The 72089-nt window shown below is 38.3% G+C and overlaps 11 non-coding genes across 11 annotated transcripts; all 11 read left to right on the forward strand.

Moving 5' to 3' along the window:
• The first annotated feature begins 4114 nt into the window (after nt 1-4114).
• Nucleotides 4115-4188, forward strand: TRNAT-AGU (transfer RNA threonine (anticodon AGU)). The gene has a single exon. It is a non-coding gene; the product is annotated as a tRNA-Thr (tRNA).
• A 12011-nt stretch (nt 4189-16199) lies between these two features.
• Nucleotides 16200-16273, forward strand: TRNAI-AAU (transfer RNA isoleucine (anticodon AAU)). Its single transcript has one exon. It is a non-coding gene; the product is annotated as a tRNA-Ile (tRNA).
• A 3826-nt stretch (nt 16274-20099) lies between these two features.
• Nucleotides 20100-20173, forward strand: TRNAI-AAU (transfer RNA isoleucine (anticodon AAU)). Its single transcript has one exon. It is a non-coding gene; the product is annotated as a tRNA-Ile (tRNA).
• A 3824-nt stretch (nt 20174-23997) lies between these two features.
• Nucleotides 23998-24071, forward strand: TRNAI-AAU (transfer RNA isoleucine (anticodon AAU)). The gene has a single exon. It is a non-coding gene; the product is annotated as a tRNA-Ile (tRNA).
• Nucleotides 24072-27028: 2957 nt separating this feature from the next.
• TRNAI-AAU (transfer RNA isoleucine (anticodon AAU)) lies at nt 27029-27102 on the forward strand. The gene has a single exon. It is a non-coding gene; the product is annotated as a tRNA-Ile (tRNA).
• A 787-nt stretch (nt 27103-27889) lies between these two features.
• TRNAI-AAU (transfer RNA isoleucine (anticodon AAU)) lies at nt 27890-27963 on the forward strand. The gene has a single exon. It is a non-coding gene; the product is annotated as a tRNA-Ile (tRNA).
• Nucleotides 27964-32443: 4480 nt separating this feature from the next.
• On the forward strand, nt 32444-32517 carry TRNAI-AAU (transfer RNA isoleucine (anticodon AAU)). Its single transcript has one exon. It is a non-coding gene; the product is annotated as a tRNA-Ile (tRNA).
• A 788-nt stretch (nt 32518-33305) lies between these two features.
• On the forward strand, nt 33306-33379 carry TRNAI-AAU (transfer RNA isoleucine (anticodon AAU)). Its single transcript has one exon. It is a non-coding gene; the product is annotated as a tRNA-Ile (tRNA).
• Nucleotides 33380-35476: 2097 nt separating this feature from the next.
• TRNAI-AAU (transfer RNA isoleucine (anticodon AAU)) lies at nt 35477-35550 on the forward strand. The gene has a single exon. It is a non-coding gene; the product is annotated as a tRNA-Ile (tRNA).
• A 581-nt stretch (nt 35551-36131) lies between these two features.
• TRNAI-AAU (transfer RNA isoleucine (anticodon AAU)) lies at nt 36132-36205 on the forward strand. The gene has a single exon. It is a non-coding gene; the product is annotated as a tRNA-Ile (tRNA).
• Nucleotides 36206-43594: 7389 nt separating this feature from the next.
• TRNAI-AAU (transfer RNA isoleucine (anticodon AAU)) lies at nt 43595-43668 on the forward strand. The gene has a single exon. It is a non-coding gene; the product is annotated as a tRNA-Ile (tRNA).
• The last annotated feature ends 28421 nt before the right edge of the window (nt 43669-72089 follow it).

Below are 72089 nucleotides of genomic sequence, written 5' to 3' on the forward strand. Positions count from 1 at the left end.
CTATCTGAGCGAGGGGGTCCATGTAAAGAAGCCGCACCCAACCAATGAATTCTGAGCCGAAGCCGAATTTAGCTAACACCGCCCATAAATACGGCCATTCCACAGTATCAAACGCCATATTGGCGTCCAGGGACGCCAAAATGGCCGGCTCACGCAGCTTCGTCGCCCTAGCAATAACACCATGCAGCCGCCGAAGATTCAATGCCGTATTCTGGTGCGGGATAAAACCGGACTGATCCGGATGATCTAGATCGCCGATTACCTTGACTAGTCTATTAGCTAACAACTTAGCCAGAATTTTCGGCTCGGCATTCAACATTGAAATGGGCCGGTATGAAGCACATTTATTCCGAGGCTTTCCCTCTTTATGTATAACAACTATAGTGGCCAAACGCTGATCCAGGGGAAGAAATACACCATCGCGAGATTCCATGAACATATCCCTCAAATATGGGGCAATCCTATCAGGCCGAAGCTTATATAGCTTGATTGGCAAACCGTTAGGGCCCGTTGCTTTGCCCGAACGCAAGGAACGCATGGCTAACGCTATTTCATCCGCCGTGATCGTCGAGTCCATTAGATCCCTATCTTCCTCAGAAAGACTTGGAAGGGTGATATCTCGAAGCAGCAAACGAGAGTCCTCCTCCGGCCTTTCGGACACAGAGGAGTACACAGTATGAAAATGATTGGCGAAGCACGCCACTATCTCCTGCGGGTCGGTAACCAGGGCCCCATCCTCAGTCTCAATCTCCGGCACCACACGACTTGCTCTATCTTTCCTATCCAACCAAGCTATTAATTTGCTGGCCTTATCTCCAACATCATAGATACGCCCCTGTTGCTCCCGGCTAAGAGCCTTCGCCGCATCCGACACCAACGACTTATATTCAAACTGCTTCAGCTGTAAAACATGCAGTTTCGAGTGGGTCACCTCCTGTTCCAAAGCCGATTCAAAAGCCATTATTTCTGTCTCTATCTTTACCACTTCCTCCTCCTTCTGTTTTTTGACTCCAGTAATCAATGACAGGGCCTGACCCCTCAGGACCGTCTTAAAAGCCTCCCATAAGGAGACTGCTGATGTAACCGAGCCTTCATTCTCTCGGAAATATTGATCCAGCTCCTTCACAAGTTCACTACGAATTTTAGGGTTACGAAGATACCAAGGGTTAATCGGGGCAACCTGACCCTCGGCACCCGGGACTAAGTTCAATCGGAGCCATAGTGGGGAGTGATCAGAAATTCCCCGAGCCATATGGCGGGCCTCTACAACCCCAAACGCCTGTGCAGCCGGCACTAACACATAATCAATCCTGGAGAGACTACCATGGGCGCCCGAGTGAAAGGTATATTGCCGCTGAGTGGAATGGAGCAAACGCCAACAATCCACCAGACCCAATACATCAATAAAATCGGGCAGCCAACCATGCGTCCCTTTGATGTCTCTGGGTGGATGTCTATCGAGCCTTCCTGAAACCACTGCGTTAAAGTCCCCACCTAAGATCAAGAACCCAACCGGGAGATCAAGTAACACCCGCCCCAGATCAGAAAAAGTAGTCGACTGTAAGCCTGGAGGAACATAAATAGAGACCACGGTAAGAGTACGACCCTCCCACCGCCCCAATATCGCCACATAGCGGCCCCTATCATCGATGATAGTGGATTCCACCTGAAGCGGAAGAGCAGTTTTAACAAGGATCCCAACTCCATAAGAGCCAGAGGAGAACCCAGCATGGGCTACCAGACGATAGCCCCTTCTATTCAGGGCGTGACATGTATGCCCGACCAAGTGAGTCTCCTGAGGAAGAACAATATCTGGGGAATGGCGTTTCAGGAACTGTAGTAAAACACCACGCTTAATCTTGTCCCCCAACCCATTGACATTCCAGCTTATCAACCTCAATCCCCTACCCCCCATCATAAGAGTAAAAGAAGTTCCATCCACGCGCTAAGTCCAATGCTTCGATGAAGACGTCCAGCAGTATAGCACCTTGCAAAAACAACAAACAAAACATCCCCACCCCCCAATCACCCACCCCCAAACTACCCATCACAACACCCCCCACCCTGCACCCCTGCGCACGACTAAAAAGCCACCCCAACTTGCAGTGTGCCTGTCGCCCTCACACCCAACTAAACTACGAAAAGTAAAGGCTGAGGAGGAATAAACCCCGACGATATCCCCACAACCCCCTGTGCAAAAGAATAATTGACAGTAATAAATCAGATCCGGAATCACCACATTAAAAGTCCTTTCGTAGTCCCCGGTGGCACCTACTCCTACTCCTGCTCCTCAAGTCCTCCCTCCACACCACCAGACCGACTCTCAGAATCCTGTCGGGCAGGCAGAGTGTCCAACCAATCCGCCACCACTTCAGGCTTATCAAAAAAGTACACCCTTTCATTATATTCAATCCTCAATTTGGCAGGAAAGAGCATGGCATACTTGAGGTCCATTTCCCGAAGACGTCTTTTCACTCCCATGAAACTGAGCCGCTGTTTCTGGACCATCTGTGTGAAGTCCGGGTAGAAACTGATGGAGGAGTTTTCAAACATGAGAAGACCCCCCGCACGAGAGGCCTGAAGGATTACGTCTGTCCCGAAAGTTAAAAATCCTTGCTATCAGAGGCCGTGGTGGGGCTCCCACTTTCGGTTTTCCACCCGGGATCCTATGGGCCCGTTCCACCATTAAGAACTTGCTCAATCCCTTAGGTGCTAAATGATTGATGATAAGGTCCTCAACAAAAAGGTCTGCAGCTTGCTCCTCAGCCTTTTCCGGAACGCCAATTATACGAACGTTGTTCCGCCGGGCCCGTCCCTCAAAATCCTCCAGGCGACGAACCACATTGTCATTAGAAGCCCCAAGAGTACGGACGGTGGTTTGTAACTCAACGGCGTCATCTGTGAGAATCGATGTTTTAATACCCAGTGAGTTAACCCTTTCATTGTTTTTTGTGTGGTCCGCACGGATCAAATTCACGTCGATCGCCACCATATCAAATTTGTGAGCAAGAGTCTCCATTTGCTTCCGGAGGTAAGACTGGATACCATCAATGACGTCCATCACATCCTGTAGCGTCGGCTCCACCTTCGGGGTCGACAAAATCTTTGCACCCTCCAGCGACTCACCGGTCCCGCTGGGCGACCCACGAACCTGAGCATACCGGTCCATAACGGTGGTTTGGGTATAGCTGCCCCGTCTGGTAGTCTTCACCCTTTGCTTGTCTCCCTCAGGTTTGCCTGCCATGCCATGACAGTGTCTTAAAATTGTCCGAGGCAGAAGCGAGAGGAAGGGAGACACAGTAGACCAAGCAGGGAGGAAAGAACAAATTCAACCCAGAGGGACCGCCAACCAGTACGTTAGAGCGGAAGGGGGCGAGAGGACGAATGTCAATGAGGCGTCACAAGCCCAAGACCCCAGTGCCAACCAAAAACGAAAGTGAAACTGTACTGGACCGGGGCTCTACGCTGCACCAAGCCGTTGTTGTTCGATTATGCCCCAGGCACCATGTCAACTCGGGCGCCGGGCATCCAGGAGACGAAGGCCGCGAACTTCTGAGCACCACAGCTCCGGCCACCGGGGTCCGATCAGGACGGCGGAAACGGTTTCAGGATCACCGGTGGTTCCTCCGCACCAATATGTCAACTGCCAACAGGATAAGAGACAGGATATATTCGGGAGGTTACAAGGGTCTCGGGAGTCCCTTGCTCACGCGGCCATCTTGGTTGCGCGCGAAGCTCCTCCTCCTTCAAGCCAATACTTGACGGTCCTTTAATGTTGAAAATAGATGTATTTTCTACTGTATCATATTTATCTCTATATTTGGTTTGAGGAGAAGCCGATAAAATGATTAGATGAATCAATTCAATATAGGTGATGAATATTTATGTATTGCTTAACCACATGGAAAAAACGTTAATGGTTCTAAGTTCTAACACTAAGTATGAAAATCACTTTTGTATTGTAATTTTTTTTAAGTCATATTAGTTTCTTCATGTTGATTATATATAACTATAACTTCATGGTAAACTGCTGAAATTAATCTTTCCAAATCTCCTGGGTTAACTATCATTTGCCCTTCTTCATATGCTGGACCTCCAGGTAGCTGTGCAAAATGGCCTGTTAGCTCAGATTGTTAGAGCGTGGTGCTAGTAACGCCAAGGTCACAGGTTCGATCCCTGTACATGCCAAGGTTAAATCGTTTGAAAAAAGATGACATTTTCTTGTGTCTCATTTTGGACTGTTTATCTCCTTGAATCAAACGCTGCTTGAAGGATTGGATGGAATCAGTAGCATTTCATCATCTGCTAATTCTACAATAGTATGCTATATATTTAGTGAGCCTATTAGTTTAGTCTGTTAGAGCATGAAGTTAAAAACGCAAAGGACATACTTTCAATTGGTCTCCAAGCCATTACTTGATGCTCCTTTAATGTTGAAAATAGATGTATTTTCTTCTGTATCAAGTTTACCTCTATTTTTCCCTTGCGCAGAAGCTGATAGAATGATTGGATGAATCAAATGAATATAGGTGATGAATATTTATTTATTGCTAAACCACGTGGAAAAAACGTTACAGGTTCAAAATTCTAACACTAAGTATGGAAATCTCTTTTGTATTGCAATTTTTTTGAAGTCATATTAGTTTCTTCATGTTGATAATTTGAAACTTAATACATATTAAACAGCTGAAATTAAGCTTTCCAAATCTCCCGGTTGAACTATCATTAGCACTGCTTCCTGTGCTAGTCCTCCAAAAAATGTGCAAATTGGCCTGTTAGCTCATTTGTTTAGAGCGTGGTGCTCACAGGTTCGATCCCTGTACAGGCCAAGTTTAATTGTTTGAAAAAAAAATTAATTTTTCTTGTGTCTCATTTTGGACTGTTTATCTCCTTGGATCCAACGCTGCTTGAAGGATTGGATGAATACATTTGATATAATTGTAGAATGAATTACTATTCTTAAAGCGCCTGGAATATCTATTAATGGTTCTAAGTTCTAGCGCCAAGTAACTAAATCTCTTATTTATTGCAATTCATTGAGATCATTTTTGTTTAGTCTTGTTGATAATATATAAAGATACTATGAATGTAAACAGCTGAATATAAGCTTTCCAACTATCCTGGATTAACAATCAGTAGGACTTCATCATCTGCTTCATCTTCAATAGTATGCTATATATTTAGTGAGACTATTAGTTCAGTCTGTTAGAGCATGAAGTTAAAAACGCCAAGGACATACTTTCAATCAGTCTCCAAGCCAATACTTGATGCTCCTTTAATGTTGAAAATAGATGTATTTTCTACTGTATCATGTTTATCTCTATATTTCCTTTGAGGAGAAGCTAATAAAATGATTAGATGAATCAATTCAATATAGGTTATGAATATTTATTTATTGCTTAACCACATGGAAAAAATGTTAATGGTTCTAATTTCTGACACTTAGTATGAAAATCTCTTTTGTATTGTAAGTTTTTTTTAAGTCATATTAGTTTCTTCATGTTGATAATATATAACTGAAACTTCATGGTAAACTGCTGAAATTAAGATTTCCAAATCTCCTGGGTTAACTATCATTTGCCCTTCTTCATATGCTGGACCTCCAGGCCTGTTAGCTCAGATGGTTAGAGTGTGGTGCTAATAACGCCAAGGTCACAGGTTCGATCCCTGTACAGGCTAAGTTTTATTGTTTGAAAAAAGATGAATTTTTCTAGTGTCTCATTTTGGACAGTTTATCTCCTTGGATCACACGCTGCTTGAAGGATTGGATGGAATCAGTAGCATTTCATCATCTGCTAATTCTTCAATAGTATCCTATATAGTTAGTGAGCCTATTAGTTTAGTCTGTTAGAGCATGTAGTTAAAAACGCAAAGGACATACTTTCAGTCAGTCTCCAAGCCAATATTTGATGCTCCTTTAATGTTAAAAATAGATGTATTTTCTTCTGTATAATGTTTACCTCTATATGTCCTTTGCGCAGAAGCTGATAGAATGATTAGATTAATCAATTGAATATAGGTGATGAATATTTATTTATTGCTAAACCACGTGGAAAATACGTTACTGGTTCAAAATTCTAACACTAAGTATGGATATCTCTTTTGTATTGCAATTTTTTTGAAGTCATATTCGTTTCTTCATGTTGATAATATGAAACTTAATTCATATTAAACAGCTGAAATTAAGCTTTCCAAATCTCCCGGTTGAACTATCATTAGCACTGCTTCCTGTGCTGGTCGTTCAGTAGATGTCCAAATTGGCCTGTTAGCTCAGTTATTTAGAGCGTGGTGCTAATACCGCCAAGGTCACAGGTTCGATCCCTGTACAGGCCAAGTGTAATTGTTTGAAAAAAGATGAATTTTTCTTGTGTCTCATTTTGGACTGTTTATCTCCTTGGATCAAACGCTGCTTGAAGGATTGGATGAATACATTTGATATAATTATAGAATTAATTACTATTCTTAAAGCGCCTGGAATATCTATTAATGGTTCTAAGTTCTAATGCCAAGTAACTGAATCTCTTACTTATTGTAATTTATTGAGATCATTTTTGTTTAGTCTTGTTGATAATATATAAAGATACTATGAATATAAACAGCTGAATATAAGCTTTCCAACTATACCGGATTAACAATCAGTAGGACTTCATCATCTGCTTCATCTTCAATAGTATGCTATTTATTTAGTGATACTATTAGTTTAGTCTGTTAGAGCATGAAGTTAAAAACACCAAGGACATACTTTCAATCAGTCTCCAAGCCAATACTTCATGCTCCTTTAATGTTGAAAATAGATGTATTTTCTACTGTATCATGTTCATCTCTATATTTCCTTTGAGGTGAAGCTGATAAAATGATTAGATGAATCAATTCAATATAGGTGATGAATATTTATTTATTGCTTAACCACATAAAAAAACGTTAATGGTTCTAAGTTCTAACACTAAGTATGAAAATCTCTTTTGTATTGTATTTTTTTTAAGTCATATTAGTTTCTTCATGTTGATAATATATAACAATAACTTCATGGTAAACTGCTGAAATTAAGTTTTCCAAATCTCCTGGGTTAACTATCATTTGCCCTTCTTCATTTGCTGGACCTCCAGGTAGTTGTGCAAAATGGCCTGTTAGCTCAGATGGTTAGAGCGTGGTGCTAATAACGCCAAGGTCACAGGTTTGATCCCTGTACAGGCCAAGTTTAATTGTTTGAACAAAGATTAATTTTTCTTGTGTCTCATTTTGGACTGTTTATCTCCTTGAATCACACGCTGCTTGAAGGATTGGATGGAATCAGTAGCATTTCATCATCTGCAAATTCTTCAAAAGTATTCTATATATTTAGTGAGCCTATTAGTTTAGTCTGTTAGAGCATGAAGTTAAAAACGCAAAGGACATAATTTCAATCAGTCTCCAAGCCAATACTTGATGCTCCTTTAATGTTGAAAATAGATGTATTTTCTTCTGTATCATGTTTACCTCCATATTTCCTTTGCACAGAAGCTGATAGAATGATTAGATGAATCAATTGAATATAGGTGATGAATATTTATTTATTGCTAAACCACGTGGAAAAAACGTTACTGGTTCAAAATTCTAACACTAAGTATGGAAATCTCTTTTGTATTGTAATTTTTTTTAAGTCATATCAGTTTCTTCATGTTGATAATATATAACTATAACTTCATGGTAAACTGCTGAAATTAAGCTTTCCAAATCTCCTGGGTTAACTATCATTTGCCCTTCTTCATATGCTGGACCCTCAGGTATTTGTGCAAAATGGCCTGTTAGCTCAGATGGTGAGAGCGTGGTGCTAATAATGCCAAAGTCACAGGTTCGATCCCTATACAGGCCAAGTTTAATTGTTTGAAAAAAGATGAATTTTACTTGTGTCTCATTTTGGACTGTTTATCTCCTTGGATCAACCGCTGCTTGAAGGATTGGATGGAATCAGTAACATTTCATCATCTGCTAATTCTTCAATAGTATGCTATATATTTAGTGAGCCTATTAGTTTAGTCTGTTAGAGCATGTACTTAAAAACGCAAAGGACATACTTTCAATCAGTCTCCAAGCCTATACTTGATGCTCCTTTAATGTTGAAAATAGATGTATTTTCTTCTGTATCATGTTTACCTCTATATTTCCTTTGCGCAGAAGCTGATAGAATGATTAGATGAATGAATTGAAAATAGCTGATGAATATTTATTCATTGCTTAACCATGTGGAAAAAACGTTACTGATTCAAAATTCTAACACTAAGTATGGAAAAGTCATATTACTTTCTTCATGTTGATAATATGAAACTATAATTCATATTAAACAGCTGAAATTAAGCTTTCCAAATCTCACGGTTTAACTATCATTAGCACTGCTTCCTGTGCTGATCCTCCAGAAGATGTGCAAAATGGCCTGTTAGCTCAGTTGGTTAGAGCGTGGTGCTAATAACTCTAAGGTCACAGGTTCGATCCCTGTACAGGCTAAGTTTTATTGTTTGAAAAAATATAAATTTTTCTTGTGTCTCATTTTGGACTGTTAATCTCCTTGGATCAAACGCTGCTTGAAGGATTGGATGAATACATTTGATATAATTGTAGAATGAATTACTATTCTTAAAGCGCCTGGAATATCTATTAATGGTTCTAAGTTCTAACGCCAAGTAACTAAATCTCTTATTTATTGCAATTCATTGAGATCATTTTTTTTTAGTCTTGTTGATAATGTATAAAGATACTATGAATGTAAACAGCTAAATATAAGCTTTCCAACTATCCCTTATTAACAATCAGTAGGACTTCATCATCTGCTTCATCTTCAATAGTATGCTATATATTTAGTGAGCATATTAGTTTAGTCTGTTAGAGCATGAAGTTAAAAACGCAAAGGACATACTTTCAATCAGTCTCAAAGCCAATACTTGATGCTCCTTTAATGTTGAAAATAGATGTATTTTCTTCTGTATCATGTTTCCCTCTATATTTCCTTTGCGCAGAAGCTGATAGAATGATTAGATGAATCAATTGAATATAGGTGATGAATATTTATTTATTGCTAAACCACGTGGAAAAAAAGTTACTGGTTCAAAATTCTAACACTAAGTATGAAAATCAATTTTTTATTGCAATTTTTTTGAAGTCATATTAGTTTCTTCATGTTGATAATATGAAACTTAATTCATATTAAACAGCTGAAATTAAGCTTTCCAAATCTCCCGGTTGAACTATCATTATCACTGCTTCCTGTGCTGGTCCTCCAGAAAATGTGCAAATTGGCCTGTTAGCTCAGTTGGTTAGAGTGTGGTGCTAATAACGCAAAGGTCACTGGTTCGATCCCTGTACAGGCCAAGTTTAATTGTTTGAAAATAGATGCATTTTTCTTGTGTCTCATTTTGGACTGTTTATCTCCTTGGATCAACCGCTGCTTGAAGGATTGGATGAATACATTTGATATAATTATAGAATTAATGACTATTCTTAAAGCGCGTGGAATATCTATTAATGCTTCTAAGTTCTAACGCCAAGTAACTAAATCTCTTATTTATTGCAATTTATTGAGATCATTTTTGTTTAGTCATGTTGATAATATATAAAGATACTGTGAATGTAAACAGCTGAATATAAGCTTTCCAACTATCCCGGATTAACAATCAGTAGGACTTCATCATCTGCTTCATCTTCAATAGTATGCTATATATTTAGTGAGACTATTAGTTTAGTCTATTAGAGCATGAAGTTAAAAACGCCAAGAACATACTTTCAATCAGTCTCCAAGCCAATACTTGATGCTCCTTTAATGTTGAAAATAGATGTATTTTCTACTGTATCATGTTTATCTCTATATTTCCTTTGAGGAGAAGCTGATAATATGATTAGATGAATCAATTCAATATAGGTGATGAATATTTATTTATTGCTTAACCACATGGAAAAAACGTTAATGGTTCTAAGTTCTAACACTAAGTATGAAAATCTCTTTTGTATAGTAAGTTTTTTTAAGTCATATTAGTTTCTTCATGTCGATAATATATAACTATAACTTCATGGTACATTGATGAAATTAAGCTTTCCAAATCTCCTGGGTTAACTATCATTTGCCCTTCTTCATATGCTGGACCTCCAGGTAGTTGTGCAAAATGGCCTGTTAGCTCAGATGGTTAGAGCGTGGTGCCAATAACGCCAAGGTCACAGGTTCGATCCCTGTACAGGCCAAGTTTAATTGATTGAAAAATGATGAATTTTTCTTGTGTCTCATTTTGGACTGCTTATCTCCTTGGATCAAACGCTGCTTGAAGGATTGGATGGAATCAGTAGCATTTCATCATATGCTAATTCTTCAATAGTATGCTATATATTTAGTGAGCCTATTAGTTTAGTCTGTTAGAGCATGTACTTAAAAACGCAAAGGACATACTTTCAATCAGTCTCCAAGCCAATACTTGATGCTCCTTAAATGTTGAAATATATGTATTTTCTTCTGTATCATGTTTACCTCTATATTTCCTTTGCGCAGAAGCTGATAGAATGATTAGATGAATCAATTGAATATAGGTGGTAAATATTTATTTATTGCTAAACCGCGTGGAAAAAACGTTACTGGTTCAAAATTCTAACACTAAGTATGGATATCTCTTTTGTATTGCAATTTTTTTGAAGTCATATTCGTTTCTTCATGTTGATAATATGAAACTTTATTCATATTAAACAGCTGAAATTAAGCTTTCCAAATCTCCAGGTTGAACTATCATTAGCACTGCTTCCTGTGCTGGTCCTTCAGGACATGTGCAAATTGGCCTGTTAGCTCAGTTGGTTAGAGAGTGGTGCTAATACCGCCAAGGTCTCAGGTTCGATCCCTGAACAGGCCAAGTTTAATTGTTTTAAAAAAGATGATTTTTTCTTGTGACTCATTTTGGACTGTTTATCTCCTTGGATCAAACGCTGCTTGAAGGATTGGATAAATACATTTGATATAATTGTAGAATTAATTACTATTCTTAAAGCGCCTGGAATATCTATTAACGCTTCTAAGTTCTAACGCCAAGTAACTAAATCTCTTACTTATTGCAATTTATTGAGATCATTTTTGTTTAGTCTTGTTGATAATATATAAAGATACTATGAATGTAAACGGCTGAATATAAGCTTTCCAACTATCCCGGATTAACAATCAGTAGGACTTCATCATCTGCTTCATCTTAAGTAGTATGCTATTTATTTAGTGAGACTATTAGTTTAGTCTGTTAGAGCATGAAGTTAAAAACACCAAGGACATACTTTCAATCAGTCTCCAAGCCAATACTTGATGCTCCTTTAATGTTAAAAATAGATGTATTTTCTACTGTATCATGTTTATCTCTATATTTCCTTTGAGGAGAAGCTGATAAAATGATTAGATGAATCAATTCAATATAGGTGATGAATATTTATTTATTGCTTAACCACATGGAAAAAACGTTAATGGTTCTAAGTTCTAACACTAAGTATGAAAATCTCTTTTGTATTGTAATTTTTTTTAAGTCATATTAGTTTCTTCATGTTGATAATATATAACTAAAACTTCATGGTAAACTGCTGAAATTAACCTGTCCAAATCTTCTGGGTTAACTATCATTTGCCCTTCTTCATATGCTGGACCTCCAGGTAGTTGTGCAAAATGGTCTGTTAGCTCAGATGGTTATGGCGTGGTGCTAATAACGCCAAGGTCACAGGTTCGATCCCTGTACAGGCCAAGTTCAATTGTTTGAAAAAAGATTAATTATTCTGGTGGCTCATTTTGGACTGTTTATCTCCTTGGATCACACGCTGCTTGAAGGATTGGATGGAATCAGTAGCATTTCATCATCTGCTAATTCTTCAAAAGTATGCTATATATTTGGTGAGCCTATTAGTTTAGACTGTTAGAGCATGAAGTTAAAAACGCAAAGGACATACTTTCAATCAGTCTCCAAGCCAATACTTGATGCTCCTTTAATGTTGATAATAGATGTATTTTCTTCTGTATCATGTTTACCTCTATATTTCCTTCGCGCAGAAGCTGATAGAATGATTAGATGAATCAATTGAATATAGGTGATGAATATTTATTTATTGCTAAACCACATGGAAAAAACGTTACTGGTTCAAAATTCTAACACTAAGTATGGAAATCTCTTTTGTATTGCAATTTTTTTTAAGTCATATTAGTTTCTTCATGTTGATAATATGAAACTTAATTCATATTAAACAGCTGAAATTAAGCTTTCCAAATCTCCCGGTTGAACTATCATTAGCACTGCTTCCTGTGCTGGTCCTTCAGTAGATGTCCAAATTGGCCTGTTAGCTCAGTTATTTAGAGCGTGGTGCTAATACCGCCAAGGTCACAGGTTCGATCCCTGTACAGGCCAAGTGTAATTGTTTGAAAAAAGATGAATTTTTCTTGTGTCTCATTTTGGACTGTTTATCTCCTTGGATCAAACGCTGCTTGAAGGATTGGATGAATACATTTGATATAATTATAGAATTAATTACTATTCTTAAAGCGCCTGGAATATCTATTAATGGTTCTAAGTTCTAATGCCAAGTAACTGAATCTCTTACTTATTGTAATTTATTGAGATCATTTTTGTTTAGTCTTGTTGATAATATATAAAGATACTATGAATATAAACAGCTGAATATAAGCTTTCCAACTATACCGGATTAACAATCAGTAGGACTTCATCATCTGCTTCATCTTCAATAGTATGCTATTTATTTAGTGAGACTATTAGTTTAGTCTGTTAGAGCATGAAGTTAAAAACACCAAGGACATACTTTCAATCAGTCTCCAAGCCAATACTTCATGCTCCTTTAATGTTGAAAATAGATGTATTTTCTACTGTATCATGTTCATCTCTATATTTCCTTTGAGGTGAAGCTGATAAAATGATTAGATGAATCAATTCAATATAGGTGATGAATATTTATTTATTGCTTAACCACATAAAAAAACGTTAATGGTTCTAAGTTCTAACACTAAGTATGAAAATCTCTTTTGTATTGTAATTTTTTTTAAGTCATATCAGTTTCTTCATGTTGATAATATATAACTATAACTTCATGGTAAACTGCTGAAATTAAGCTTTCCAAATCTCCTGGGTTAACTATCATTTGCCCTTCTTCATATGCTGGACCCTCAGGTATTTGTGCAAAATGGCCTGTTAGCTCAGATGGTGAGAGCGTGGTGCTAATAATGCCAAAGTCACAGGTTCGATCCCTATACAGGCCAAGTTTAATTGTTTGAAAAAAGATGAATTTTACTTGTGTCTCATTTTGGACTGTTTATCTCCTTGGATCAACCGCTGCTTGAAGGATTGGATGGAATCAGTAACATTTCATCATCTGCTAATTCTTCAATAGTAGGCTATATATTTAGTGAGCCTATTAGTTTAGTCTGTTAGAGCATGTACTTAAAAACGCAAAGGACATACTTTCAATCAGTCTCCAAGCCTATACTTGATGCTCCTTTAATGTTGAAAATAGATGTATTTTCTTCTGTATCATGTTTACCTCTATATTTCCTTTGCGCAGAAGCTGATAGAATGATTAGATGAATGAATTGAAAATAGCTGATGAATATTTATTCATTGCTTAACCATGTGGAAAAAACGTTACTGATTCAAAATTCTAACACTAAGTATGGAAATCTCTTTTGTATTGCAATTTTTTTGAAGTCATATTACTTTCTTCATGTTGATAATATGAAACTATAATTCATATTAAACAGCTGAAATTAAGCTTTCCAAATCTCACGGTTTAACTATCATTAGCACTGCTTCCTGTGCTGATCCTCCAGAAGATGTGCAAAATGGCCTGTTAGCTCAGTTGGTTAGAGCGTGGTGCTAATAACTCCAAGGTCACAGGTTCGATCCCTGTACAGGCTAAGTTTTATTGTTTGAAAAAATATGAATTTTTCTTGTGTCTCATTTTGGACTGTTAATCTCCTTGGATCAAACGCTGCTTGAAGGATTGGATGAATACATTTGATATAATTGTAGAATGAATTACTATTCTTAAAGCGCCTGGAATATCTATTAATGGTTCTAAGTTCTAACGCCAAGTAACTAAATCTCTTATTTATTGCAATTTATTGAGATCATTTTTTTTTAGTCTTGTTGATAATGTATAAAGATACTATGAATGTAAACAGCTAAATATGAGCTTTCCAACTATCCCTTATTAACAATCAGTAGGACTTCATCATCTGCTTCATCTTCAATAGTATGCTATATATTTAGTGAGAATATTAGTTTAGTCTGTTAGAGCATGAAGTTAAAAACGCAAAGGACATACTTTCAATCAGTCTCAAAGCCAATACTTGATGCTCCTTTAATGTTGAAAATAGATGTATTTTCTTCTGTATCATGTTTCCCTCTATATTTCCTTTGCGCAGAAGCTGATAGAATGATTAGATGAATCAATTGAATATAGGTGATGAATATTTATTTATTGCTAAACCACGTGGAAAAAAAGTTACTGGTTCAAAATTCTAACACTAAGTATGAAAATCAATTTTTTATTGCAATTTTTTTGAAGTCATATTAGTTTCTTCATGTTGATAATATGAAACTTAATTCATATTAAACAGCTGAAATTAAGCTTTCCAAATCTCCCGGTTGAACTATCATTATCACTGCTTCCTGTGCTGGTCCTCCAGAAAATGTGCAAATTGGCCTGTTAGCTCAGTTGGTTAGAGTGTGGTGCTAATAACGCAAAGGTCACTGGTTCGATCCCTGTACAGGCCAAGTTTAATTGTTTGAAAATAGATGCATTTTTCTTGTGTCTCATTTTGGACTGTTTATCTCCTTGGATCAACCGCTGCTTGAAGGATTGGATGAATACATTTGATATAATTATAGAATTAATGACTATTCTTAAAGCGCGTGGAATATCTATTAATGCTTCTAAGTTCTAACGCCAAGTAACTAAATCTCTTATTTATTGCAATTTATTGAGATCATTTTTGTTTAGTCGTGTTGATAATATATAAAGATACTGTGAATGTAAACAGCTGAATATAAGCTTTCCAACTATCCCGGATTAACAATCAGTAGGACTTCATCATCTGCTTCATCTTCAATAGTATGCTATATATTTAGTGAGACTATTAGTTTAGTCTATTAGAGCATGAAGTTAAAAACGCCAAGAACATACTTTCAATCAGTCTCCAAGCCAATACTTGATGCTCCTTTAATGTTGAAAATAGATGTATTTTCTACTGTATCATGTTTATCTCTATATTTCCTTTGAGGAGAAGCTGATAATATGATTAGATGAATCAATTCAATATAGGTGATGAATATTTATTTATTGCTTAACCACATGGAAAAAACGTTAATGGTTCTAAGTTCTAACACTAAGTATGAAAATCTCTTTTGTATAGTAAGTTTTTTTAAGTCATATTAGTTTCTTCATGTCGATAATATATAACTATAACTTCATGGTACATTGATGAAATTAAGCTTTCCAAATCTCCTGGGTTAACTATCATTTGCCCTTCTTCATATGCTGGACCTCCAGGTAGTTGTGCAAAATGGCCTGTTAGCTCAGATGGTTAGAGCGTGGTGCCAATAACGCCAAGGTCACAGGTTCGATCCCTGTACAGGCCAAGTTTAATTGATTGAAAAATGATGAATTTTTCTTGTGTCTCATTTTGGACTGCTTATCTCCTTGGATCAAACGCTGCTTGAAGGATTGGATGGAATCAGTAGCATTTCATCATATGCTAATTCTTCAATAGTATGCTATATATTTAGTGAGCCTATTAGTTTAGTCTGTTAGAGCATGTACTTAAAAACGCAAAGGACATACTTTCAATCAGTCTCCAAGCCAATACTTGATGCTCCTTAAATGTTGAAATATATGTATTTTCTTCTGTATCATGTTTACCTCTATATTTCCTTTGCGCAGAAGCGGATAGAATGATTAGATGAATCAATTGAATATAGGTGGTAAATATTTATTTATTGCTAAACCACGTGGAAAAAACGTTACTGGTTCAAAATTCTAACACTAAGTATGGATATCTCTTTTGTATTGCAATTTTTTTGAAGTCATATTCGTTTCTTCATGTTGATAATATGAAACTTTATTCATATTAAACAGCTGAAATTAAGCTTTCCAAATCTCCAGGTTGAACTATCATTAGCACTGCTTCCTGTGCTGGTCCTTCAGGACATGTGCAAATTGGCCTGTTAGCTCAGTTGGTTAGAGCGTGGTGCTAATACCGCCAAGGTCTCAGGTTCGATCCCTGAACAGGCCAAGTTTAATTGTTTTAAAAAAGATGATTTTTTCTTGTGACTCATTTTGGACTGTTTATCTCCTTGGATCAAACGCTGCTTGAAGGATTGGATAAATACATTTGATATAATTGTAGAATTAATTACTATTCTTAAAGCGCCTGGAATATCTATTAACGCTTCTAAGTTCTAACGCCAAGTAACTAAATCTCTTACTTATTGCAATTTATTGAGATCATTTTTGTTTAGTCTTGTTGATAATATATAAAGATACTATGAATGTAAACGGCTGAATATAAGCTTTCCAACTATCCCGGATTAACAATCAGTAGGACTTCATCATCTGCTTCATCTTAAGTAGTATGCTATTTATTTAGTGAGACTATTAGTTTAGTCTGTTAGAGCATGAAGTTAAAAACACCAAGGACATACTTTCAATCAGTCTCCAAGCCAATACTTGATGCTCCTTTAATGTTAAAAATAGATGTATTTTCTACTGTATCATGTTTATCTCTATATTTCCTTTGAGGAGAAGCTGATAAAATGATTAGATGAATCAATTCAATATAGGTGATGAATATTTATTTATTGCTTAACCACATGGAAAAAACGTTAATGGTTCTAAGTTCTAACACTAAGTATGAAAATCTCTTTTGTATTGTAATTTTTTTTAAGTCATATTAGTTTCTTCATGTTGATAATATATAACTAAAACTTCATGGTAAACTGCTGAAATTAAGCTGTCCAAATCTTCTGGGTTAACTATCATTTGCCCTTCTTCATATGCTGGACCTCCAGGTAGTTGTGCAAAATGGTCTGTTAGCTCAGATGGTTATGGCGTGGTGCTAATAACGCCAAGGTCACAGGTTCGATCCCTGTACAGGCCAAGTTCAATTGTTTGAAAAAAGATTAATTATTCTGGTGACTCATTTTGGACTGTTTATCTCCTTGGATCACACGCTGCTTGAAGGATTGGATGGAATCAGTAGCATTTCATCATCTGCTAATTCTTCAAAAGTATGCTATATATTTGGTGAGCCTATTAGTTTAGACTGTTAGAGCATGAAGTTAAAAACGCAAAGGACATACTTTCAATCAGTCTCCAAGCCAATACTTGATGCTCCTTTAATGTTGATAATAGATGTATTTTCTTCTGTATCATGTTTACCTCTATATTTCCTTCGCGCAGAAGCTGATAGAATGATTAGATGAATCAATTGAATATAGGTGATGAATATTTATTTATTGCTAAACCACATGGAAAAAACGTTACTGGTTCAAAATTCTAACACTAAGTATGGAAATCTCTTTTGTATTGCAATTTTTTTGAAGTCATATTAGTTTCTTCATGTTGATAATATGAAACTATAATTCATATTAAACAGCTGAAATTAAGATTTTCAAATCTCCCGGTTTAACTATCATTAGCACTGCTTTCTGTGCTGGTCCTCCAGAAGATGTACAAAATGGCCTGTTAGCTCAGTTGGTTAGAGGGCGGTGTTAATAACGCCACGGTCACAGGTTTGATCCCTGTACAGGCCAAGTTTAATTGTTTGAAAAAAGATACATTTTTCTTGTGTCTCATTTTGGACTGTTTATCTCCTTGGATCAAACGCTGCTTGAAGGATTGGTTGAATACATTTGATATAATTATAGAATTAATTACTATTCTTAAAGCGCCTGGAATATCTATTAATGGTTCTAAGTTCTAACGCCAAGTAACTAAATCTCTTATTCATTGCAATTTATTGAGATCATTTTTGTTTAGTCTTGTTGATAACATATAAAGATACTATGAATGTAAACAGCTGAATATAAGCTTTCCAACTATCCTGGATTAACAATAAGTAGGACTTCATCATCTGCTTCATTTTCAATAGTATGCTATATATGTAGTGAGACTATTAGTTTATTCTGTTAAAGCATGAAGTTAAAAACGCCAAGGACATACTTTCAATCAGTCTCCAAGTCAATACTTGATATTCCTTTAATGTTGAAAATAGATGCATTTTCTACTGTATCATGTGTATCTCTATATTTCGTTTGAGGAGAAGCTGATCAAATGATTAGAAGAATCAATTCAATATAGGTGCTGAATATTTATTTATTGCTTAACCACATGGAAAAAAACGTTAATGGTTCTAAATTCTAACACTAAGTATTTAAATCTCTCTTGTATTGTAATTTTTTGAAGTCATATTAGTTTCTTCATGTTGATAATATATAACTATAACTTCATGGTAAACTGCTGAAATTAAGCTTTCCAAATCTCCTGGGTTAACTATCATTTGCCCTTCTTCATATGCTGGACCTCCAGGTAGTTGTGCAAATGGACTGTTAGCTCAGTTGGTTAGAGCGTGGTGCTAATAACGCCAAGGTCACAGGTTCGATCCCTACACAGGCCAAGTTTAATTGTTTGAAAAAAGATGAATTTTTCTTGAGTCTCATTTTGGACTGTTTATCTCCTTGGATCAAACGCTGCTTGAAGGATTGGATGAATACATTTGATATCATTATAGAATTATTTACTATTCTTAAAGCGCCAGGAATATCTATTAATGCTTCTAAGTTCTAACGCCAAGTAACTAAATCTCTTATTCATTGCAATTTATTGAGATCATTTTTGTTTAGTCTTGTTGATAATATATAAAGATACTATGAATGTATACAGCTAAATAAAAGCTTTCCAACTATCCCGGATTAACAATCAGTAGTACTTCATCATCTACTTCATCTTCAATAGTATGCTATTTATTTAGTGAGACTATTAGTTTATTCTGTTAGAGCATGAAGTTAAAAACGCCAAGGACATACTTTCAATCAGTCTCTAAGCCAATACTTGATGCTCCTTTAATGTTGAAAATAGATGTATTTTCTACAGTATCAAGTTTATCTCTATATTTCCTTTGAGGAGAAGCTGATAAAATGTTTAGATGAATCAATTCAATATAGGTGATGAATATTTATTTATTGATTAACCACATGGAAAAAACGTTAATGGTTCTAAGTTCTAACACTAAGTATGAAAATCTCTTTTGTATTGTAATTTTTTTAAGTCATATTAGTTTCTTCATGTTGATAATATATAACTATAACTTCATGGTAAACTGCTGAAATTAAGCTTTCCAAATCTCCTGAGTTAACTATCATTTGCCCTTCTTCATATGCTGGACCTCCAGGTAGTTATGCAAAATGGCCTGTTAGCTCAGATGGTTAGAGCGTGATGCTAATAACGCCAAGGTCACAGGATCGATCCCTGTACAGGCCAAGTTTAATTGTTTGAAAAAAGATGAATTTTTCTAGCGTCTCATTTTGGACTGTTTATCTCCTTGGATCACAGGCTGTTTGAAGGATTGGATGGAATCAGTAGCATTTCATCATCTGCTAATTCTTCAATAGTATGCTATATATTTAGTGAGCCTATTAGTTTAGTCTGTTAGAGCATGAAGTTAAAAACGCAAAGGACATACTTTCAATCAGTCTCCAAGCCAATACTTGATGCTCCTTTAATGTTGAAAATAGATGTATTTTCTTCTGTATCATGTTTACCTCTATATTTCCTTTGCGCAGAAGCTGATAGAATGATTAGATGAATCAATTGAATATAGGTGATGAATATTTATTTATTGCTAAACCACGTGGAAAAAACGTTACTGGTTCAAAATTCTAACACTAAGTATGGAAATCTCTTTTGTATTGCAATTTTTTTTGAAGTCATATTAGTTTCTTCATGTTGATAATATGAAACTTAATTTATTTTAAACAGCTGAAATGAAGCTTTCCAAATATCCCGGTTGAACTATCATTAGCACTGCTTCCTGTGCTGGTCCTCCAGAAGATGTGCAAATTGGCCTGTTAGCTCAGTTGGTTAGAGCGTGGTGCTAATAACGCCAAGGTCACAGGTTCGATCCCTGTACAGGCCAAGTTTAATTGTTTGAAAAAAGATGAATTTTTCTTGTGTCTCATTTTGGACTGTTTATCTCCTTGGATCAAATGCTGCTTGAAGAATTGGATGAATATATTTGATATAATTGTAAAATTAATTACTATTCTTAAAGCGCCTGGGATATCTATTAATGGTTCTAAGTTCTAACGCCAAGTAACTAAATCTCTTCTTTATTGCAATTTATTGAGATCATTTTTGTTTAGTCTCGTTGATAATATATAAAGATACTATGAATGTAAACAGCTGAATATAAGCTTTCCAACTATCCTGGATTAACAATCAGTAGGACTTCATCATCTGCTTCATCCTCAATAGTATGCTATATATATTTAGTGAGACTATTAGTTTAGTCTGTGAGAGCAAGCAGTTAAAAACGCCAAGGACATACTTTCAATCAGTCTCCAAGCCAATACTTGATGCTCCTTTAATGTTGAAAATAGATGTATTTTCTACTTTATCATGTATATCTCTATATTTCCTTTGAGGAGAAGCTGATAAAATGATTAGATGAATCAATTCAATATAGGTGATGACTATTTATTTATTGCTTAACCACATGGAAAAAACGTTAATGGTTCTAAGTTCTAACACTAAGTATGAAAATCTCTTTTGTATTGAAAGTTTTTTTTAAGTCATATTGTTTTCTTCGTGTTGATGATATATAACTATAACTTCATGGTAAACTGCTGAAATTAAGCTTTCCAAATCTCCTGGGTTAACTATCATTTGCCCTTCTTCATATGCTGGACCTCCAGGTAGTTGTGCAAAATGGCCTGTTAGCTCAGATGGTTAGAGCATGGTGCTAATAACGCCAAGGTCACAAGTTCGATCCCTGTACAGGCCAAGTTCTATTGTTTGAAAAAAGATGTATTTTTCTTGTGTCTCATTTTGGACTGTTTATCTCCTTGGATCAAACGCTGCTTGAAGGATTGGATGGATTCAGTAGCATTTCATCATCTGCTAATTCTTCAATATTATGCTATATATTTAGTGAGCCTATTAGTTTAGTCTGTTAGAGCATGAAGTTAAAAACACAAAGGACATACTTTCAATCAGTCTCCAAGCCAATACTTGATGCTCCTTTAATGTTGAAAATAGATGTATTTTCTTCTGTATTGTGTTTACCTCTATATTTCCTTTGCACAGAAGTTGATAGAATGATTAGATGAATCAATTAAAATTCGTGATGAATATTTATTTATTGCTAAACCACGTGGAAAAAATGTTACTGGTTCAAAATTCTAACACTAAGTATGGAAATCTCTTTTGTATTGCAATTTTTTGGAAGTCATATTAGTTTCTTCATGTTGATAATATGAAACTTAATTCATATTAAACAGCTGAAATTAAGCTTTCCAAATATCCCGGTTGAACTATCATTAGCACTGCTTCCTGTGCTGGTCCTCCAAAAGAAGTGCAAAGTGGTCTGGTAGCTCAGTTGGTTAGAGAGTTGTGCTAATAATGCCAAGGTCACAGGTTCGAGACCTGTAAAGACCAAGTTTAATTGTTTGAAAAAAGATGAATTTTTCTTGTGTCTCATTTTGGACTGTTTATCTCCTTGGATCAAACACTGCTTGACGGATTTGATGAATACATTTGATATAATTATAGAATTAATTACTATTCTTAAAGCGCCTGGAATATCTATTAATGGTTCTAAGTTCTAACGCCAAGTAACTAAATCTCTTATGTATTGCAATTTATTGAGATCATTTTTGTTTAGTCTCGTTGATAATATATAAAGATACTATGAATGTATACAGCTAAATAAAAGCTTTCCAACTATCCCGGATTAACAATCAGTAGTACTTCATCATCTGCTTCATCTTCAATAGTATGCTATTTATTTAGTGAGACTATTAGTTTATTCTGTTAGAGCATGAAGTTAAAAACGCCAAGGACATACTTTCAATCAGTCTCCAAGCCAATACTTGATGCTCCTTTAATGTTGAAAATAGATGTATTTTCTACAGTATCAAGTTTATCTCTATATTTCCTTTGAGGAGAAGCTGATAAAATGATTAGATGAATCAATTCAATATAGGTGATGAATATTTATTTATTGATTAACCACATGGAAAAAACGTTAATGGTTCTAAGTTCTAACACTAAGTATGAAAATCTCTTTTGTATTGTAATTTTTTTAAGTCATATTAGTTTCTTCATGTTGATAATATATAACTATAACTTCATGGTAAACTGCTGAAATTAAGCTTTCCAAATCTCCTGAGTTAACTATCATTTGCCCTTCTTCATATGCTGGACCTCCAGGTAGAAGTGCAAAATGGCCTGTTAGCTCAGATGATAATAGCGTGGTGCTAATAACGCCAAGGTCACAGGTTCGATCCCTGTACAGGCCAAGTTTAATTGTTTGAAAAAAGATGAATTATTCTTGTGTCTCATTTTGGACTGTTTATCTCCTTGGATCAAACGCTGCTTGAAGGATTGGATGGAATCAGTAGCATTTCATCATCTGCTAATTCTTCAATAGTATGCTATATATTTAGTGAGCCTATTAGTTTAGTCTGTTAGAGCATGAAGTTAAAAATGCAAAGGACATACTTTCAATCAGTCTCCAAGCCAATACTTGATGCTTCTTTAATGTTGAAAATAGATTTATTTTCTTCTGTATCATGTTTACCTCTATATTTCCTTTGCGCAGAAGCTGATAGAATGATTAGATGAATCAATTGAATATAGGTGATGAATATTTATTTATTGCTAAACCACGTGGAAAAAACGTTACTGGTTCAAAATACTAACACTAAGTATGGAAATCTCTTTTGTATTACAATTTTTTTGAAGTCATATTAGTTTCTTCATGTTGTTAATATGAACCTTAATTCATATTAAACAGCTGAAATTAAGCTTTCCAAATCTCCCGGTTGAACTATCATTAGCACTGCTTCCTGTGCTGCTCCTCCAGAAGATGTGCAAATTGGCCTGGTAGCTCTGTTGGTTACAGCGTTGTGCTAATAGCGCCAAGGTCAAAGGTTCGATCCCTGTACAGGCCAAGTTTAATTGTTTGAAAAAAGATGAATTTTTCTTGTGTCTCATTTTGGACTGTTTATCTCCTTGGATCAAACGCTGCTTGAAGGATTGGTTGAATACATTTGATATAAATATAGAATTAATTACTATTCTTAAAGCTCCTGGAATATCTATTAATGGTTCTAAGTTCTAACGCCAAGTAACTAAATCTCTTATTCATTGCAATTTATTGAGATCACTTTTGTTTAGTCTTGTTGATAATATATAAAGATACTATGAATGTATACAGCTAAATAAAAGCTTTCCAACTATCCCGGATTAACAATCAGAAGGACTTCATCATCTGCTAATTCTTCAAAAGTATGCTATATATTTAGTGAGCCTATTAGTTTAGTCTGTTAGAGCATGAAGTTAAAAACACAAAGGACATACTTTCAATCAGTCTCCAAGCCAATACTTGATGCGCCTTTAATGTTGAAAATAGATGTATTTTCTTCTGTATCATGTTTACCTCTATATTTCCTTTGCGCAGAAGCTGTTAGAATGATTAGATGAATCAATTGAATATAGGTGATGAACATTTATTTATTGCTAAACCACGTGGAAAAAACGTTACTGGTTCAAAATTCTAACACTAAGTATGGAAATCTCTTTTGTATTACACTTTTTTTGAAGTCATATTAGTTTCTTCATGTTGATAATATGAACCTTAATTCATATTAAACAGCTGAAATTAAGCTTTCCAAATCTCCCGGTTGAACTATCATTAGCACTGCTTCCTGTGCTGGTCCTCCAGAAGATGTGCAAATTGGCCTGTTAGCTCAGTTGGTTAGAGCATGGTGCTAATAACGCCAAGGTCACAGGTTCGATCCCTGTACAGGCCAAGTTTAATTGTTTGAAAAAAGATGAATTATTCTTGTGTCTCATTTTGGACTGTTTATCTCCTTGGATCAAACGCTGCTTGAAGGATTGGATGGAATCAGTAGCATTTCATCATCTGCTAATTCTTCAATAGTATGCTATATATTTAGTGAGCCTATTATTTTAGTCTGTTAGAGCATGAAGTTAAAAACGCAAAGGACATACTTTCAATCAGTCTCAAAGCCAATACTTAATGCTCCTTTAATGTTGAAAATAGATTTATTTTCTTCTGTATCATGTTTACCTCTATATTTCCATTGCCCAGAAGCTGATAGAATGATTAGATGAATCACTTGAATATAGGTGATGAATATTTATTTATTGCTAAACCACGTGGAAAAAACGTTACTGGTTCAAAATACTAACACTAAGTATGGAAATCTCTTTTGTATTGCAAGTTTTTTTGAAGTCATATTAGTTTCTTCATGTTGATAATATGAACCTTAATTCATATTAAACAGCTGAAATTAAGCTTTCCAAATCTCCCCGTTGAACTATCATTAGCACTGCTTCCTGTGCTGGTCCTCCAGAAGGTGTGCAAATTGGCCTGTTAGCTCAGTTGGTTAGAGCGTGGTGCTAATTTCGCCAAGGTCACAGGTTCGATCCCTGTACAAGCCAAGTTTAATTGTTTGAAAAAAGATGAATTTTTCTTGTGTCTCATTTTGGACTGTTTATCTCCTTGGATCAAACGCTGCTTGAAGGATTGGATGAATACATTTGATATAATTATAGAATTAATTACTATTCTTAAAGCGCCTGGAATATCTATTAATGGTTCTAAGTTCTAACGCCAAGTAACTAAATCTCTTATTCATTGCAATTTATTGAGATCATTTTTGTTTAGTCTTGTTGATAATATATAAAGATACTATGAATGTATACAGCTAAATAAAAGCTTTCCAACTATCCCGGATTAACAATCAGTAGGACTTCATCATCTGCTTCATCTTCAATAGTATGCTATATATATAGTGCTATTAGTTTAGTCTGTTAGAGCATGAAGTTAAAAACACCAAGGACATACTTTCAATCAGTCTCCAAGCCAATACTTGATGCTCCTTTAATGTTGAAAATAGATGTATTTTCTACTCTATCATGTTTATCTCTATATTTCCTTTTAGGAGAAGCTGATAAAATGATTAGATGAATCAATTCAATATAGGTGATGAATATTTATTTATTGCTTAACCACATGGAAAAAACGTTAATGGTTCTAAGTTCTAACACTAAGTATGAAAATCTCTTTTGTATTGTAATTTTTTTTAAGTCATATTAGTTTCTTCATGTTGATAATATATAACTAAAACTTCATGGTAAACTGCTGAAATTAAGCTATCCAAATCTTTTGGGTTAACTATCATTTGCCCTTCTTCATATGCTTGACCTCCAGGTAGTTGTGCAAAATGGTCTGTTAGCTCAGATGTTTATGGCGTGGTGCTAATAACGCCAAGGTCACAGGGTCGATCCCTGTACAGGCCAAGTTTAATTGTTTGAAAAAAGATTAATTATTCTGGTGACTCATTTTGGACTGTTTATCTCCTTGGATCACACTCTGCTTGAAGGATTGGATGGAATCAGTAGCATTTCATCATCTGCTAATTCTTCAAAAGTATGCTATATATTTAGTGAGCCTATTAGTTTAGTCTGTTAGAGCATGAAGTTAAAAACGCAAAGGACATACTTTCAATCAGTCTCCAAGCCAATACTTGATGCTCCTTTAATGTTGATAATAGATGTATTTTCTTCTGTATCATGTTTACCTCTATATTTCCTTCGCGCAGAAGCTGATAGAATGATTAGATGAATCAATTGAATATAGGTGATGAATATTTATTTATTGCTAAACCACGTGGAAAAAACGTTACTGGTTCAAAATTCTAACACTAAGTATGGAAATCTCTTTTGTATTGCAATTTTTTTGAAGTCATATTAGTTTCTTCATGTTGATAATATGAACCTTAATTCATATTAAACAGCTGAAATTAAGCTTTCCAAATCTCCCGGTTGAACTATTATCAGCACTGCTTCCTGTGCTGCTCCTCCATAAGATGTGCAAATTGGCCTGTTAGCTCAGTTGGTTAGAGCGTGGTGCTAATAACGCCAAGGTCATATGTTCGATCCCTGTACAGGCCAAGTTTAATTGTTTGAAAAAAGATGAATTTTTCTTGTGTCTCATTTTGGACTGTTTATCTCCTTGGATCAAACGCTGCTTGAAGGATTGGTTGAATACATTTGATGTAATTATAGAATTAATTACTATTCTTAAAGCGCCTGGAATATCTATTAATGGTTCTAAGTTCTAACGCCAAGTAACTAAATCTCTTATTCATTGCAATTTATTGAGATCACTTTTGTTTAGTCTTGTTGATAATATATAAAGATACTATGAATGTATACAGCTAAATAAAAGCTTTCCAACTATCCCGGATTAACAATCAGTAGGACTTCATCATCTGCTAATTCTTCAAAAGTATGCTATATATTTAGTGAGCCTATTAGTTTAGTCTGTTAGAGCATGAAGTTAAAAACGCAAAGGACATACTTTCAATCAGTCTCCAAGCCAATACTTGATGCTCCTTTAATGTTGAAAATAGATGTATTTTCTTCTGTATCATGTTTACCTCTATATTTCCTTTGCGCAGAAGCTGTTAGAATGATTAGATGAATCAATTGAATATAGGTGATGAATATTTATTTATTGCTAAACGACGTGGAAAAAACGTTACTGGTTCAAAATTCTAACACTAAGTATGGAAATCTCTTTTGTATTGCAATTTTTTTTAAGTCATATTAGTTTCTTCATGTTGATAATATGAACCTTAATTCATATTATACAGCTGAAATTAAGCTTTCCAAATCTCCTGGTTATACTATCATTAGCACTGCTTCCTGTGCTGGTTCTCCAGAAGATGTGCAAATTGGCCTGTTAGCTCAGTTGGTTAGAGCGTGGTGCTAATTTCGCCAAGGTCACAGGTTCGATCCCTGTACAGGCCAAGTTTAATTGCTTGAAAAAAGATGAATTTTTCTTGTGTCTCATTTTGGACTGTTTATCTCCTTGGATCAAGCGCTGCTTGAAGGATTGGTTGAATACATTTGATATAATTATAGAATTAATTACTATTCTTAAAGCTCCTGGAATATCTATTAATGGTTCTAAGTTCTAACGCCAAGTAACTAAATCTCTTATTCATTGCAATTTATTGAGATCACTTTTGTTTAGTCTTGTTGATAATATATAAAGATACTATGAATGTATACAGCTAAATAAAAGCTTTCCAACTATCCCGGATTAACAATCAGAAGGACTTCATCATCTGCTAATTCTTCAAAAGTATGCTATATATTTAGTGAGCCTATTAGTTTAGTCTGTTAGAGCATGAAGTTAAAAACACAAAGGACATACTTTCAATCAGTCTCCAAGCCAATACTTGATGCTCCTTTAATGTTGAAAATAGATGTATTTTCTTCTGTATCATGTTTACCTCTATATTTCCTTTGCGCAGAAGCTGTTAGAATGATTAGATGAATCAATTGAATATAGGTGATGAACATTTATTTATTGCTAAACCACGTGGAAAAAACGTTACTGGTTCAAAATTCTAACACTAAGTATGGAAATCTCTTTTGTATTACAATTTTTTTGAAGTCATATTAGTTTCTTCATGTTGATAATATGAACCTTAATTCATATTAAACAGCTGAAATTAAGCTTTCCAAATCTCCCGGTTGAACTATCATTAGCACTGCTTCCTGTGCTGGTCCTCCAGAAGATGTGCAAATTGGCCTGTTAGCTCAGTTGGTTAGAGCGTGGTGCTAATAACGCCAAGGTCACAGGTTCGATCCCTGTACAGGCCAAGTTTAATTGTTTGAAAAAAGATGAATTATTCTTGTGTCTCATTTTGGACTGTTTATCTCCTTGGATCAAACGCTGCTTGAAGGATTGGATGGAATCAGTAGCATTTCATCATCTGCTAATTCTTCAATAGTATGCTATATATTTAGTGAGCCTATTAGTTTAGTCTGTTAGAGCATGAAGTTAAAAACGCAAAGGACATACTTTCAATCAGTCTCCAAGCAAATACTTGATGCTCCTTTAATGTTGAAAATAGATTTATTTTCTTCTGTATCATGTTTACCTCTATATTTCCATTGCCCAGAAGCTGATAGAATGATTAGATGAATCAATTGAATATAGGTGATGAATATTTATTTATTGCTAAACCTCGTGGAAAAAACGTTACTGGTTCAAAATACTAACACTAAGTATGGAAATCTCTTTTGTATTGCAAGTTTTTTTGAAGTCATATTAGTTTCTTCATGTTGATAATATGAACCTTAATTCATATTAAACAGCTGAAATTAAGCTTTCCAAATCTCCCGGTTGAACTATCATTAGCACTGCTTCCTGTGCTGGTCCTCCAGAAGATGTGCAAATTGGCCTGTTAGCTCAGTTGGTTAGAGCGTGGTGTTAATTTCGCCAAGGTCACAGGTTTGATCCCTGTACAGGCCAAGTTTAATTGTTTGAAAAAAGATGAATTTTTCTTGTGTCTCATTTTGGACTGTTTATCTCCTTGGATCAAACGCTGCTTGAAGGATTGTATGAATACATTTGATATAATTATAGAATTAATTACTATTCTTAAAGCGCCTGGAATATCTATTAATGGTTCTAAGTTCTAACGCCAAGTAACTAAATCTCTTGTTCATTGCAATTTATTGAGATCATTTTTGTTTAGTCTTGTTGATAATATATAAAGATACTATGAATGTATACAGCTAAATAAAAGCTTTCCAACTATCCCGGATTAACAATCAGTAGGACTTCATCATCTGCTTCATCTTCAATAGTATGCTATATATATAGTGAGACTATTAGTTTAGTCTGTTAGAGCATGAAGTTAAAAACACCAAGGACATACTTTCAACCAGTCTCCAAGCCAATACTTGATGCTCCTTTAATGTTGAAAATAGATGTATTTTCTACTGTATCATGTTTATCTCTATATTTCCTTTTAGGAGAAGCTGATAAAATGATTAGATGAATCAATTCAATATAGGTGATGAATATTTATTTATTGCTTAACCACATGGAAAAAACGTTAATGGTTCTAAGTTCTAACACTAAGTATGAAAATCTCTTTTGTATTGTAATTTTTTTTAAGTCATATTAGTTTCTTCATGTTGATAATATATAACTAAAACTTCATGGCAAACTGCTGAAATTAAGCTGTCCAAATCTTCTGGGTTAACTATCATTTGCCCTTCTTCATATGCTGGACCTACAGGTAGTTGTGCAAAATGGTCTGTTAGCTCAGATGGTTATGGCGTGGTGCTAATAACGCCAAGGTCACAGGTTCGATCCCTGTACAGGCCAAGTTTAATTGTTTGAAAAAAGATTAATTATTCTGGTGACTCATTTTGGACTGTTTATCTCCTTGGATCACACGCTGCTTGAAGGATTGGATGGAATCAGTAGCATTTCATCATCTGCTAATTCTTCAAAAGTATGCTATATATTTAGTGAGCCTATTAGTTTAGTCTGTTAGAGCATGAAGTTAAAAACACAAAGGACATACTTTCAATCAGTCTCCAAGCCAATACTTGATGCTCCTTTAATGTTGAAAATAGATTTATTTTCTTCTGTATCATGTTTACCTTTATATTTCCATTGCCCAGAAGCTGATAGAATGATTAGATGAATCAATTGAATATAGGTGATGAATATTTATTTATTGCTAAACCACGTGGAAAAAACGTTACTGGTTCAAAATACTAACACTAAGTATGGAAATCTCTTTTGTATTGCAAGTTTTTTTGAAGTCATATTAGTTTCTTCATGTTCATAATATGAACCTTAATTCATATTAAACAGCTGAAATTAAGCTTTCCAAATCTCCCCGTTGAACTATCATTAGCACTGCTTCCTGTGCTGGTCCTCCAGAAGGTGTGCAAATTGGCCTGTTAGCTCGGTTGGTTAGAGCGTGGTGCTAATTTCGCCAAGGTCACAGGTTCGATCCCTGTACAGGCCAAGTTTAATTGTTTGAAAAAAGATGAATTTTTCTTGTGTCTCATTTTGGACTGTTTATCTCCTTGGATCAAACGCTGCTTGTAGGATTGGATGAATACATTTGATATAATTATAGAATTAATTACTATTCTTAAAGCGCCTGGAATATCTATTAATGGTTCTAAGTTCTAACGCCAAGTAACTAAATCTCTTATTCATTGCAATTTATTGAGATCATTTTTGTTTAGTCTTGTTGATAATATATAAAGATACTATGAATGTATACAGCTAAATAAAAGCTTTCCAACTATCCCGGATTAACAATCAGTAGGACTTCATCATCTGCTTCATCTTCAATAGTATGCTATATATATAGTGAGACTATTAGTTTAGTCTGTTAGAGCATGAAGTTAAAAACACCAAGGACATACTTTCAATCAGTCTCCAAGCCAATACTTGATGCTCCTTTAATGTTGAAAATAGATGTATTTTCTACTGTATCATGTTTATCTCTATATTTCCTTTTAGGAGAAGCTGATAAAATGATTAGATGAATCAATTCAATATAGGTGATGAATATTTATTTATTGCTTAACCACATGGAAAAAACGTTAATGGTTCTAAGTTCTAACACTAAGTATGAAAATCTCTTTTGTATTGTAATTTTTTTTAAGTCATATTAGTTTCTTCATGTTGATAATATATAACTAAAACTTCATGGTAAACTGCTGAAATTAAGCTGTCCAAATCTTTTGGGTTAACTATCATTTGCCCTTCTTCATATGCTGGACCTGCAGGTAGTTGTGCAAAATGGTCTTGTTAGCTCAGATGGTTATGGCGTGGTGCTAATAACACCAAGGACACAGGTTCGATCCCTGTACAGGCCAAGTTTAATTGTTTGAAAAAAGATTAATTATTCTGGTGACTCGTTTTGGACTGTTTATCTCCTTGGATCACACGCTGCTTGAAGGATTGGATGGAATCAGTAGCATTTCATCATCTGCTAATTCTTCAAAAGTATGCTATATATTTAGTGAGCCTATTAGTTTAGTCTGTTAGAGCATGAAGTTAAAAACGCAAAGGACATACTTTCAATCAGTCTCCAAGCCAATACTTGATGCTCCTTTAATGTTGATAATAGATGTATTTTCTTCTGTATCATGTTTACCTCTATATTTCCTTCGCGCAGAAGCTGATAGAATGATTAGATGAATCAATTGAATATAGGTGATGAATATTTATTTATTGCTAAACCACGTGGAAAAAACGTTACTGGTTCAAAATTCTAACACTAAGTATGGAAATCTCTTTTGTATTGCAATTTTTTTGAAGTCATATTAGTTTCTTCATGTTGATAATATGAACCTTAATTCATATTAAACAGCTGAAATTAAGCTTTCCAAATCTCCCGGTTGAACTATCATTAGCACTGCTTCCTGTGCTGCTCCTCCATAATATGTGCAAATTGGCCTGTTAGCTCAGTTGGTTAGAGCGTGGTGCTAATAACGCCAAGGTCATATGTTTGATCCCTGTACAGGCCAAGTTTTATTGTTTGAAAAAAGATGAATTTTTCTTGTGTCTCATTTTGGACTGTTTATCTCCTTGGATCAAACGCTGCTTGAAGGATTGGTTGAATACATTTGATGTAATTATAGAATTAATTACTATTCTTAAAGCGCCTGGAATATCTATTAATGGTTCTAAGTTCTAACGCCAAGTAACTAAATCTCTTATTCATTGCAATTTATTGAGATCACTTATGTTTAGTCTTGTTGATAATATATAAAGATACTATGAATGTATACAGCTAAATAAAAGCTTTCCAACTATCCCGGATTAACAATCAGTAGGACTTCATCATCTGCTAATTCTTCAAAAGTATGCTATATATTTAGTGAGCCTATTAGTTTAGTCTGTTAGAGCATGAAGTTAAAAACACAAAGGACATACTTTCAATCAGTCTCCAAGCCAATACTTGATGCTCATTTAATGTTGAAAATAGATGTATTTTCTTCTGTATCATGTTTACCTCTATATTTCCTTTGCGCAGAAGCTGTTAGAATGATTACATGAATTAATTGAATATAGGTGATGAATATTTATTTATTGCTAAACGACGTGGAAAAAACGTTACTGGTTCAAAATTCTAACACTAAGTATGGAAATCTCTTTTGTATTGCAATTTTTTTGAAGTCATATTAGTTTCTTCATGTTGATAATATGAACCTTAATTCATATTAAACAGCTGAAATTAAGCTTTCCAAATCTCCTGGTTGAACTATCATTAGCACTGCTTCCTGTGCTGGTCCTCCAGAAGATGTGCAAATTGGCCTGTTAGCTCAGTTGGTTAGAGCGTGGTGCTAATTTCGCCAAGGTCACAGGTTCGATCCCTGTACAGGCCAAGTTTAATTGCTTGAAAAAAGATGAATTTTTCTTGTGTCTCATTTTGGACTGTTTATCTCCTTGGATCAAATGCTGCTTGAAGGATTGGATGAATACATTTGATATAATTATATAATTAATTAATATTCTTAAAGCGCCTGGAATATCTATTAATGGTTCTAAGGTCTAACGCCTAGTAACTAAATCTCTTATTCATTGCAATTTATTGAGATCATTTTTGTTTAGTCTTGTTGATAATATATAAAGATACTATGAATGTATACAGCTAAATAAAAGCTTTCCAACTATCCCGGATTAACAATCAGTAGGACTTCATCATCTGCTTCATCTTCAATAGTATGCCATATATTAAGTGAGACTATTAGTTTAGTCTGTTAGAGCATGAAGTTAAAAACGCAAAGGACATACTTTCAATCAGTCCCCAAGCCAATACTTGATGCTCCTTTAATGTTGAAAATAGATTTATTTTCTTCTGTATCATGTTTATCTCTATATTTCCATTGCCCAGAAGCTGATAGAATGATTAGATGAATCAATTGAATATAGGTGATGAATATTTATTTATTGCTAAACCACGCGGAAAAAACGTTACTGGTTCAAAATACTAACACTAAGTATGGAAATCTCTTTTGTATTGCAAGTTTTTTTGAAGTCATATTAGTTTCTTCATGTTGATAATATGAACCTTAATTCATATTAAACAGCTGAAATTAAGCTTTCCAAATCTCCCGGTTGAACTATCATTAGCACAGCTTCCTGTGCTGGTCCTCCAGAAGATGTGCAAAGTGGCCTGTTAGCTCAGTTGGTTAGAGCGTGGTGCTAATTTCGCCAAGGTCACAGGTTCGATCCCTGTACAGGCCAAGTTTAATTGTTTGAAAAAAGATGAATTTTTCTTGTGTCTCATTTTGGACTGTTTATCTCCTTGGATCAAACGCTGCTTGAAGGATTGGATGAATACATTTGATATAATTATAGAATTAATTACTATTCTTAAAGCGCCTGGAATATCTATTAATGGTTCTAAGTTCTAACGCCAAGTAACTAAATCTCTTATTCATTGCAATTTATTGAGATCATTTTTGTTTAGTCTTGTTGATAATATATAAAGATACTATTAATGTATACAGCTAAATAAAAGCTTTCCAACTATCCCGGATTAACAATCAGTAGGACTTCATCATCTGCTTCATCTTCAATAGTATGCTATATATATAGTGAGACTATTAGTTTAGTCTGTTAGAGCATGAAGTTAAAAACACCAAGGACATACTTTCAACCAGTCTCCAAGCCAATACTTGATGCTCCTTTAATGTTGAAAATAGATGTATTTTCTACTGTATCATGTTTATCTCTATATTTCCTTTTAGGAGAAGCTGATAAAATGATTAGATGAATCAATTCAATATAGGTGATGAATATTTATTTATTGCTTAACCACATGGAAAAAACGTTAATGGTTCTAAGTTCTAACACTAAGTATGAAAATCTCTTTTGTATTGTAATTTTTTTAAGTCATATTAGTTTCTTCATGTTGATAATATATAACTAAAACTTCATGGTAAACTGCTGAAATTAAGCAGTCCAAATCTTCTGGGTTAACTATCATTTGCCCTTCTTCATATGCTGGACCTCCATGTAATTGTGCAAAATGGTCTGTTAGCTCAGATGGTTATGGCGTGGTGCTAATAACGCCAAGGTCACAGGTTCGATCCCTGTACAGGCCAAGTTTAATTGTTTGAAAAAAGATTAATTATTCTGGTGACTCATTTTGGACTGTTTATCTCCTTGGATCACACGCTGCTTGAAGGATTGGATGGAATCAGTAGCATTTCATCATCTGCTAATTCTTCAAAAGTATGCTATATATTTAGTGAGCCTATTAGTTTAGTCTGTTAGAGCATGAAGTTAAAAACGCAAAGGACATACTTTCAATCAGTCTCCAAGCCAATACTTGATGCTCCTTTAATGTTGATAATAGATGTATTTTCTTCTGTATCATGTTTACCTCTATATTTCCTTCGCGCAGAAGCTGATAGAATGATTAGATGAATCAATTGAATATAGGTGATGAATATTTATTTATTGCTAAACCACGTGAAAAAAACGTTACTGGTTCAAAATTCTAACACTAAGTATGGAAATCTCTTTTGTATTGCAATTTTTTTGAAGTCATATTAGTTTCTTCATGTTGATAATATGAACCTTAATTCATATTAAACAGCGGAAATTAAGCTTTCCAAATCTCCCGGTTGCACTATCATTAGCACTGCTTCCTGTGCTGGTCTCCCCGAAGATGTGCAAATTTCCCTGTTAGCTCAGTTGGTTAGAGCGTGGTGCTAATAACGCCAAGGTCATATGTTCGATCCCTGTACAGGCCAAGTTTAATTGTTTGAAAAAAGATGAATTTTTCTTGTGTCTCATTTTGGACTGTTTATCTCCTTGGATCAAACGCTGCTTGAAGGATTGGATGGAATCAGTAGCATTTCATCATCTGCTAATTCTTCAATAGTATGCTATATATTTAGTGAGCCTATTAGTTTAGTCTGTTAGAGCATGAAGTTAAAAACGCAAAGGACATACTTTCAATCAGTCTACAAGCCAATACTTGATGCTCCTTTAATGTTGAAAATAGATTTATTTTCTTCTGTATCATGTTTACCTCTATATTTCCATTGCCCAGAAGCTGATAGAATGATTAGATGAATCAATTGAATATAGGTGATGAATATTTATTTATTGCTAAACCACGTGGAAAAAACGTTACTGGTTCAAAATTCTAACACTAAGTATGGAAATCTCTTTTGTATTACAATTTTTTTGAAGTCATATTAGTTTCTTCATGTTGATAATATGAACCTTAATTCATATTAAACAGCTGAAATTAAGCTTTCCAAATCTCCCGGTTGAACTATCATTAGCACTGCTTCCTGTGCTGGTCCTCCAGAAGATGTGCAAATTGGCCTGTTAGCTCAGTTGGTTAGAGCGTGGTGCTAATAACGCCAAGGTCACAGGTTCGATCCCTGTACAGGCCAAGTTTAATTGTTTGAAAAAAGATGAATTATTCTTGTGTCTCATTTTGGACTGTTTATCTCCTTGGATCAAACGCTGCTTGAAGGATTGGATGGAATCAGTAGCATTTCATCATCTGCTAATTCTTCAATAGTATGCTATATATTTAGTGAGCCTATTAGTTTAGTCTGTTAGAGCATGAAGTTAAAAACGCAAAGGACATACTTTCAATCAGTCTCCAAGCCAATACTTGATGCTCCTTTAATGTTGAAAATAGATTTATTTTCTTCTGTATCATGTTTACCTCTATATTTCCATTGTCCAGAAGCTGATAGAATGATTAGATGAATCAATTGAATATAGGGGATGAATATTTATTTATTGCTAAACCACGTGGAAAAAACGTTACTGGTTCAAAATACTAACACTAAGTATGGAAATCTCTTTTGTATTGCAAGTTTTTTTGAAGTCATATTAGTTTCTTCATGTTGATAATATGAACCTTAATTCATATTAAACAGCTGAAATTAAGTTTTCCAAATCTCCTGGTTGAACTATCATTAGCACTGCTTCCTGTGCTGGTCCTCCAGGAGATGTGCAAATTGGCCTGTTAGCTCAGTTGGTTAGAGCGTGGTGCTAATTTCGCCAAGGTCACAGGTTCGATCCCTGTACAGGCCAAGTTTAATTGTTTGAAAAAAGATGAATTTTTCTTGTGTCTCATTTTGGACTGTTTATCTCCTTGGATCAAACGCTGCTTGAAGGATTGGTTGAATACATTTGATATAATTATAGAATTAATTACTATTCTTAAAGCTCCTGGAATATCTATTAATGGTTCTAAGTTCTAACGCCAAGTAACTAAATCTCTTATTCATTGCAATTTATTGAGATCACTTTTGTTTAGTCTTGTTGATAATATATAAAGATACTATGAATGTATACAGCTAAATAAAAGCTTTCCAACTATCCCGGATTAACAATCAGTAGGACTTCATCATCTGCTTCATCTTCAATAGTATGCCATATATTAAGTGAGACTATTAGTTTAGTCTGTTAGAGCATGAAGTTAAAAACGCCAAGGACATACTTTCAATCAGTCTCCAAGCCAATACTTGATGCTCCTTTAATGTTGAAAATAGATGTATTTTCTACTGTATCATGTTTATCTCTATATTTCCTTTGAGGAGAAGCTGTTAGAATGATTGGATGAATCAATTGAATATAGGTGATGAATATTTATTTCTTGCTAAACCACGCGGAAAAAACGTTACTGGTTCAAAATACTAACACTAAGTATGGAAATCTCTTTTGTATTGCAAGTTTTTTTGAAGTCATATTAGTTTCTTCATGTTGATAATATATAACTAAAACTTCATGGTAAACTGCTGAAATTAAGCTTTCCAAATCTTCTGGGTTAACTATCATTTGCCCTTCTTCATATGCTGGACCTCCAGGTGGTTGTGCAAAATGGTCTGTTAGCTCAGATGGTTATAGCGTGGTGCTAATAACACCAAGGTCACAGGTTCGATCCCTGTACAGGCCAAGTTTAATTGTTTGAAAAAAGATGAATTATTCTTGTGTCTCATTTTGGACTGTTTATCTCCTTGGATCAAACGCTGCTTGAAGGATTGGATGGAATCAGTAGCACTTCATCATCTGCTAATTCTTCAATAGTATGCTATATATTTAGTGAGCTTATTAGTTTAGTCTGTTAGAGCATGAAATTAAAAACGCAAAGGACATACTTTCAATCAGTCTCCAAGCCAATACTTGATGCTCCTTTAATGTTGAAAATAGATTTATTTTCTTCTGTATCATGTTTACCTCTATATTTCCTTTGCGCAGAAGCTGATAGAATGATTAGATGAATCAATTGAATATAGGTGATGAATATTTATTTATTGCTAAACCACGTGGAAAAAACGTTACTGGTTCAAAATACTAACACTAAGTAAGGAAATCTCTTTTGTATTGCAAGTTTTTTTGAAGTCATATTAGTTTCTTGATGTTGATAATATGAAACTTAATTCATATTAAACAGCTGAAATTAAGCTTTCCAAATCTCCCAGTTGAACTATCATTAGCACTGCTTCCTGTGCTGGTCCTCCAGAAAATGTGCAAATTGGCCTGTTAGCTCAGTTGGTTATACCGTGGTGCTAATAACGCCAAGGTCACAGGCTCGATCCCTGTACAGGCCAAGTTTAATTGTTTGAAAAAAGATGAATTTTTCTTGTGTCTCATTTTGGACTGTTTATCTCCTTGGATCAAACACTGCTTGAAGGATTGGATGAATACATTTGATATAATTGTAGAATTAATTACTATTCTTAAAGCGCCTGGAATATCTATTAATGGTTCTAAGTTCTAACGCCAAGTAACTAATTGTCTTATTTATTGCAATTTATTGAGATAATTTTTGTTTAGTCTTTTTTTTTTTTTTTTTTATCCTCATTTGCGTGCATGGCTCCAATCTATCAAAACTATAAATTGCCACAGAGCAGGAAATTAGGCTGAGCTTTTGTGCTGTCTCAGCGTTAGCTGGCAGGGATGTCGTAAGAGAGGGGGGAGGCCAGTTCGCAGCAGCACATTCACGTAAGCCTTGGAAGATCTTGCTTAGGGCTGTTAGTTGGTAGAAAGTGCCCGAGGTGCCGAGGCCCCATAAGCACCATAGCTTCTTGCCATAGATACAAGGGTAGGCAATGCCCGCATTAATCATAGGACCTGAGAAAAAAAAAAAAAAAAAAAAAAACCCAGGCTCAATGCTGCTGCTCTAACTTTGTCCAAAAGGCTCTCCTATTGGGATTCCCTCCCCTGGCCAGGTCAAGTTTGGAAATCTGGAGAAGCGATGACCGCCATTCGTGTAAAGTGGGCGGCTGAACATCTTTCCAATGTCTGCAGATCTCCCTACGCGCCGCCAGAATAGAATAAAATAACAAATTAGAATCAGCATTCTGGGCTTTGCCTCTCAGGCCAAATATAACAAGGGCTAGATCAATGGAAATGTGATAACCCAGTGACAGGGATAGCTTGTTTCCAATGGAGTCCCAGAATGGAGTTATTTTTGGGCATTCGTAAAACATGTGGATGTTGGATGCCGCAACTAGACCACACCTTGGGCACGAGACCGGGCCTGTTGAAGAAAACTTTGTCAGCCTCTGCGGGGAATAGTATGCCCTGTGTATTGTGAAAAGATGGTTCCTACGGAGCCAAGCGGGTTTAACCAGGTCCCATAGTACTACACAAGAGGCTGTCCAAAGCTCCTCTACGTCTATACCTGGCATTGAATCAGCCCATAATGATGTCGGAAGACAAAATTTACCATCTGTTTCCTCTATGATCTTGTTGTACCAGAGTGATATTTCCTTCTTTACAGGGGGGCTGTCCAGCAGGCACATCACTAGTTCACTGTTGCCCCCTATAGGTAAGCTACTGACCCGGGTTGGCTGTGCATTATATGTTTGAGACCAGCTTGAAATTTGGATATATTTGAATCTCGACAGGCTTGGCCCGACTTTGTTGGTTAAGTAGTCCCAAGGAAGCAGAGATCCATCCATGAACAGGTCTCCCCAAGTGTTGATTTCGGCCTCTCTCAGTGGATGTGTAAGTGCATCTTCTGTCCAAGCTGGGGGAGCGGGTAAGTCCCATATAGGAGCATTCTCTGAGTAATACCCCAATTTGATCGCATGCCTCACTCTATACCACGTGGATGCTATCCCCTGCAAAACCTTCAGTTTTATTTTTTTTTTAAATTTAGGGTCTCCGAATTTAAACAGAAAATCGACCTGTCCAACTCCCTCGCAATTCAATAAAGTAGAGAACATGCGGCCTACCCCTGTTGCTGCTGGTGTTTTTAATAGCATGCGTGAATGCGAAAGCTGAAACGCCCATGCGTATACCTGAAGATCTGGTCCCGCCAGCCCTCCCTTTTCTCTGCGGCGTCTTATTTTCTTCCAAGAGATTCTTGGGCTCTTGTTATTCCAGATGAAATTAGAAATAGCGCTCTGCAACTTTGAAATTAACTTAGGATCAAAGAAAAGTGGAATAGAATGAAACAGAAATTAAATCTTTGGCAGAATACACATCTTTACCAGGTTAACCTTACCTAAAATAGTGAGTGGGAGGTGTGACCAATCTCTCATGTGTTGTCGGCATTGCACTGCTGTTTTGGCAAAATTTAAAGAAGCAATCAAGTCAATGTCTTTAACTATATTTATCCCCAAGTATCGTATTTGAGATCTTGAAGTTTCATTGTCTGCAATTAAATTAATATTCCAAGACATTGACTCTGTCTTAGAGGCATTCACTTCATAGCCTGAGATTTTTCCAAATTTGAGAGCTAGGTCAATGACCTCTGGATATGCTGCATTGATGTTTGTCGTAAAGATCATTATATCGTCAGCATAAAGTGCCACTTTTTTTTTCCAATCTCCGAAGACCAAAGGTTTAATATGTGTGCTGTCTCTTAAAGATTGCGCGAAGGGTTCGATATATAAGTCGAAAAGAAGGGGAGACAGGGGACAGCCCTGTCGGGTTCCTCTAGTTACCCTAAATGGTGCCGTAAGGCCCCCATTTATCAAGATTGAAGCTGAAGGACTACGATAAAGCAAATCAATTGCTCTACGGAATTTATCTCCAGCGTTAAATTTTTTCAAGGCCTCCGACAGGTACAACCAGTTCACCCTGTCGAAGGCCTTGGTAGCATCCAACGTGAGAATAGATAGGGGAAGAGCTTCTTTTATGGCCACATCTATGGATCCTACTAGTTCATAAGTGAGCTCATATAACTGTCTCCCTCTTATAAAGCCTTTTTGGTTGGAATGTATTATGTCAGGCACAACCAGGCCAAGCCGTTTGGCCAATATTGTGGCAATAATTTTGTAATCGGCATTTAGAATAGAAATAGGCCGATATGAGCCGCAATCCGAGGGAGGTTTCTCTGGCTTCAAAATGAGGGTTATAGAGGCGCTGTCCCATGAAACTGGTGGTACTTCTCCATCCCTCAATATTTGATTAAATAAAGCCTCTAAAATTGGGGACACCTCTGATATCAGGTTTTTGTATATTTCGCTCGGTAAACCATCGGTTCCTGCCGCCTTGCCCCCTTTAGCTCCCCTTATAGCCTTCTCTACTTCAGCAATACTTATTTCCTCTTCCAGAAATCGACTCTGTTCAAGCGACAAAGATGGAAGGGAGACATCCTCTAACCAGCTCGTGATATCATTGTGTGTAACGTAAAGATCTTCATGTTAGATTGATTGAAAGAATGTTTTGAATGTTTCCCTAATTTCTGCATCGCTTGAAAAGGTGCCCTTCTCTGATGTGACGGAGGTAATATTATTTCGAACACGATCTGATTTAACTTTCCAGGCCAGTAATCTTCCTGCCCCTTCTCCATACTGGAAGTGAGAGAGTTTGCTTGCCTCCCATTTCTGTAAGACACGCTTCTCAAGGATCGGTGATAGGCTACTCTTTAGTCTGTCTATCTCTGCAAGTTTAAGAGACAAGTCATGATTATCTATAAATCTACCCGTATCAATATCAGACTGAACGGTAGACATGCTATTCTCAATAGAAGATACTTCACCCCTGTACTGCCTTCTTCTATGAGCCACTCTGTTCTTCACGATGCCTCTTAGTGTGCACTTAAAGGCGTCCCATACAATACTTGCTGGGGCTGTGTCCACGTTAATAATGAAAAACTCTCGCGCTTCTGATTGAAGAAATTCTATATCATCTGTTGATGTAAGAAATGATCTATCAAAGGACCACAATCTTGTGGGAGGCATGCCTCCCCACTCTAGTTCGAGCTTCATTGCGGAATGGTCCGAAAGGTGCGAAGGAATGTAATCTACTAAGGTGATGGAATCAACCAAAGCTCTACTAGTTAGGATAAAATCTGTTCTAGATCTGTGTCTATACTTGAGATTTCTAAATGAGAAGCCCTGCCTCTGGCCCTCTCTAAGCCTCCAAATATCGACGTATCCGTATTGATTCATTAAACCTAAAAGGCAATTTCTAGATTTAGAGGAAACTTTCTGTCTGCTATTAGGAGATTTGTCCAGTTCAAGGTGATATTGAAATCGCCGGTTATGATAACTGGCTCTGGGAATCTTAAAAGATGTTGAAATAGAGATTCTAGTACGGAAGGATCATCGCAATTAGGCCCGTAATAGCCTACTAGTGTTATTACCATACCTCCTATCTCTATTGATACAATGGCCCATCTCCCTCCAGAATCTACTTTCTGCTGTATGATTTTCAAACTCGTAGATTTCTTGAAAAGAAAAGAAACCCCCCGCGTGTTTAATGATTGAGATGATGAAATTGAGGACTCTATCCACCTATTCCTTTTGGCTAGCTCAAGCATTTCGCTTTCAATTAAGTGTGTCTCCTGGAGTATAATGATCCCGGCATCAGTGTCTCGGAGATATTGGATGATTTTATTAGCTCGAGGTCTGGTGCGGAGACCATTAACGTTCCAGGATAAAATCTTGAGCCTAATCATAGTGCTGGGAATATGGGCTACTTTGAGAGACTGCCAAAATGTAAAGATTCATGTTTTTCTGCCAGAAATAAATAAGAGTGCTTGTGAACAAGAACTTACAAAAGTATGATGATTGTAGCTCAATCAAAAGTGTATATTTTTTCCTATTTTTGTTTTGCCCCTTCCCCCCCCCCCCCCGTGACCCCTAGAGCCCACCCCCCTCCCCTGGGAAACCCTTGTACTCACTGACCGGAAGTTTCCGGAAGTAAGTGCTCCTTGCTCTTCCCCGATCCCACCTCATGTGCCTCTCAATATAGCGTAATAACTCGCCTTTCAGATATTAATACATATTTTATGAGTGTATATTTATATATATATTTTTCTATCTTCCGCTTTATGTTTCCCCTCCAAATAGATTGCCTCTATATTTCCTTTGCGCAGAAGCTGATAGAATGATTAGATGAATCAATTGAATATAGGTGATGAATATTTATTTATTGCTAAACCACGTGAAAAAACGTTACTGGTTCAAAATTCTAACACTAAGTATGGAAATCTCTTTTGTATTGCAATTTTTTTGAAGTCATATTAGTTTCTTCATGTTGATAATATGAAAATTAATTCATATTAAACAGCTGAAATTAAGCTTTCCAAATCTCCCGGTTGAACTATCATTAGCACTGCTTCCTGTGCTGGTCCTCCAGAAGATGTGCAAATTGGCCTGTTAGCTCAGTTGGTTAGAGCGTGGTGCTAATAACGACAAGGTCATCTGTTCGATCCCTGTACAGGCCAAGTTAAATTTTTTGAAAAAAGATGAATTTTTCTTGTGTCTCATTTTGGACTGTTTATCTCCTTGGATCAAACGCTGCTTGAAGGATTGGATGAATACATTTGATATAATTGTAGAATTAATTACTATTCTTAAAGCGCCTGGAATATCTATTAATGGTTCTAAGTTCTAACGCCAAGTAACTAAATGGCTTATTTATTGCAATTTATTGAGATAATTTTTGTTTAGTCTTGTTGATAATATATAATGATACTATGAATGTAAACAGCTGAATATAAGCTTTCCAACTATCCCGGATAAACAATCAGTAGGACTTCATCATCTGCTTCATCCTCAATAGTATGCTATATATTTAGTGAGACTATTAGTTTAGTCTGTGAGACCTTGAAGTTAAAAACGCCAAGGACATACTTTCTATCAGTTTCCAAGCCAATACTTGATGCTCCTTTAATGTTGAAAATAGATGTATTTTCTACTGTATCATGTTTATCTCTTTATATACTTTGAGGAGAAGCTGATAAAATGATTAGATTAATCAATTCAATATAGGTGATGACTATTTATTTATTGCTTAACCACATGGAAAAAATGTTAATGGTTCTAAGTTCTAACACTAAGTATGAAAATCTATTTTGTATTGTAAGTTTTTTTTAAGTCATATTAGTTTCTTCATGTTGATAATATATAACAATAACTTCAAAGTAAACTGCTGAAATTAAGCTTTCCAAATCTCCTGGGTTAACTATCATTTGCCCTTCTTCATGTCCTGGACCTCCAGGTAGTTGTACAAACTGGCCTGTTAGCTCAGCTGGTTAGAGCATGGTGCTAATAACACCAAGGTCACAGGTTCGATCCCTGTACAGGCCAAGTTTAATTGTTTGAAAAAAGATACATTTTTCTAGCGTCTCATTTTGGACTGTTTATCTCCTTGGATCACACGCTGCTTGAAGGATTGGATGGAATCAGTAGCATTTCATCATCTGTTAATTCTTCAATAGTATGCTATATATTTAGTGAGCCTACATGTTTAGCCTGTTAGAGCATCAAGTTAAAAACGCAAAGGACATACTTTCAATCAGTCTCCAAGCCAATACTTGATGCTCCTTTAATGTTGATAATAGATGTATTTTCTTCTGTATCATGTTTACCTCTATATTTCCTTTGCGCAGAAGCTGATAGAATGATTAGATGAATCAATTGAATATAGGTGATGAATATTTATTTATTGCTAAACCACGTGGAAAAAACGTTACTGGTTTAAAATTCTAACACTAAGTATGGAAATCTCTTTTGTATTGCAATTTTTTTGAAGTCAGATTAGTTTCTTCATGTTGATATGTGAGAAGTTGGCCTGGTATATGATGCTCACTTGTTCTAGTGATCAACTTGTACCATGCCAAGCAACCCCTTATGGTGCAGGTTGTAAAGTCAACCTTATAGACAAGCTATCCTAGGGGTAGCATGGACTAAGCAGTCTTAGGCTAAACTCTGTAAAGGCATGTGAAGCAAGCTGTTTTACCATATACAATCCCTTGAATACCAAATGAAAGGACACCACACAGATATATATTGAAAATATATATAGATTTATTACTACAAATATCCCTAATACTCTTTATGAGCACAGAAGCAAATGCGTTAAAACAAAACACAGTTTAAATACACAAAAGTTGCACAATATGGATGAGCCCTAGGGGCCACCTAAACCATATACTAAAATAGTGGTATAAGAACCACTATGGGGAAAGTGAAGAGGCCTAGGGCCTGGGGAATCGCTGGAGCTGTTCGGGACTAGCAGTGAAGAAGTCGGGAAAGGCCCGCGGGACTCGGGTGCAGTGCGGAAAGTGCACGCTTTACCAATGCAATGTCAATGGTGCGTAAAAGTTACAAAGTTAATTATAAAGGGACCTTCCGAGTGACCTAGAAGGATGAAACTTGAGACACAGACACTAGAGGCGTGTACCAGTGTGGGAACACTGGCGGAGCTGAGTTACCTCACCCACAGGAAGCGGGTGCATAGGGTCGAAGTAGTGTCGGGTTTCGTCACGCAGGTCGATGGTGCTTGGAGCTGAAGATGCTGCAGGCGACTCGATGTGAAGAGTTCCGGTGGATCCAAGGGTGGATCTGAAGAGGTGAAGACCTGAAAGCAGAGGGGACAATGTTCAAAGTCACTAGCCAGTGACTACCGTGGAACCAGAGTGGAACCAGGCGATGTCGGGTGCAAACAGGCATCGAGGTGTAGCTTCTCTCTGCAGCCACGTGGACACGAGGGGTCGAAGACGTCCAGGAGTCGGTCAAGAGCTGTCCCACGCAGGCTTCTCACTGTTGGCGGTATCGGCAACTTGATTGAAGCAAACAGGCCTTGGCTAATGCAAGCCGCGCAGAAATCGAAAAAGGCTTGTTACTCGGACCAGCAAGGTCAGAGCAAGTACTCCTTTTTACAGGAGCAAGGGCAAGTCTGGAGCAACCAGACCCGCAGTGAAAGTTGTAGGTTTCGTTGCCAAGATGTCCGCTAGCCACGTGGCAAGTGGCTGGGATGGCGCGTCGAGTGGCACGGTGCAAAAGGGCCCCACGCAGATCGTGGAGATGCTGGGGGACTGATCTTTGGTGCAAGGGCTGCTCTAGGTTAGGGCTTCTTAAACCCCAAAGTACAGCATCGAGGGTGCCTCTGATGCTGCGCAGTCAGCGTTTCGGGGGTCTTCCAAGATGTCCGGTCCCACGTCTCTCGGTGCCTCCACGGGTCCCTTCTTTGCAGGGACTGTGGATCGGGCGGTGAGAAGTCTGGGAGTCTGGGTCTTGTCAGGCTCTGGGCTCGGGCTCCGGCGGGAGGCGGCGGCAAAGCAGATGTTGAGTTTCTGGTTGGTGCCTGTGTTCACAGGGTGGTCACTCCTTGGCCACAAGGGAGATTCTCTTCCGTCTTCTGTGCAGCAGAATGTCGAAGTCCAGTCTTCTTCTATATTTCAAGTTGATTCAGGATGATCTGAAGTCTCAGGACACAGCTCCCACTCTTATTCGAATCTGGGGGGCCGGATCACCTACTAGGTCCCTCCTCTGGGTGGAACCAGGAAGGGGGGTGGTTACACCCCCTTTCCTTTGTCCAGTTTCACGCCAGGACTGGGGCTGGAAAGCCCCAGCACCGGTTTGAACTGGCCTATGCACAGGGACACCTTGTGTGCCCCAGGCATGTCTGATTCTATTCAGCCCTGTCCTACCCAATACACAAAATCCTGTCTGGAGTGGTGCTAGCACCTCCCCAGGCAGGAAACCCTTTGTCCAAGCTGCCCTCGCTGGAAGGACTCCCAGCAGCAGGAGGTCAGACTTGTGTCTGTGGTGGCAGCATCCATTTTGGGATGCTAAGGCTCTGTTTAACTTTAACCGGGGTTCAGGCTAGGTACATGTCGTGTCCCTCTAGAAGGGTGGAATGCTACCCCCGTCGCCAGAACTGGCGAGGGGGTAGTATTACAATTCGTATGACACCTTACTCGACATGTTTTGATAAAGCCAAACCCAAGATAGCATTTAACCGCGAGGTTCATAATGCACTTAAGAGTATATGGTATGGCAATATCATGAAACAGCTAAAGGGCATGGTTCCGAAAGCTGCAGACAGGCTCAGCTCATGCCAGAGCACCATCTCACATATTTCCAAGCACTCTGCCTCCAGGATTGATGAGGCCTTCCATAGGAGTGACTGATAGGAACATATGTGTCCATTTTAGGTCAGGTATAGGAATACTACACCTAAGTAAGGGGTGGTTACACCGACTTACCCCAGCTGAGTGATCAGCCAGTTGTGTCAAATATGGAGGCCAGGCCAGGGGTGGCACAATACATGCTGCAGCCCCTGGTAGGCCTTGGAAGCACCTATGCCCTGGGTACCTGGGTACACTGTTACAGGGGCCAATAAGGTGAACCAGTTCCAATTTCGTTATGCACCTAAAGTACATGGGTAACAATTTAGAGAGAGAACAGCAGGCTGTGGGTCTGATTAGCAGGCCCACAGCCACATTAAGTCATAAACCAGTGAAGCAAAAAGCAAAAATTTGGGGTGACCATAGGATAGCAGACCCTACTCTCCTACACAACCCCCCCCAAACGCAGGGACATTAGACTAACCTTGACCAGTTGTGTCTTCATGTTCTAAGTGGAAGTACCTGGAGAGACCATCTGCATTACCATGGTCAGTCCCTGGGCGGTGCTCCACTGTAAAGTCCATCCCCTGTAGGGAAATGGACCACCTGAGCAGTTTGGGGTTTTCACCCTTCATCTGATTAAGCCATAAGAGGGGCTTATGGTCGGTCTGAATCTTGAAGTGAGTGCCAAACAAGTATGGTCTCAACTTCTTCAGGGCCCACACCACAGCAAAGGCCTCCCTCTCAATGGCTGAACAACGTTTCTCTCTGGGGGTCAGCCTTCTGCTAATGAAAGCAATGGGCTGGTCTTGACCATCTACATTAAGTTGTGAAAGCACAGCTCCCACTCCCAACTCAGAAGCATCTGTTTGGACAATAGTCAGGACTCTTCAGGATAGGTGCAGAGCACATGGCCTTCTTCAGGTCATCAAATGCCTTTTGACAGTATTCTGTCCACTGAACCTTTTTGGGCATCTTCTTGGATGTCAGATCATTAAGAGGAGTCACAATGGACCCATAGTTCTTAACAAACTTCCTGTAGTACCCAGTCAGGCCCAAGACAGCTCTGACCTGAGTCTGGGTAGTTGGAGGAGTCCAGTCCTTTATGGTCTGAATCTTACTCTCCAATGGTTGAACTTGGCCTCCACCCACAAGGTGGCCCAAGTACACTACCTTACTCTGCCCTATCTGGCACTTGGTTGCATTGATAGTGAGGCCTGCCTTTTGCAGAGCCTCTAGCACTTCCTTCAGGTGGACCAGGTGATCCTCCCAGGTGGAGCTGAAGACAGCAATATCATCCAGATATGCTGCACAAAAGTCATCCAACCCAGTAAGGACTTGATTCACCAACCTTTGGAAGGTGGCAGGTGCATTTTTCAAACCAAAGGGCATCACCACAAACTGGTAATGCCCACTGGGGGTAGAAAATGCTGTCTTGGCCTTAGACTCCTCAGCTAACCTGATTTGCCAGTAGCCAGCTGTCAAGTCAAATGTGCTCAAATACTTGGCAGAAGCCAATTTGTCGATGAGCTCATCTGCTCTTGGAATTGGGTGTGCATCTGTCCTGGTGACAGCATTGAGTCCTCTGTAGTCCACACAGAACCTCATCTCTCTCTTCCTATCTTTGGTGTGAGGTTTGGGGACCAGAACCACTGGGCTAGCCCAGGGGCTCTCTGAGGGCTCAATGACACCTAACTCCAGCATCTTTTGTACCTCAGCCTTGATACAGTCTCTGACATGGTCAGGCTGCCTGTAAATTTTGTTCTTTACAGGAAGACTATCACCAGTGTCCACCACATGGGTACACCAGTTAGTCTGACTGGGTGTCCGGGAGAACATATGTCGATATGACTGCAAGACCTGTCTACAGTCATGTTGCTGATGTTCAGTGAGGCTGCCATCTAAGGCCACACCATCAACTGAGCCATCCTCAGGGTTCTGAGTCAGCAAGTCTGGGAGAGGGTCACTCTCTTCCTCCTGCCCCTCATCTGTAGCCATGAGCAAGCCCATGTCTGCCCTGTCAACATATGCTTTCAGCCTGTTAACATGGAGCACCCTGTGAGGGCTCCTGGGAGTTCCAAGGTCCACCAAGTAGGCAACCTCTCCCTTTTTCTCCATGATTGTATGGGGTCCAGACCATCTGTCTTGGAGTGCTGCTGGGGCCACTGGCTCCAACACCCATACCTTCTGTCCAGGCTGGTACTCAGTCAGGATAGCCTTTTGGTCATGCCAGGCTTTCTGTAAGGCCTGGCTAGCCTCAAGGTTTTTGGATGCCTTCTCCATATACTCAGCCATCCTGGAGCGGAGACCAAGTACATAGTCCACTATGTCTTGCTTGGGCTTTTTGAGAGGTAACTCCCATCCTTCCCTCACCAGACATAGGGGTCCTCTTACAGGATGTCCAAACAACAATTCAAAGGGGCTGAAGCCAACTCCTTTTTGTGGGACCTCTCTGTAAGCAAACAGAAGGCAGGGCAGAAGGATGTCCCATCTTCGCCTGAGCTTCTCAGGTAATCCTTTGATCATGCCCTTTAGGGTCTTGTTGAATCTCTCAACAAGCCCATTGCATTGTGGATGATAGGGGGTGGTGAACTTATAGTTAACACCACACTCCTTCCACATAGCTGTCAAGTAACCTGACATGAAGTTTGCACCTCTATCAGCTACTACCTCCTTAGGAAACCCCACTCTGGAGAAAACTCCAAGTAAGGCCCTGGCCACAACAGGAGCTGTTGTGGTCCTAAGCGGAATTGCCTCTGGGTACCTGGTGGCATGGTCCACCACCACCAGTATGAATCTGTGCCCAGATGCTGTAGGAGGATCCATTGGTCCAACAATGTCAATCCCCACTCTCTCAAAGGGCACCCCCACCACAGGTAGTGGTATTAGGGGGGCCTTTGTGGTACCACCTGCTTTGCCACTTGCTTGGCAGGTTACACAGGAGCGACAAAACTCCTTGGTATCCTCTGACATGTGAGGCCAGTGAAAGTGACAGACAAGTCTGTCCCATGTTTTGTTCTGGCCTAGGTGTCCTGCTAAGGGAATATCGTGTGCCAAGGTAAGAAGGAAGCCCCTAAATTGCAGAGGTATGACCAACCTCCTGGTTGTACCAGGCTTGGGGTCTCTACCCTCTGAATAAAGGAGCCCATCATCCCAATAAACCTTATGGGTACCTTGAGCATTCCCAGCAGCCTCAGCAGCAGCCTGCTGTCTGAGGGGTTCAAGAGAAGGACAGGATAACTGAGCCTGCCCCAAGTCTGCCCTAGAAGGTCCCCCTGTCCCCAGAAACTCAACCTGATCAGGTTCAAGCTCTATAGGGACAGTTCATTCAGGGGTCTCAGAATCATCTTCCTGTGAAGGCTGATCCTCACTTGTAGGCATTTGGGAAGGCACAGCCTTTGCCCTCCTGTTCCTTGTCTTGGAAGGTACTTGGTCCATTGTTCCAGGATCCAAGACCTGAGGTTCAGAGAGGCACTTTTTGGCCTGAGACCTGGTCACAGCAAGGACATGTGATGATATCCCTAACATCTCTGCATGAGTCCTGTACTCAACTTCTGACCATAGAGAGCTCTCCAGGTCATTGCCCAACAAACATTCTACTGGGAGATCAGCACTAACCACAACTCTTTTTAGGCCAGTTACCCCTCCCCAGGAAAAGCTAACAATTGCCACACTATGTGTAGTAGTGACATTGCTGGCATTGGTCACCAGGTAATTATCACCTGGTATGTACTGTCCAGGGTCCACAAAGCTAGGTGTCACCATAGTGACACTGGCACATGTGTCCCTGTATGCTTGAGCCACTTTTTCATTAATTAAAGGTGTCTGTCTGTACATGCCCACATTATTGGGACTGACAGTAGGGGAGAAATCAATCTCCCCATCACAGATCAGAACAGCCTGTGTGGGGACTCTGACTAGGTCAGAATCTCCATCAGTTCCCAAGGTGATACCCACTACCCCCTTAGTCTGTGGTCCAACACTGCCAGCTGTACTAGTGGGTGCAGGTGCCTTAGGGGCTGCAGTGTTGGTGGCTCCACCCTTTTTACAATCACTTGTCCAGTGAGTGGTGTTTTTGCAAAAGCTACACCAGGGTTTTCTTTGACGTTCTTTCTTCTTCTTCTTGGAAGTTTGGGACCCACCCTCAGTATTAATTTGGGGCCCTGTTGAAGACTTCTGGTCTTTAGCTTTCTGCTCCCCACCCTTCTGGTATGTTTTCTTTTGGTCACCACCCTGGTTCTGGTTCTGGTTCTTTTGCTTAACTCTGGTTCTAACCCATTTGTCTGCCCTCTTTCCCAATTCTTGGGGAGAGGTTAGATCTGAGTCAACCAAATGTTCATGCAACTGCTGGTTCTGACAGTTATTTAAAATCTGTTCTCTCATAAGCAAATTGTACAATCCTTCATAGTCTGTAACCTTACTTCCCAGCAACCAGCCCTCCAGAGCCTTAGTGGCACATTCAACAAATTCAGACCAGTCCTGAGTCTGTGTCTTCTGGGTGTCTCTGAACATTAACCTGTACTGTTCAGTGGTTAAGCCTAACCCATCAATCAGAGCACTCTTCAGGACCAGGTAGTTTCTAGAATCCCCATCACTAACTGTGAGGAGTCTGTCTCGGCCTCTACCTTCAAAGGAGAGCCACAAGATTGCTGCCCACTGCTCCTGAGGGACCTGCTGTACTTTGCAAGCTCTCTCAAGTGCAGTCATCCACTTGTGGATATCATCCCCAACTTTGTAGGGGGGCACAATCTTACTCAGGTTTCTATTGTCATAGGACCTGTCTTTATCCTTATGGATAGTGCTGCCACCAGTGGAATCTAATCCACTCTCTCTAGGCTGCCTTGCTCTAGCAAGTTTCTCTTTGGCCAGGGCAACTTCTAATTCTTGTCTCTGGATCCTAAGTTCAGCCTCTCTCATTTTGGCCTCATGTTCCCTTCTCTGAGGGCTAGTGAACTCCCTTCTGGAGTTACCATGAGAACCTTTAGAAACATGGGAAGTATTGGACTCACCTGAGTGATTCCTCCTCCTCCTATGGTCCTGGTTAAGTCCATTTGGGGGTCTGAAGGGGTTGGACCCACCTTCAGTCCCAAATAAGCTTAAGTTAGCCTGGTTAAGCCTGCTGACTAACACCTGGCTATCTCTATCATCATCAGACTCACTTTCTTCAACCTCCTCTCCCTCTTCTTCCTCAGGCTGAGAATTCCCAGGGGTCTGGTCTTCCTCATCTATCTGGATGACAGGGGCAGGGGCATCAGGGTTATCATCTTCAGAAGGAGAAACTTCCTCACCAGTCCCTGAGGTGCCTGGCTTGGAGTTCTTTAGAGCTTCAGACTGGTCTAATAGCTCTCTGAGGTGTCCTGCTGTAGGAGTAGGACCTGTTTTGATTCCTCTCATGGAACACAGTTGCCCCAGTTCCTTAAATGGAAAGATAGCAAATTTGGATGGTGCCCTTGGAGGGTCACTCTCAACAGAGGTGGTTCCAGTGGATCCCTCTGCTCCAGACATTGCTCTAGTGTGGTGGATGTGTTGCAATCTACCTACACTTGTGTTTTCCTACAAAACCTATCTAGTAGTTGTAGTCAGGGTGTGCTACTCCCTATCCTCTACAACAACTAAGTTCAGTAGAACTTAAGTATATCTAGTCTTGTTTTAGTGTACCTATCAGGTACCTGTATGATCTTTCAAATGATATTTTCAAAGATTGTAATGGTAAAACAACAGCAAGCTCAAATCCCAATCCGCTGCTCACCAATGTGAGAAGTTGGCCTGGTATATGATGCTCACTAGTTCTAGTGATCACCTTGTACCATGCCAAGCAACCCCTTATGGTGCAGGTTGTAAAGTCAACCTTATAGACAAGCTATCCTAGGGGTAGCATGGACTAAGCAGTCTTAGGCTAAACTCTGTAAAGGCATGTGAAGCAAGCTGTTTTACCATATACAATCCCTTGAATACCAAATGAAAGGACACCACACAGATATATATTGAAAATATATATAGATTTATTACTACAAATATCCCTGATACTCTTTATGAGCACAGAAGCAAATGCGTTAAAACAAAACACAGTTTAAATACACAAAAGTTGCACAATATGGATGAGCCCTAGGGGCCACCTAAACCATATACTAAAATAGTGGTATAAGAACCACTATGGGGACAATGAAGAGGCCTAGGGCCTGGGGAATCGCTGGAGCAGTTCGGGACTAGCAGTGAAGAAGTCGGGAAAGGCCCGCGGGACTCGGGTGCAGTGCGGAAAGTGCACGCTTTACCAATGCAATGTCAATGGTGCGTAAAAGTTACAAAGTTAATTAAAAAGGAACCTTCCGAGTGACCTAGAAGGATGAAACTTGAGACACAGACACTAGAGGCGTGTACCAGTGTGGGAACACCGGCGGAGCTGAGTTACCTCACCCACAGGAAGCGGGTGCATAGGGTCGAATTAGTGTCGGGTTTCGTCACGCAGGTCGATGGTGCTTGGAGCTGAAGATGCTGCAGGCGACTCGATGTGAAGAGTTCCGGTGGATCCAAGGGTGGATCTGAAGAGGTGAAGACCTGAAAGCAGAGGGGACAATGTTCAAAGTCACTAGCCAGTGACTACCGTGGAACCAGAGTGGAACCAGGTGATGTCGGGTGCAAACAGGCGTCGAGGTGTAGCTTCTCTCTGCAGCCACGTGGACACGAGGGGTCGAAGACGTCCAGGAGTCGGTCATGAGCTGTCCCTCGCAGGCTTCTCGCTGTTGGCGGTGTCGGCAACTTGATTGAAGCAAACAGGCCTTGGCTAATGCAAGCCACGCAGGAATCGAAAAGGCTTGTTACTCGGACCAGCAAGGTCAGAGCAGGTACTCCTTTTTACAGGAGCAAGGGCAAGTCTAGGGCAACCAGACCCGCAGTGAAAGTTGTAGGTTTCGTCGCCAAGATGGCCGCTAGCCACGTGACAAGTGGCCGGGATGGCGCGTCGAGTGGCACGGTGCAAAAGGGCCCCACGCAGATCGTGGAGATGCTGGGGGGCTGATCTTTGGTGCAAGGGCTGCTCAAGGTTAGGGCTTCTCAAACCCCAAAGCACAGCATCGAGGGTTCCTCTGATGCTGCGCAGTCAGCGTTTCGGGGGTTTTCTAAGATGTCCGGTCCCATGTCTCTCGGTGCCTCCACGGGTCCCTTCTTTGCAGGGACTGTGGATCAAGCCGTGACAAGTCTGGGAGTCTGGGTCTTGTCAGGCTCTGGGCTCGGGCTCTGGCGGGAGGCGGCAGCAAAGCAGACGTCGAGTTGCTGGTTGGTGCCTGTGTTCACAGGGTGGTCACTCCTTGGCCACAAGGGAGATTCTCTTCCGTCTTCTGTGCAGCAGAATGTCGAAGTCCAGTCTTCTTCTATATTTCAAGTTGATTCAGGATGATCTGAAGTCTCAGGACACAGCTCCCACTCTTATTGGAATCTGGGGGGCCGGATCACCTACTAGGTCCCTCCTCTGGGTGGAACCAGGAAGGGGGGTAGTTACACCCCCTTTCCTTTGTCCAGTTTCGTGCCAGGACTGGGGCTAGAAAGCCCCAGCACCGGTTTGAACTGGCCTATGCACAGGGACACCTTGTGTGCCCCAGGCATGTCTGATTCTATTCAGCCCTCTCCTACCCAATACACAAAATCCTGTCTGGAGTGGTGCTAGCACCTCCCCAGGCAGGAAACCCTTTGTCCAAGCTGCCCTCGCTGGAAGGACTCCCAGCAGCAGGAGGTCAGACTTGTGTCTGTGGTGGCAGCATCCATTTTGGGATGCTAAGGCTCTGTTTAACTTTAACCGGGGTTCAGGCTAGGTACATGTCGTGTCCCTCTAGAAGGGTGGAATGCTACCCCCGTCGCCAGAACTGGTGAGGGGATAGTATTCCAATTCGTATGACACCTTACTCGACATGTTTTGATAAAGCCAAACCCAAGATAGCATTTAACCGCGAGGTTCATAATGCACTTAAGAGTATATGGTATGGCAATATCATGAAACAGCTAAAGGGCATGGTTCCGAAAGCTGCAGACAGGCTCAGCTCATGCCAGTGCACCATCTCACATATTTCCAAGCACTCTGCCTCCAGGATTGATGAGGCCTTCCTTAGGAGTGACTGATAGGAACATATGTGTCCATTTTAGGTTAGGTATAGGAATACTACACCTAAGTAAGGGGTGGTTACACCGACTTACCCCAGCTGAGTGATCAGCCAGTTGTGTCAAATATGGAGGCCAGGCCAGGGGTGGCACAATACATGCTGCAGCCCCTGGTAGGCCTTGGAAGCACCTATGCCCTGGGTACCTGGGTACACTGTTACAGGGGCCAATAAGGTGAACCAGTTCCAATTTCGTTATGCACCTAAAGTACATGGGTAACAATTTAGAGAGGGAACAGCAGGCTGTGGGTCTGATTAGCAGGCCCACAGCCACATTAAGTCATAAACCAGTGAAGCAAAAAGCAAAAAATTGGGGTGACCATAGGATAGCAGACCCTACTCTCCTACAGATAATATGAACCTTAATTCATATTAAACAGCTGAAATTAAGCTTTCCAAATCTCCCGGTTGAACTATCATTAGCACTGCTTCCTGTGCTGGTCCTCCAGAACATGTGCAAATTGGCCTGTTAGCTCAAATGGTTAGAGCGTGGAGCTAATTTTGCCAAGGTCACAGGTTCGATCCCTGTACAGGCCAAGTTTAATTGTTTGAAAAAAGATGAATTTTTCTTGTTTCTCATTTTGGACTGTTTATCTCCTTGGATCAAACGCTGCTTGAAGGATCGGATGAATACATTTGATATAATTATAGAATTAATTACTATTCTTAAAGCGCCTGGAATATCTATTAATGGTTCTAAGTTCTAATGCCAAGTAACTAAATCTCTTATTCATTGCAATTTATTGAGATCATTTTTGTTTAGTCTTGTTGATGATATATAAAGATACTATGAATGTATACAGCTAAATAAAAGCTTTCCAACTATCCCGGATTAACAATCAGTAGGACTTCATCATCTGCTTCATCTTCAATAGTATGCTATATATTTAGTGAGACTATTAGTTTAGTCTGTTAGAACATGAAGTTAAAAACGCCAAGGACATACTTTCAATCAGTCTCCAAGCCAATACTTGATGCTCCTTTAATGTTGAAAATAGATGTATTTTCTACTGTATCATGTTTATCTCTATATTTCCTTTGAGGAGAAGCTGATAAAATGATTAGATGAATCAATTCAATATAGGTGATGAATATTTATTTATTGCTTAACCACATGGAAAAAACGTTAATGGTTCTAAGTTCTAACAGTAAGTATGAAAATCTCTTTTGTATTGTAATTTTTTTTAAGTCATATTAGTTTCTTCATGTTGATAATATATAACTATAACTTCATGGTAAACTGCTGAAATTAAGCTTTCCAAATCTTCTGGGTTAACTATCATTTTCCCTTCTTCATTTGCTGGACCTCCAGGTAGTTGTGCAAAATGGCCTGTTAGCTCAGATGGTTAGAGCGTGGTGCTAATTACTCCAAGGTCACAGGTTCGATCCCTGTACACGCCAAGTTTAATTGTTTGAAAAAAGATGAATTTTTCTAGCGTCTCATTTTGGACTGTTTATCTCCTTGGATCACACGCTGCTTGAAGGATTGGATGGAATCAGTAGCATTTCATCATCTGCTAATTCTTCCATAGTATGCTATATATTTAGTGAGCCTATTAGTTTAGTCTGTTAGAGCATGAAGTTAAAAACGCAAAGGACATACTTTCAATCAGTCTCCAAGCCAATACTTGATGCTCCTTTAATGTTGAAAATAGATTTATTTTCTTCTGTATCATGTTTACCTCTATATTTCCTTTGTGCAGAAGCTGATAGAATGATTAGAGGAATCAATTGAATATAGGTGATGAATATTTATTTATTGCTAAACCACGTGGAAAAAACGTTACTGGTTCAAAATACTAACACTAAGTATGGAAATCTCTTTTGTATTGCAAGTTTTTTTGAAGTCATATTAGTTTCTTCATGTTGATAATATGAAACTTAATTCATATTAAACAGCTGAAATTAAGCTTTCCAAATCTCCCAGTTGAACTATCATTAGCACTGCTTCCTGTGCTGGTCCTCCAGAAGATGTGCAAATTGGCCTGTTAGCTCAGTTGGTTAGAGCGTTGTGCTAATAACGCCAAGGTCACAGGTTTGATGCCTGTACAGACCAAGATTAATTGTTTGAAAAAAGATGAATTTTTCTTGTGTCTCATTTTGGACTGTTTATCTCCTTGGATCAAACGCTGCTTGAAGGATTGGATGAATACATTTGATATAATTATAGAATTAATTACTATTCTTAAAGCGCCTGGAATATCTAATAATGGTTCTAAGTTCTAACGCCAAGTAACTAAATCTCTTATTCATTGCAATTTATTGAGATCATTTTTGTTTAGTCTTGTTGATGATATATAAAGATACTATGAATGTATACAGCTAAATAAAAGCTTTCCAACTATCCCAAATTAACAATAATAAGGACTTCATCATCTGCTTCATCTTCAATAGTATGCTATATATTTAGTGAAACTATTAGTTTAGTCTGTTAGAGCATGAGGTTAAAAACGCCAAGGACATACTTTGAATCAGTCTCCAAGCCAATACTTGATGCTCATTCAATGTTGAAAATAGATGTATTTTCTACTGTATCATGTTTATCTCTATATTTCCTTTGAGGAGAAGCTGATAAAATGATTAGATGAATAAATTCAATATAGGTGATGAATATTTATTTATTGCTTAACCACATGGAAAAAACGTTAATGGTTCTAAGTTCTAACACCAAGTATGAAAATCTCTTTTGTATTGTAATTTATTTTAAGTCATATTAGTTTCTTCATGTTGATAATATATAACTATAACTTCATGGTAAACTGCTGAAATTAAGCTTTCGAAATCTTCTGGGTTAACTATCATTTGCCCTTCTTCATATGCTGGACCTCTAGGTAATTGTGCAAAATGGCCTGTTAGCTCAGATGGTTAGGTCGTGGTGCTAATAACGCCAAGGTCACAGGTTCGATCCCTGTACAGGCCAAGTTTAATTGTTTGAAAAAAGATGAATTTTTCTAGCGTCTCAATTTGGACTGTTTATCTCCTTGGATCACACGCTGCTTGAAGGATTGGATGGAATCAGTAGCATTTCATCATCTGCTAATTCTTCAATAGTATGCTATATATTTAGTGAGCCTATTAGTTTAGTCTGTTAGAGCATGAAGTTAAAAACGCAAAGGACATACTTTCAATCAGTCTCCAAGCCAATACTTGATGCTCCTTTTTTTTTTTTTGGTCCTCATTTGCCTTTTCTTCAATAAGGTCCATACCAACCACCTGGCACGACTTATAGACGTGATTTGACATATTGGTAGTAGAGATGTCCCATAAGAAGAGATACAGTTGCTTTTTGCTCCATCAAGGTATGTTTCAACCTGTAGGACTTTTATCGATACTTGCCTGACCCTGGTCCAGGAGTAAGTAAGGCATAATCATTGGACCCGGGAAAAAACCCCCCCAAAAAAAAACCCGGGTTCATCTCCAGTTGATTAAGAGGTCCCAAAAGGCCAGATTCCTCTTACTAGCTGTTCTTTTAAGGTCCATTTTAGATATTTCATATAAGGAGGAGAGCCACAGAGAATGTAATGGCGGTGTTTTCTCTACCCAGCTTATGCCAATTTGTCTTCTCGCCAGTAAAATTGCGTAGAAGAGAAAGGATTCCGCCTTTCCTTTTATGTTATCTTCCAACCCAAAGATGACGAGGGAAAGAGTTATTTCTAGAGATGTATTTAGGATAGAGTTTAAAGTTTCCTTCACATCTTTCCAGAATTTTTGGATGTCAGGGCATTCAAAAAACATATGTATGTCACAGGCATCTGCTAAATTACATTTATTGCATTTTTTGTTTGGTAGAAATTTAGATAGTTTCAACGGGGTTATGTATGCACGATGTGCGGAGAAAAGGTGTTTTCGTCTTAGCCATGAAGGCTTTACGGTTTTGTATAATAGGGTGAAAGAGTTTTGTCATCTCTCCTTACATGAGATGCCAATTGCCGTTCTCCATAATTCGTCTGGGAGTTGGAATTCCCCATCAATTTCCTCCAAGAGCTGCCAATACCAAGTAGTTACCTCCGTCCCCCCGTAGCTCTTTTCACCAATTTTTGTTCTATTTTGCTTATTTTCCCTAGGTTGATGTCAGTGCAAATCTGAGATCTCACCCAGCTGTTTAGTTGAAAGTATTTAAATCTTGACAGCCCTGCGCCAACCAATTCCTGTAACTCATCCCATGATATAAGGTTACCATCTTTAATTAGTTGACCCCATCTTATAATGCCTGCTTGTTCTATTATGGTGGAAAGGCTGTCCCGCAGACATAATGGTAACCCTGGTGAGTCCCAGATTGGAGAGTAGTTGGAATAGTATGATAGACCCAGTTTCTTTCTGATGTTATACCAATTTTTAGCCCATGATTGTGCAATTTTTAGTTTAATATTTTTAAAGAATTTCTGACACCCAAACTTAAACATAAAGCTATCTGATGTTAGATTAGCCCCCATTAACATAGCCTTATACATAGAATCAGTTGCAAGATTAGACGGCATCTTAAGAAGCATTCTTGAATGTGACAGCTGGAAGGCCCATGAGTAATACAATAAATCTGGGAGTGCAAGGCCCCCTTTCTCTCTTCTTCTTCTTAACTTTTTCCACGCAATTCTTGTGGTTTTATAGTTCCATATGAATGAGTTAATTTCTCTTTGAGATTTTTCAATCATTTTTGGATCAAAGGCAATAGGAATGGTATTGAAGACAAAGGTGAATTTTGGAAGGATACACATTTTAACCAAATTCACCCTACCTATAGTTGAAAGTGGTAGATGTGACCAAGATTTTAAAAGCTTTTTACTCTCAGTGTGTACCCTTTCTAAATTAGTTTGCCCAATGCTAGTCACTTCTTGGGTTATTCTAATTCCCAAGTAGCGCATCGATGAGGACATTTTTACCCCCAGCTGAGTGTTAGGTAGATTCCAGGCCATTATCTCACTTTTACTTGAGTTAATGTCAGATGCGAAAATCAGAATGTCATCTGCATACATTGCTACCCGCCTTTCCCACTCTCCAAAGCTAAAAGATAGAATATTAGCCTCGTCCCTTAAAAGTTGAGCGAACGGTTCGATGTATAAATTAAATAGGAGAGGGGAAAGCGGGCAGCCCTGTCTTGTGCCTCTAGTTATATTAAACGCTTCAGTTAGAGATCTGTTGACCATTAACCTTGCAGAATGAGCTCTATATAGCTGTTTGATAGTCCTACAGAAGTTCTCCCCACAGTTGAATTTTTTCAAGACATCGTTAAGATATAACCAGTTGACTCTGTCAAACGCTTTAGTTGCGTCCAGAGTCAAGATGGCCAAAGGTACAGAAAAGGCCGTAGCGATGTCTATAGCCCCCACAGCTTCATATGTTAACTCTGCTAGTTGTCTACCCTTAATGAAACCTTTTTGGTCGGGGTGAACAATTTTTCCAATGACACTAGCCAGTCTTGTAGACATAATTGTTGTAAAAAGTTTATAATCATTGTTGAGCAATGATATTGGTCTGTATGACCCACAGTCCAGTAATGATTTCCTAGGTTTCGGGATGAGCACGATTGTAGCTTCTCCCCAGGTTTTTGGGGGCTGGTTCCCGTGTACTAAAATGCCATTAAAGAGTATCGTAAGCACGGGGGTAACTATATCCTCAAGAGATCTATATATTTCTCCAGGCAGACCGTCCGGACCCGCTGCCTTTCCTTTTTTGGAGTGGCGAATTGCTTTCTTAACCTCGTCTTCAGTGATCTCGGCCTCCAAGAGATTTCTCTGACTTATTGATAAAGTTGGGAGGGTTAATGCCTCTAGCCATCTGTCCCTTGCTTGCTGGTTGTTGGGGAGGTTCTCTTTATATATCTCTTCAAAGAAATCAAAGAAAGCTCTCCCTATCTCTGAGTTAGTGGATCTTGTTTCTAACTCTCCAGGTATCTTGATTTCTCTGATATAGTTGAGGGTTTTTTCTGCTCTTATTTTCCACGCAAGTACCTTCCCTGCAGCTTCTCCAAATTCAAATTGAGAGGATTTGCTCACTTCCCATCTTTTGTTTATTCTCTCCTGTAAGGTGTTTTCCAATTGGGATTTTAATTCAGCCATTTTTTCCTGATCGCTAGATATTCCAAAAGACGAATCGATCTTAGATTCCAAAAGTCTCATTTCTTGTTCTAGATTTTTAATTTTTTGAGAATATAGTTTCCGCCTATAAGAGGCTCTACCTGTAATCTGCCCCCTTAGGAAGGCTTTGAAGGCTTCCCAGACGATTGTTGGACCTGCGGAGTCTCTGTTTATGTCGAAGAAGGCTAGAGATTCAGTTGACAAAAAATTGACCTCTTCCTCCTCAAGCAACAATGTCCGGTCAAAAGACCAGGACGGGTGGTTAACCGAATTATTAAATTTTAAAGCAAATTTTATTGCAGAATGATCTGAGAGATGTGATGGTATATAATCGATTGACTCCTTTGCGTCCTTTAGACCATAACTAAAGAAGACATAGTCAATTCTAGATTTATGTTTAAATCTACTGTTCCTCAAAGAGACGCCTGGTTTATTGCCGACTCGTTCTCTCCATAGATCTGCCAGGCCCAAATGTGTCATGATGTTTTTGAGAGTTTCTCTGGATTTGACAGAACTGCAAATTTTAGATTTGGTTGACTTATCTAATTTAGGATCTAGGACAATATTAAAATCTCCCATCCAAATGATTGGTTCCTGGACTGATATTAGTTGATCTCTTACAGCGTCCAAGTGTGATGGATCATCCGAGTTAGGGCCATAGTATCCTATCAGTGTTCTCATTTGACCATCAAGAGAAACTCTGACTATTAACCACCTCCCTGTGTTGTCTTCTTTATATTCCTGTATCTTCGCTTTTGCTGATTTTTTTAAATATAAAAATTACCCCTCTTATGTTTGCATTGTGGTCTGTAGAGCAAAATTTGTCTATCCACCTTTGTTTTTTCAATATATTGACTGCCTCTGATTTAAGAAGGTGTGTTTCCTGCAATGCAATGACCTGCGCCTGTGAGTCTCTCAAATATTGTAAAATGCGCTCTCTTCTCCCTCTCACGCGCAGGCCGTTTACATTCCAGGACATATAATTAACTGTTGTCATGTTTTATTTTTGTTCCCATGTGACATCATCTTTCCATTAATTTCTTTAACTTTATTGTTTTTATAATTTTTTGTTTTGAACCTGTCAGTTATTTGATTGTAGGTATAAGTAAAGGTTGGAACATCAAAGTAAAATTTCAAATGAGGACTTTTCAATTTTTTACCACCGACCCCCCCACCCACCCCCTTGGAAACCCTCCCTTATTTATTCTGGCTTGGTGTTAAGCCAGATGTACGCCACTCCGCGGCCTCCTTTAACCTTCCATCGCTACCTTCCCCTAAGTAAGCGCAAGAGGTGGGGAAGATGAAAGGTTGTAGCTCTAACAATACAGGTAAGATATGGTAATGTTTAGACCAAAATTTGGTCTGTAAATTATTTCAATATCACCTTCTAAAAAGAGATTATATATATATTTTTTTTTTCTTGAACTTCGGCTTCTAATACCCATTTAATAACCCTATTGTGGATTTGGATGGAAACACATCTAATTCTTTTTTTTTTTTTATTTATTTAGTGATTTGTTTGCTTTGGTTTATTTTATTTAAATTCTATTGACCCCGGGAAACATGGCGGCCGTAGGCTAACGCGGCTTGCACGTCGGAAAGCAGTCTCCCGAGACCATTCACCGCTACCCTGACGAACGGCTGTAATTGAGCGCAGCTTCCCTTTCATTTACCGGCTGTGGCTTGGATGCCGCTTTCTCTGTTCTAATTTATCGAGAAGCGCTGAAGAACGGTGTTTCCATTAATGTGCCCGCCACACACGCTATCGCTCTCCGCCTTCCTCCCATCTTGGGGGCGGGCAGCCGTGGAGATCAGGCGCGGCCGAGCGGCCGCCGCCCGGAATACACACACAGCAGCAGCGGCAGGAATAGGCGGGTGGAAAAGAGAAGAATATCCAAGAGCAGCGCCACTGATCAGCGTCAGTATCGAGGAGAAGAACAACACAACGACAAAGACAACGATAGCTGCAGCAGAGAGGGGGAGTGACGTGCTGAGTGAGCATAACTTGGTGTCTCATGATTCAAGTAAGGTCTTTAACCTTTTTAAGGGTGTAGAGGCAGAGGAGGATAATGAGGTGTGTAAAACCCCAATATATTCGCAAACAAGAGTAACCAGGAGTAAAACAAAAGACAAGGGGAGTGTGTTAGGCTTGGAGGGGGGCAAACTACCGATCCCAGAAGGCACCTGGGGAGAATTCTAAATGAAGGCACGGGGAAGAAAGAAGCTAGATACAACAAAAGAAAAAAACACCACCCCAAAGCAACCCCAAAGTAAAAATAAGAATAAGAATAAAAAAGTAAAAGCCCCATGTGATATAGCTCCATCTTTGCGAACATATTTTAAGGCATTACCTCAAGTGCTAAGAATCACGCAGGACATGGCTGCTGCTCTGGAAAAAACTAAATCAATGCAGAGCGAGCATGAACAGTCGGAAAATCAACCAGCTGTGTCGGTCCTAGGTTCAAGCCCACCTTTGGTTACCTCATTAGAAGAGGCGGCACTGGAAGTGGTAGAAACACCTACTGTGCCCGATTTGCCTCTAATAGAAACAAATACAGCGACTCCTAGCAATAATCCTGTCCCTGTCCCTGTTCAATTAAAGGAAACCTCAGGAAATCAGGTTTTGAGAGCTGAAGCAGGGATTGCTCAAAACTCAGACTTGGTCTTTGGCAACGCACTTGAGGCAATAGTATCTTCTATTGCAGCAATGAGGGAAGAGATAAGGTAAGATTTTGCGATCTCCAAAATCAATCAAGCTGAGATAAGGGTAACTTGTGAGGAGCTGGGTCAAAAAGTTGATAGCCTTGGTGGAAGAACGGAAATATTGGAAAGCTCAGTAAGCGTTTTGACCACAAACCTGGAGTCAGTAAGATCTAAGGTACGCACTCTCCAAGGTGAGGGTGAAAACATGAGAGAAAGGATTGAAGTCTTGGAAAATTATTCTAGACGTAACAACATCCGATTACTAAAAATTCCAGAGGGGAAAGAAGGAAGTGACCTCAAATCTTTTATAGTCCAACTACTGAAAAGCTCTCTTACATTGGAAGAATCTGCTGAAGAGCTTGATAGAGATATCCAGCGAATTCATGAAGATCCGTTGCGTCTGAATCCGGCAAGGACCAAACCAAGAAAAATCTTAACTAATTTTTTGACCTACACTCTCAAAGAAAAAATCTTAAACCTCGCTTTGAAAGCAGGCACAATGAAGAGTCTTGATTTCTCTTTCGAAATACGATCAGATTTATCAAAAACCACGCTGGACAGGCAGTGGGAGCTTGGAAGGCGTATGGACTCTTTTAGATCATTTGGACTAACAGTACAGATGAGATTCCCTGTGTTTCTCAAAGTCATGTATAATAATAAGATGCACAATGTAAGGTCTATACAGGATGCTGATGACCTATTAAGCTCCATTAAAGATCAGGCTCAAAATCACGTTCAGGCTCATAAATAAATAAGCTAATATAGCCAATACAGCCAACTTTCAGAACAAATAGACACTATTAAAACAGGGAGTGAGGAAGGAAAAATTAAGCTAAAAAGAAAAGGTAAAAAAAAAAAACTTGATGCTCCTTTAATGTTGAAAATAGATTTATTTTCTTCTGTATCATGTTTACCTCTATATTTCTTTGCGCAGAAGCTGATAGAATGATTAGATGAATCAATTGAATATAGGTGATGAATATTTATTTATTGCTAAACCACGTGGAAAAAACGTTACTGGTTCAAAATACTAACACTAAGTATGGAAATCTCTTTTGTATTGCAAGTTTTTTTGAAGTCATATTAGTTTCTTCATGTTGATAATATGAAACTTAATTCATATTAAACAGCTGAAATTAAGCTTTCCAAATCTCCCAGTTGAACTATCATTAGCACTGCTTCCTGTGCTGGTCCTCCAGAAAATGTGCAAATTGGCCTCTTAGCTCAGTTGGTTAGAGCGTGGTGCTAATAACGCCAAGGTCACAGGTTCGATCCCTGTACAGGCCAAGTTTAATTGTTTGAAAAAAGATGAATTTTTCTTGTGTCTCATTTTGGACTGTTTATCTCCTTGGATCAAACGCTGCTTGAAGGATTTGATGAATACATTTGATATAATTATAGAATTAATTACTATTCTTAAAGCGCCTGGAATATCTATTAATGGTTCTAAGTTCTAACGCCAAGTAACTAAATCTCTTATTTATTGCAATTTATTGAGATAATTTTTGTTTAGTCTCGTTGATAATATATGAAGATACTATGAATGTAAACAGCTGAATATAAGCTTTCCAACTATCCTGGATTAACAATCAGTAGGACTTCATCATCTGCTTCATCTTCAATAGTATGCTATATATTTAGTGAGACTATTAGTTTAGTCTGTTAGAGCATGAAGTTAAAAACGCCAAGGACAAACTTTCAATCAGTCTCCAAGCCAATACTTGATGCTCCTTTAATGTTGAAAATAGATGTATTTTATACTCTATCATGTTTATCTCTATATTTCCTTTGAGGAGAAGCTGATAAAATGATTAGATGAATCAATTCAATATAGGTGATGAATATTTATTTATTGCTTAACCACATGGAAAAAACGTTAATGGTTCTAAGTTCTAACAGTAAGTATGAAAATCTCTTTTGTATTGTAATTTTTTTTAAGTCATATTAGTTTCTTCATGTTGATAATATATAACTATAACTTCATGGTAAACTGCTGAAATTAAGCTTTCCAAATCTTCTGGGTTAACTATCATTTTCCCTTCTTCATATGCTGGACCTCCAGGTAGTTGTGCAAAATGGCCTGTTAGCTCAGATGGTTAGAGCGTGGTGCTAATTACGCCAAGGTCACAGGTTCGATCCCTGTACACGCCAAGTTTAATTGTTTGAAAAAAGATGAATTTTTCTAGCGTCTCATTTTGGCCTGTTTATCTCCTTGGATCACACGCTGCTTGAAGGATTGGATGGAATCAGTAGCATTTCATCATCTGCTAATTCTTCAATAGTATGCTATATATTTAGTGAGCCTATTAGTTTAGTCTGTTAGAGCATGAAGTTAAAAACGCCAAGGACATACTTTCAATCAGTCTCCAAGCCAATACTTGATGCTCCTTTAATGTTGAAAATAGATTTATTTTCTTCTGTATCATGTTTAACTCTATATTTCCTTTGTGCAGAAGCTGATAGAATGATTAGATGAATCAATTGAATATAGGTGATGAATATTTATTTATTGCTAAACCACGTGGAAAAAACGTTACTGGTTTAAAATACTAACACTAAGTATGGAAATCTCTTTTGTATTGCAAGTTTTTTTGAAGTCTTATTAGTTTCTTCATGTTGATAATATGAAACTTAATTCATATTAAACAGCTGAAATTAAGCTTTCCAAATCTCCCAGTTGAACTATCATTAGCACTGCTTCCTGTGCTGGTCCTCCAGAAGATGTGCAAATTAGCCTGTTAGCTCAGTTGATTAGAGCGTTGTGCTAATAACGCCAAGGTCACAGGTTTAATGCCTGTACAGACCAAGATTAATTGTTTGAATAAAGATGAATTTTTCTTGTGTCTCATTTTGGACTGTTTATCTCCTTGGATCAAACGCTGCTTGAAGGATTGGATGAATACATTTGATATAATTATAGAATTAATTACTATTCTTAAAGCGCCTGGAATATCTATTAATGGTTCTAAGTTCTAACGCCAAGTAACTAAATCTCTTATTCATTGCAATTTATTGAGATCATTTTTGTTTAGTCTTGTTGATGATATATAAAGATACTATGAATGTATACAGCTAAATAAAAGCTTTCCAACTATCCCGGATTAACAATCAGTAGGACTTCATCATCTGCTTCATCTTCAATAGTATGCTATATATTTAGTGAGACTATTAGTTTAGTCTGTTAGAGCATGAGGTTAAAAACGCCAAGGACATACTTTGAATCAGTCTCCAAGCCAATACTTGATGCTCATTCAATGTTGAAAATAGATGTATTTTCTACTGTATCATGTTTATCTCTATATTTCCTTTGAGGAGAAGCTGATAAAATGATTAGATGAATAAATTCAATATAGGTGATGAATATTTATTTATTGCTTAACCACATGGAAAAAACGTTAATGGTTCTAAGTTCTAACACCAAGTATGAAAATCTCTTTTGTATTGTAATTTATTTTAAGTCATATTAGTTTCTTCATGTTGATAATATATAACTATAACTTCATGGTAAACTGCTGAAATTAAGCTTTCGAAATCTTCTGGGTTAACTATCATTTGCCCTTCTTCATATGCTGGACCTCCAGGTAATTGTGCAAAATGGCCTGTTAGCTCAGATGGTTAGGTCGTGGTGCTAATTACGCCAAGGTCACAGGTTCGATCCCTGTACAGGCCAAGTTTAATTGTTTGAAAAAAGATGAATTTTTCTAGCGTCTCAATTTGGACTGTTTATCTCCTTGGATCACACGCTGCTTGAAGGATTGGATGGAATCAGGAGCATTTCATCATCTGCTAATTCTTCAATAGTATGCTATTTATTTAGTGAGCCTATTAGTTTAGTCTGTTAGAGCATGAAGTTAAAAACACAAAGGACATACTTTCAATCAGTCTCCAAGCCAATACTTGATGCTCCTTTTTTTTTTTTTTGGTCCTCATTTGCCTTTTCTTCAATAAGGTCCATACCAACCACCTGGCACGACTTATAGACATGATTTGACATATTGGTAGTAGAGATGTCCCATAAGAAGAGATACAGTTGCTTTTTGCTCCATCAAGATATGTTTCAACCTGTAGGACCTTTATCGATACTTCCCTGACCCTGGTCCAGGAGTAAGTAAGGCATAATCATTGGACCCGGGGAAAAAAAAAAAAAAAAAAAAAACCCGGGTGAATCTCCAGTTGATTAAGAGGTCCCAAAAGGCCAGATTCCTCTTACTAGCTGTTCTTTTAAGGTCCATTTTAGATATTTCATATAAGGAGGAGAGCCACAGAGAATGTAATGGCGGTGTTTTCTCTACCCAGCTTATGCCAATTTGTCTTCTCGCCAGTAAAATTGCGTAGAAGAGAAAGGATTCCGCCTTTCCTTTTATGTTATCTTCCAACCCAAAGATGACAAGGGAAAGAGTTATTTCTAGAGATGTATTTAGGATAGAGTTTAAAGTTTCCTTCACATCTTTCCAGAATTTTTGGATGTCAGGGCATTCAAAAAACATATGTATGTCACAGGCATCTGCTAAATTACATTTATTGCTTTTTGTGTTTGGTAGAAATTTAGATAGTTTCAACGGGGTTATGTATGCATGATGTGCGGAGAAAAGGTGTTTTCGTCTTAGCCATGAAGGCTTTACGGTTTTGTATAATAGGGTGAAAGAGTTTTGTCATCTCTCCTTACATGAGATGCCAATTGCCGTTCTCCATAATTCGTCTGGGAGTTGGAATTCCCCATCAATTTCCTCCAAGAGCTGCCAATACCAAGTAGTTACCTCCATCCCCCCGTAGCTCTTTTCACCAATTTTTGTTCTATTTTGCTTATTTTCCCTAGGTTGATGTCAGTGCAAATCTGAGATCTCACCCAGCTGTTTAGTTGAAAGTATTTAAATCTTGACAGCCCTGCGCCAACCAATTCCTGTAACTCATCCCATGATATAAGGTTACCATCTTTAATTAGTTGACCCCATCTTATAATGCCTGCTTGTTCTATTATGGTGGAAAGGCTGTCCCGCAGACATAATGGTAACCCTGGTGAGTCCCAGATTGGAGAGTAGTTGGAATAGTATGATAGACCCAGTTTCTTTCTAATGTTATACCAATTTTTAGCCCATGATTGTGCAATTTTTAGTTTAATATTTTTAAAGAATTTCTGACACCCAAACTTAAACATAAAGCTATCTGATGTTAGATTAGCCCCCATTAACATAGCCTTATACATAGAATCAGTTGCAAGATTAGACGGCATCTTAAGAAGCATTCTTGAATGTGACAGCTGGAAGGCCCATGAGTAATACAATAAATCTGGCAGTGCAAGGCCCCCTTTCTCTCTTCTTCTTCTTAACTTTTTCCACGCAATTCTTGTGGTTTTATAGTTCCATATGAATGAGTTAATTTCTCTTTGAGATTTTTCAATCATTTTTGGATCAAAGGCAATAGGAATGGTATTGAAGACAAAGGTGAATTTTGGAAGGATACACATTTTAACCAAATTCACCCTACCTATAGTTGAAAGTGGTAGATGTGACCAAGATTTTAAAAGCTTTTTACTCTCAGTGTGCACCCTTTCTAAATTAGTTTGCCCAATGCTAGTCACTTCTTGGGTTATTCTAATTCCCAAGTAGCGCATCGATGAGGACATTTTTACCCCCAGCTGAGTGTTAGGTAGATTCCAGGCCATTATCTCACTTTTACTTGAGTTAATGTCAGATGTGAAAATCAGAATGTCATCTGCATACATTGCTACCCGCCTTTCCCACTCTCCAAAGCTAAAAGATAGAATATTAGCCTCGTTCCTTAAAAGTTGAGCGAACGGTTCGATGTATAAATTAAATAGGAGAGGGGAAAGCGGGCAGCCCTGTCTTGTGCCTCTAGTTATATTAAACGCTTCAGTTAGAGATCCGTTGACCATTAACCTTGCAGAATGAGCTCTATATAGCTGTTTGATAGTCCTACAGAAGTTCTCCCCACAGTTGAATTTTTTCAAGACATCGTTAAGATATAACCAGTTGACTCTGTCAAACGCTTTAGTTGCGTCCAGAGTCAAGATGGCCAAAGGTACAGAAAAGGCCGTAGCGATGTCTATAGCCCCCACAGCTTCATATGTTAACTCTGCTAGTTGTCTACCCTTAATGAAACCTTTTTGGTCGGGGTGAACAATTTTTCCAATGACACTAGCCAGTCTTGTAGACATAATTGTTGTAAAAAGTTTATAATCATTGTTGAGCAATGATATTGGTCTGTATGACCCACAGTCCAGTAATGATTTCCTAGGTTTCGGGATGAGCACGATTGTAGCTTCTCCCCAGGTTTTTGGGGGCTGGTTCCCGTGTACTAAAATGCCATTAAAGAGTATCGTAAGCACGGGGGTAACTATATCCTCAAGAGATCTATATATTTCTCCAGGCAGACCGTCCGGACCCGCTGCCTTTCCTTTTTTGGAGTGGCGAATTGCTTTCTTAACCTCGTCTTCAGTGATCTCGGCCTCCAAGAGATTTCTCTGACTTATTGATAAAGTTGGGAGGGTTAATGCCTCTAGCCATCTGTCCCTTGCTTGCTGGTTGTTGGGGAGGTTCTCTTTATATATCTCTTCAAAGAAATCAAAGAAAGCTCTCCCTATCTCTGAGTTAGTGGATCTTGTTTCTAACTCTCCAGGTATCTTGATTTCTCTGATATAGTTGAGGGTTTTTTCTGCTCTTATTTTCCACGCAAGTACCTTCCCTGCAGCTTCTCCAAATTCAAATTGAGAGGATTTGCTCACTTCCCATCTTTTGTTTATTCTCTCCTGTAAGGTGTTTTCCAATTGGGATTTTAATTCAGCCATTTTTTCCTGATCGCTAGATATTCCAAAAGACGAATCGATCTTAGATTCCAAAAGTCTCATTTCTTGTTCTAGATTTTTAATTTTTTGAGAATATAGTTTCCGCCTATAAGAGGCTCTACTTGTAATCTGCCCCCTTAGGAAGGCTTTGAAGGCTTCCCAGACGATTGTTGGACCTGCGGAGTCTCTGTTTATGTCGAAGAAGGCTAGAGATTCAGTTGACAAAAAATTGACCTCTTCCTCCTCAAGCAACAATGTCCGGTCAAAAGACCAGGACGGGTGGTTAACCGAATTATTAAATTTTAAAGCAAATTTTATTGCAGAATGATCTGAGAGATGTGATGGTATATAATCGATTGACTCCTTTGCGTCCTTTAGACCATAACTAAAGAAGACATAGTCAATTCTAGATTTATGTTTAAATCTACTGTTCCTCAAAGAGACGCCTGGTTTATTGCCGACTCGTTCTCTCCATAGATCTGCCAGGCCCAAATGTGTCATGATGTTTTTGAGAGTTTCTCTGGATTTGACAGAACTGCAAATTTTAGATTTGGTTGACTTATCTAATTTAGGATCTAGGACAATATTAAAATCTCCCATCCAAATGATTGGTTCCTGGACTGATATTAGTTGATCTCTTACAGCGTCCAAGTGTGATGGATCATCCGAGTTAGGGCCATAGTATCCTATCAGTGTTCTCATTTGACCATCAAGAGAAACTCTGACTATTAACCACCTCCCTGTGTTGTCTTCTTTATATTCCTGTATCTTCGCTTTTGCTGATTTTTTTAAATATAAAAATTACCCCTCTTATGTTTGCATTGTGGTCTGTAGAGCAAAATTTGTCTATCCACCTTTGTTTTTTCAATATATTGACTGCCTCTGATTTAAGAAGGTGTGTTTCCTGCAATGCAATGACCTGCGCCTGTGAGTCTCTCAAATATTGTAAAATGCGCTCTCTTCTCCCTCTCACGCGCAGGCCGTTTACATTCCAGGACATATAATTAACTGTTGTCATGTTTTATTTTTGTTCCCATGTGACATCATCTTTCCATTAATTTCTTTAACTTTATTGTTTTTATATTTTTTTGTTTTGAACCTGTCAGTTATTTGATTGTAGGTATAAGTAAAGGTTCGAACATCAAAGTAAAATTTCAAATGAGGACTTTTCAATTTTTTACCACCGACCCCCCCACCGCACCCCCTTGGAAACCCTCCCTTATTTATTCTGGCTTGGTGTTAAGCCAGATGTACGCCACTCCGCGGCCTCCTTTAACCTTCCATCGCTACCTTCCCCTAAGTAAGCGCAAGAGGTGGGGAAGATGAAAGGTTGTAGCTCTAACAATACAGGTAAGATATGGTAATGTTTAGACCAAAATTTGGTCTGTAAATTATTTCAATATCACCTTCTAAAAAGAGATTATATATATATATATATATATATATTTTTTTTTTTCTTGAACTTCGGCTTCTAATACCCATTTAATAACCCTATTGTGGATTTGGATGGAAACACATCTAATTCTTTTTTTATTTTTATTTATTTAGTGATTTGTTTGCTTTGGTTTATTTTACTTAAATTCTATTGACCCCGGGTGTAGGAGAGTAGGGTCTGCAATCCTATGATCACCCAGATTTTTTTGCTTTTTGCTGCACTGGTTTACGACTTTCCCTGGCTGTGGGCCTGCTAATCAGACCCACAGCCTAGCTGTTCTCTCTATCCAAATTGTACTCAGGTACTGAATTGGCACTGGGCCCTCTCCAAGTCCCTGTACTCAGGGCTGAGGTGCACCCAGAAGTCTCCCAGGGGCTGAAGCATGTATTATGCCACCCCTGGATTGACTAACTAAAACTGACACAACTGGCTGCACGACAGCTGGGGCAAGGTGGTGTACTCACCCTTTGCTTTAGATATAGTATACCTATATCTAAC

Source organism: Lissotriton helveticus, chromosome 4_1 (assembly GCF_964261635.1).
Source record: "Lissotriton helveticus chromosome 4_1, aLisHel1.1, whole genome shotgun sequence".
Lineage (NCBI taxonomy): Eukaryota > Metazoa > Chordata > Amphibia > Caudata > Salamandridae > Lissotriton > Lissotriton helveticus.